This window comes from Buteo buteo, chromosome Z (assembly GCF_964188355.1).
Source record: "Buteo buteo chromosome Z, bButBut1.hap1.1, whole genome shotgun sequence".
Classification (NCBI taxonomy): domain Eukaryota; kingdom Metazoa; phylum Chordata; class Aves; order Accipitriformes; family Accipitridae; genus Buteo; species Buteo buteo.
In genome coordinates this window covers 60,443,549-60,515,637 of record NC_134204.1, presented here as the reverse complement: position 1 = coordinate 60,515,637, position 72,089 = coordinate 60,443,549, and positions in this window count along the sequence as shown.

Genomic DNA, 72,089 nt, shown 5'->3' with positions numbered 1-72,089 from the left:
CCAAACATTGACAAACTGGTATTAACAAGCACATTTTAATAATTACTGTAAGTAATACTGAGTTTGAGAGACACTGTCTTCTCCTATCTGTCTACTAGAAAACTATGCTACAAAAGAAATAAGTAAACATAATCTTGTTAGTTTCAGTTTCAAGTGCAAGCTAAAAACCAGCAATAGAAAACTGTGAAAGCAATGATGATTTCTTCTTCTGCTAGCATTGTTTAATAATCAGAGGCTTGGATCTTTTCGATTTCTTGCTTCAGAGGTTCGCATGTTCCGTAACCATTGAACTACATAGAGTGGCATGGATGTGATGCATTTAAAGAGCATTGTTTTTCTCCTGCTTTGGCTGCATTTGGAGCTCCATCAGGCCAGGAGAACTTCATAATTCTGGAGCATGTAGCTCTGCCAGTGCATTTACATGTAGCTGCCGAGGATCACCACGGGCAAGCAAGCCCCAGGAGCTTGCCAATTAGTAGCTAAACAGCTATAACAGCTATAATTTCAGTCTAAAACAATCCAGTAAAATCTGCCTGTATCTCAAAATCTTCAAGCCCCATGTTGGGCACCAAAAAGAACTGTTATGCTTTAACCCTAGCCAGCAGATAAGCCCCACAGAACAGCTTGCTCACTCCCCCACAGTGGGACAGTGGATAGTCAGAGGGGTAAAAGTGCAAAAACTCATGAGTTTATCTAAAGACAGCTATAGGTAAAGAAAAAATAGGTAAAGAAAAAGCTGCATGCACAAACAAAGCAAAACAATGAATTCATTCACTCCTTCTCATTGGCAGGCAGGTGTCCAGCCATTTCCTGGAAAGCAGGGCTTCATCACACGTAATGGTTACTTGGGAAGACAAACTCCATGATTGCGAACGTGCCCCCTTCATACTTCCTCCCCATAGCTTTTGTTGCTAAACTCAATGTCATATGGTATGGCATATCCCTTTGGTCAGATGGGGTCAGCTGTCCTAGCTGTGGCTCCTCCCAACTTCTTGTACACCCCTGGCAAGGGCATAGTCTCTTCAGTCTCCATTCTGCCTTCTTGCATAAACTTAGTAGGGTTTGACAGGAGAGATTAAGATATTGTTGTTGCTTTATTCCATCACGAGAAAATCAGAAATAAAATCACTGAGGTCAGCTGAATCAAAATGGCATAAAAATGATGAGATAGTGGGATGGAGATGGCTAGCAAGCCCTTTTCTTGAGGGAAAGTGACAATATCACCCTGGTAGCATACACAGGAAGAAAGGCAAATATGTTTATTATTTCTGCATAAAGAGAGCTAGTAATATATCTCACATAAATCTGGCATTGTGTGGTTTGTTGCCTCTATTGGAATCTTGCCATTGCCAATTATGGTTCCACAGGTTGTTTAACTACAAGGGGCGATGGTAGTTCATGGGTCTGTTCTTAGCTTTGACCAAAATTTCCTGAAAGACTTAGGGTGAAGACACAGCAGATCAGGCACAAAAGACTTGTTTTAATTCATCAAAAAGGTTTTCCAGAATTTTTTTTATGTGATAGAATCCTTATATTGTGCATCTCCCACAGGCAACATACTGAAATCCATTCAAGGTCAAAAATGTCAAGGAGGACATTAAGTCATGGATTGTGTTACTTGAGACCAAGCAGAAGTTAGGGTTTAACTAACTTAGAGAAAGTGTAACATTGCATTGCGTTTCATATTTTACCTTAACTAATTCATACTCACCTACTGAAAACTTTGGCACATTAATACTTTCCTACATTATGTTCACAGTGTAAGACTATCATTTCCTCAGTATAATAAAATCAGTCAGATAAAGAATGAAATACATGAGAAGTGGAATTGTCCTGCAGCAAATTTCTTTCGTGTGATTTGAAATATGTAATTTTTTGAAAAATCTATTTTAATGAATAATGTGGTAGATGTTGTATTCTAGAGGGCAAATATTTTGGCTTCCATTGACTTGATATCTGCCAGACTAGTTTAAGGCCAAATCCTGAGAAGTCCCAATTACCAATCCTCAATGTGATTTTCAAATACTTGGCACCTTCCTAGGACCTGGCGCATCTTGAATAAGCAGAAGAAAAAAAAAAAGTCTAGATATTTTAAGATATAGAACACAATCATACCAACCACTCGTGATTAAATTATAATCTGAGTATGAACATCCTTAACCACATTGTAGGAAAATTGAATTTCATTCCTAATAGTTTTCATCTTTTTACATACTGTAAGATATGTAATAAATATGATTGGAGTGTTTTCAGCAGTGTGTATTTAGGCTGAAACACCTTGTTTTAGGAAAGATGAAACACTCTACAGAGACTTATCTGTTTTAAAAACATTTGTAGCTAGGTAGTTTTTGAAAACTAGGGATCTGTGGAGAGATAGTAGCCAGTCATTGCAACAGTATGAAGGGAGCTGAAAAGAATGGCAGGAAAATTTCACATATTCCATTTTCATTTCCACTCAAAAGTTACAATAAAGTGGTATTTTCATCTTTTACACATATCTAATATTCAATGTGCTTTAATTATCACTGTATCCATGAAAGAAAAGCAGGTTTATTAGTTAGCTTGGAGACTATCACTGAATTTTTTGAGACCTTCATTCTTACCTCTTACTTTAGTTTGAAAAATGCATGTTTTTGATGGCAAATTGAGCAAATCAAACTTCAAATTTACAAACTTCAAATCTACATGCCATTCCAAATTTAGGTATGAACATCTGTGCAACAAGAAACTCACTTGGCCTGTATGTGATATGTAGACCAAAAGCTGTCTTTCATCCATTTCTATTACCATAGGTTTGAGGGTTGTTAGTTCTGAAGTGCTGGTTTGAGATTATCTCTAGCTGCACATACAGCAAAACAACACTTGCTATTATAGCAGAACTGTGTAAATGCAGAGCAATTCCACCAACTTATATGAATGCAAAATTTCCTCTTTAAATGTCTAAGCCGAATTATTTTTATTGAGTTGAACAGTCTTAATTTTAACATCCTTTATTTCTAACAACATAATTCTGTTTTATCTTTACACTGAAGCACGCCTAAATATTTTTAAAGCTTTAAAGAGTGAACCCCACAGGAACAATATAATAAAAAATAGCAGCCATGCCTGGTGTAGAAGACAGCTCTTTAATCCTAAAGAGCAAGCAAGCTGGGATAGCTAGTTGGAGAAACATAAATTTGAAAATCAGCTGTGGTTTGGGCAGATGTAAGTGCATTTATTTCAGTGATACAATCAAGCTGCAATTAACTTAAAGAAACAAGAAAAGCTTTTGCCAGGAAAAGTTCACAGTTTTGTCACAAAAAGCATAACAACCATACTAATAAAATAAAATAAAAAAATAGTGCTACAATAATTACTGTATCATGTGTAGTCTTACCAACACAATGTGAGTCTCTCAGTCAAGCTGCTACTGTGTTATGTGAGACTTTTATTATCGTTTGTATTATTACTGCACGTACTTTTCTGTCATCAAAACCTCCTTGATGTTATCCAGCATGTGATCATGAAATCTCAGCAAGTTTTACAGACATGAGCCTATTTGAATTTTCTTCCATGACTCTTCCCACATGATAAAAATGACCATGCAGTACATAACATTATTACATGACCAGGCAGGATATAAGGGACTTCTGAGTGCAGAATCTACTGAGGTTACATCTGCATTGCTAAATAAAACCATTGCAAGTCTCTGCAATGTGAAGTCTGGCCATGCCTCGGGAGATGGCATCCACAAGAAGACCATTCCCTGAGGGCAGTATAGACACAACTGCACCAGCCATAGCTGCTCCTGCTTCCCTCTTGCAGAGGTCTCAGGCCATCTATCAGCAGGCTCTGTATCTTCAGACAACTCTGTCTTCCTTTGTGCCGCACCTCAAGGCACACAACGTAACCTTCAGTTCATTGCTATGCAAACATGACTTCTACAGGGAGCCAAAAACCCCTCACATTAATTCAGCCACTTTGAAAGAAATGCCCAATGGAAATAACGGTTATATCGTAGGCCTATGAGAACACCAGATACAGCCTTGGAGAAGACACAGGCTTTGTAAAATAGCCTGACCATGCCGCCATTTCTCATGAGAAAAGGCTGTTTTATTAAGGAGCGTACTTACTTACATGCTGTAAGCATACCTCCAGGCCTCAGGACAGCCATTGCAGCTGATCAGTATAACATATCTCAGTTCAACAAGGTACACTTGGTACACGGGGCTGTGAACAGGATGATAGGTTGCATCTCAGCACTGTGAGTTAGCAATATCCAAAAAAGCTGGTGAGGAAGGTGCTGAAAAAAAATGCTAATGCTTAGTGAGTAAGATTTGACAAAACTGATTGCATACATTGGCATCTAGTAAGTTCTCAAAGTCCCACATATTTCTCTAAGAAAGGAAATCACAGGATATTACAGTGCAGCAGAACATAGAAAAAGCAATATTTACAATGTGATATTTTATCATATCTTCTATCACATCTTTTAGAAAAATTTCAATACTTCTAAGCTCCAAGAGCTAATTAAAACACCATCAATCAAAATAATTTCTATATCTGTGCAATACTGATTGAAAAAAATCTATTCCTGATCTGGGCTGTCAGTCCAAAAGACCTGGTGTTCTTTAACATTTCTCCAGATCTACATTTTTATAAGTAGCAACAAAATTTACTTAGACTAATAATGGGACTGTTCTTTTGTGTCCCATTCACTATTGATTTCCTCTGTTTATATTCCACTAAATAAAATAATCATAAGTATGAAATCTAGATACTTGTTTAGAAGTCAGAGTTGCTTATTTATGTGTCTGCTAAATTCTGCTGGGTAGTATTTAGGGAAGAGCAGATGATCAGCAGATACAGAGCTGGAATAACTAGGCAACTGGCAGCATAGCAGAACAGAATATTAGTGAGCTTCTGAGCTGCTGAGACAGATTTATCCATACCAAGAATTTGAGCAGTGGCATTTCTTATTACTTAAAGCCTATGAAAGGTTCAGTGACTTACAAACGGGAAATTACAGTAGTGCAGCTAGGACAAGAAGAAGGGTATGTAAGGCAACCTGAGTAGACAGTCATCCAGTCAAACCACTTAATTCTTTAAGAATAAAAACAGGAAGAGAGAGATTTTGCTACGAATACTGTAAGAAGTAATATATGTCAGGAGAACTTACTGTAGCTGTCTTTCACATGGAGACAAATCACACAGCTTATTGCTGCCCCTTCAGCCAACTTTGGCCTAGTATATGAGTTGTCATATTTGTATTGTTGTGCTAATGAGTACTATCTCTTCCTTTTGTATGAGCGGATTTATAATGGCAGGGCCTAGTATGCCATTTCAGCAGCCTGCAAATTACTTGTGTCACAGGATGAAATTGCTGTCCTTCCACAATTGCCACCTCCCAAATGGAATCAATAGGCTGTTCCTTCTGGTGACAGGATTCAGTGCATCAACTAATTTGTGGGGTTTAAATACTCCAGCAGGTAACACTACCCCACATACAGAGAGAATCATTAAGTACTGTCTAGACAACATGAGCATTATTCACTGGTCAGTCTCTATCGTTGTTCACATAAGCAGGGAGTGCCACTAACTGAGAGTGGAAAGCCATTAGAGTTCAATCAATTTCCTGTAAGCCTCTTTCTACTGTGTTCAATGTTCATGTGTTTAAATTTCTTTGCACAGCATGGTGCTGAACTGCTGAATACAGACTATGTCTCACAGTTTAATAACTAATACCTTAGTCAGTGGTGACCTAAACATTTCGCTTCTAATGCTCTGGCAATAGATTTTTTTCTCCAAACCAAAATTATTATATTTGGTCGTAGCCCATTTATCTTGTTTGATAAAGAGTATCACAAAGACTGTTCAGACTGTATGGATTTCCCCTCAGACCCTACTCTATCTCTCTCCTCTTGCCTTTATTGAGAAGTCTGCCCATTCTTCTTCTGCACTACTTTGTTATTAATCAATATTCTGACTTACAGCATCTGTCACTGAGAGTGATGTTACATAGTGGCACAATATGGGATATCTCAGAATGAAAGTACTTGTCTGCATATATTTGCACTTTAGCTTTTGTATTAATTGCTTATTTCATAGCAAGCATAGCTCTCTCACTAAACCTTTCCATCTGGCACATGCCAGTTGACAATGGAAAATTCACTAAACCTTGGGAACAGGAGTATGGCCTGAAATCTTCAAGTGTCAGTCACAGCCACAATATGAAATTTCTTGCACCCCTTCATGCATCTGTATTTCTGATCAAAGAACTAGTAACAATAAATACTGACTTTTGAACTGCAGTATAATGTACAAATATGCTAGGTAATAAATTCTTGCCCTCTTGCCTTTCTTATAGTCACTTCTCATGCTTTGAATACCTTTCAGATTGAGTCAGACTGAATCTATTGTCATTCTTTTCACAACTGGGTTGACCTCTTTCACACATAGAGGACAACAACTTCCTTTTATATAAGATCTTACGATAGGAAATATGTTTCAAATCTGTTATCAGAATACAGCTAACAATAAGACACAGTAGTTACAGAAAAAGTATTTATTAGCAGACCTCACAGAATGCCCACTGTAAACATCTTTATATTAAACTAATCTCAGGGTTTTTTTCCACTGCACATTCTGACATTAAGATATAGAACCTTTAGATTCTGATTTTCTACCATAAATCTCAGTCACATCTCTCTCACGACCGGTGCTGGACAGACCAGGGAGTCATCATGCTGAATTTGTAGTTCCCTCAGGCTAAATTAGGGTCAAATGACACCAAATGATGAGTTAAATATTTTATTCATGGCAGAAGCAAACTGAACTTGGGAGGTGTAACAGTAGGTGGCGGGGTTTCTCATGACAGGAATTGGAAGGAAGCTGCCTCAGTAAACCGTGTAACCAGTGGTAAACATATACATCAATTCAGGGAATAAGGAGAGCCCTTCCATTGAGTCATGAGGTTTGGAGCGGACCCCCTTGCTTTCTAGACTCTCTCAGTGAGGAGCCCAGGGGCGGCTGGATGCACACCTAGTCCCAGACTTGGTCAATGGTTTATATCTAAAGGGATGAGGTGTAGGGATCATGGATTAAAAAAAAGAGAGAGAGAAAAAAGAGAAAGATTTCACCGGTCCTGGATCCAGAGTTGGTCCTGTCAGCCTACAGATCCAGTTCCAGAGGGTGTGCATATGGGGCTTCAGTTTGTGTCCTTTTATCATCTTTACCCTGCTTTCCGGCGGGCACTCAAGCTCATTAGGCTAATTAAGTGTCGTGTGGTTTGTGCTTCCAGAACCTTCAGGAAATAGGTGGGTGGGCTTGGGCGTCATTTGGGGAGTAAATTCTCCCTCCCTGCAGGTACAACCATTCTTTGACCTACATGGTGAGCACACAGAGCTGTGCACCCTTCAGCATGGCACAGCTCTGTTGCTGACTGACTTCTCACCTGTCTGCTGTTTGTTGTTATGCAGGTTCATTGTTATGCAGAACTTGACCCACTGCAACGTTTGATACATTAACTCTTTCAGTCTCTCACAAGCTCTATTTTAGATGCTTCACATCTGTGCAAGTGCTTCTACTGTTATGTCCATGGACTGTGTGCTAGGAAGGCTGAAAGGTTTTGGTTTGTTTCATTTTGGTTTGTTTGTTTTGTTTCCAATCTCCACAATACAGAATGGTTTGTTTCATAGTAAAGGTTTGACCTTGTTCTGATTTTGGTAAAGAGGAAATACAATTTCAGTTTAGATCAGCATAGAGCAACACACAAGAGAACACTACTCCACCCATTCTCACTCCACATATAAAACAATGGCTTGGAGCTGACCATTACTGCTTAAGTATAAGACCTTGTGAGTATGAAAACATTAGCAAAGTGCCAGTAGTGATCAAAAAAATAATCATATTGTGAGAGACACTTAACAGAGAATGTCACTTTGTCAGTATAAGTCCTTGGCTCACCCACACCTGGAAAGAGTGGAGAAGAACAATAGGGATAATCACAAGTGTCAAGAACAGAGCAGAGAGAGATCAGCTCTCAGAGAGAGCCCTTCCACTACAAAATCTTAGGATGTTAAATGAAATATAAGGATGTGATTTCTCATGTAGCAGTTAGTAGGGATATGAAATTCATTAATTTCAGAAACTTTTAATGCTAACAGCTCCAGTTGCCTTATGTTTTTAAAAGGGCAGAACAATTGGAGATCATATTTTAGTACCAATCTCCAAAATTGTGGCCTACCATTTGCTCCATTCTAAAGATAATACAGTAGCAATGATAGGAAGACTCATTTGACCCATTAGATGTTGTTAAGCACCAACACCATGGGGCTGATAAACACCCTTCCTACAAGAAAATTGCTGAAATAATGAGGATAACTGGTGAAATAAATGTGCCTGGTAATAATTTGCATAAGGAAGCAAAAGCAGCCTACAACACCAACTGCTTCAAAGCAAAACAAAGCCAGTGGATGGCTACAGAAATTTTAAATCACAATTATCAAACTTTTAGCAGTGATAGGCTTATATAATATGTAACAAAAATAAGCCTTTGTAATACTACATGTTCTTTCACCACAATTAGATTTTGTGGCCATTAAAATAATTGGCAGCTGGACATTAGGCAAAGTTTCTACTGCTGACAAGCATCTTCCTTTTTACTATAATCCTGCTTTGTTTTTACATTTAAAACAAAAATAAATCTACAGAAAAGATCCATAGCGATGATTTTTGAAAGGTAGTACTCTAGGTCTGTTTACTGAAATAGTTCATGCTATGTATATGTCTGAACCAAAATCCAGTCACCTGAGTTCTGGGCAGCTCAGATATAGATTTGGTATTTTCAGAATATGTCTGAATTTATTTTAAAACAGGAGTCATAAGGTAGATGAAAAGGTTCAGACCACTTCTGTTCCCTGCAGAGAATGTGTAGGGATGGAGGTGATGTACAAGGCAGATGCTAATGTAACAGAACAAGAACAAACTAGGAAGAAAACAAAAAAAAAAGAAAGAATTGAAGGGGAAAAGATGAGTCAGAAGTGCAAGTCAGAGTGCTGCATTTACATTCTCATTTACCTGCTGCTTGAAAGAGACCATGGATGTTTGTGGTGTTCAGCAAATAGAATGGGTTTTCACAAAAGGAAGGGAGTAGGGCAAATTACTATAGACAGCACATGGATTTTCTTACTAGTCTGCATTGAAAGCTGGCAATTTCATTACACATTTTTTTGAGATGAGCAGACCAGAGATCTCTCAGGTTTACTGTTGAGATTCAGGCTTAACCAAACACATCAGAAAATAAAATGCTGCTGGAACTCTTGCTTTTCATCTGTTCTGAAGACTATACAAAATTTTGATTTCTGTGTTTTTACCTAAAACCAGGTATGTATGAACTGCTGCATATGGCTGTAGCCACTGTCATTCTACTAGCCAGGGGAAGATTAGAGGCTCTTTCAGTGAGGAAAGATCTGAATTTTAAGTCAGTAATTAAAATTAAAAGAAAGAAAATCTCTTTGTAAATTTTAACTAGATTGATAGTGTGGAGTCCCCATGACATTTTAATCTGGTGAAAGTGGATTTTATAACTGATGTAGATTTATTATGTCTAGACTAAATTTAAACTTCATTTTTGACAGAAAAAAAGACAGACAAACATTCAATCAAAGTGAGAATGATAATTTTACCTTTTCTTAAACTCCCTAGCAGAAAAGCCTAGCAGAGAAATTATATTCTCTTAATATATATCAAGAGCAGGTTTACAGGTTGTTGAGCATCAGATAGACACATAATGAATTAGAAATACATCTCTGTGATTAAATTATATCAAAACACTGTAATACAGAAACTCATTTCATCTGGAGCCATGATTACTTATTGAACCATTGCCCTGTGTGCATATATCCCATTGGTTTCAGTTGAAGAATTGTGCAAGAGAAGAGGAAAGAAATTTGGTGTTTGAAAAACAGTACGTAAAATGCACTGAAATAAATGTTGACTGAACATTATTGTTAGACTGTGTACCTGACAAAAGTTTTACACTGGTCAGATTTACATTCTCAAATATCTGGTCCTCAAAGGGCATGCTGTACAAGGATGCTGTCCTCGGCAGAGAGGTAGTATGTGTTTTCATAAGAGGGAGTGACCGGGACAATTACTGCAAAGTTACTTACAAAATAATAACATACAATTTAAATGACTGAAAAATTTTCTGCTGTATTTGTTGCTGATGCTGCACAGTGACATTAACATACAGGTAGGTGTTTCCTCTATTGAACACTGTAGTGGTTTATGGCCATTTTACTTCAATTTTTACCTGAAAAACAGAAGTACAGATATAATAAATTTTGGTCCATTCTTTCAGCTACCAATTTAGCCATAGTTAATAGTAGTAATGTGTATGCAGGTGGGAGAGGAAGGATATATATTCACAGAGAATCACCTAAAAGCTGTGTATGCAAGAAAGTTTGTTTGTTTCTTTAAAAAAAAAAAAAAAAAAGGAAAACAAGAGGAGAAAAATTAAAAAAAATGCCCTTGTAATTCCATAGTTAGGGCTTGAGGCATGACAAAATAAATGTTCAGCAACCAGGAATTCAGAGGTCAAAGTACTTTAGTTTGATGCTTAAATAGGTATTTTGGAGTCTAACTTCTGACTCCCAGTATCTCATAATCTTCGTCTACAACTGCCATTTAAAATCTACATGAAGAATTTGTTTAAGAAGATTTCCTTTAGAACATGTGGATTACATATGAACAGGCACTTCTCTATGTTGTGTCTTCTTCCTGCCTCATAATGCACACAATAATGTGAGAAGGGTATACACTTAAAATATCAGTTGGAAGAGCAATAAAACTGGGAACTAAGGCCAAGAAAGACTAGATCAATAAATATATTATTAGCAATGCTCAGTACTGAAATACCAAATCTTTAAGTATTCTGCCACAAAGTTGAACACACAGCCTTGCGTTATGCATATAGGTTCCCCACATGACAGCACATGACTTTTTAGTAGGGCCTGTTGCGATAGGGCAAGGGGTAATGGTTTTAAACTAAAAAAGGATAGATTCAGGCTAGATATAAGGAAGACAATTTTATGATGAGGGTGCTGAAACACTGGAACAGGTTGCCAAGGAAAGGTTGAGGATGCCTGTCATGGTTTAACCCCAACCAGCAACTAAGTACCATGCAGCCACTCACTCACTCCCCACCCCCAAGAGAGGGATGGGAGAGGGAATCAGGAAAAAAAAGTAAAACTCATGGGTTGAGATAAGAACAGTTTAATAGAACAGAAAAGAAGAAAATATTAATGATAATAATAACAGTAATAAAATTACAAAAATAATAATAAAAGAATTGCAATATACAAAACAAGTGATGCACAAGGCAGTTGCTCACCACTCACCGACCGATACCCAGTTAGTCCCTGAGCAGCAACCTGTCTGCCCCCCCCACCCCCCCAAACCCCAGACAACTCCCCCCAGTTTAAATACTAGACATGACATCACATGGTATGGAATACCCCGTTGGCCACTTTGGGTCAGCTGCCCTGGCTGTGTCCTGTGCCAACTTCTTGTGCCCCTCCAGCTTTCTCGCTGGCTGGGCATGAGAAGCTGAAAAATCCTTGACTTAGTCTAAACACTACTTAGCAACACTTGAAAACATCAGTGTGTTATCAACATTCTTGTCACACCTAACTCAAAAACATAGCAATGTACCATCTACTAGGAAGACAACTCTCCTAGCCAAAAACAAGACAATGCCCCATCCCTGGAAGCATTCAAGGTCAGGTTGGATGGAGCTTTCAGCTACCTGATCTAGTTGAAGATGTCCCTGCTCATTGCAGGGGGGTTGGACTAAGTGACCTTTAAAGGTCCCTGCCAACCCAAAATATTCTATGATTCTATGAGTTAGAGGCCAACAAATGGGATTCACAGAAGTCAGAAAGCTTAAAGACCAGTGGGTCCAAAGAGCCACCAAGCTCTTTCTTTCCCACCTTTATTGGTAAATTACCTGGGATGTGTTCTTGCAAAGGCAGAGAAAACAAATCTAAAACTTCCTAATACCTTTTAATTTGTATTTTAGAAGAATGGCTCAACTTTTTGGAGCACCTGGATCTTTTTATCACATTCAGTGGACATGAATTGATGGTAGCCAAGATGAGACTAAGCAAGTTTTAGCCACCTCCTTGCCATCTCTTGCATTAGCACTTCCTGGAGTACATGCTTTACTGTATCAAGTTACATGGTGGTAGACAGGGATAAATTCTATGATAGAAATTGCACTACACCCCTTAAAATTAATACATTTACTAGCTGATTCTGAAATTTGAGCTATACAAGCCAGTAGTAACCATCTCCCAATCCACTACCTATGCTTAATTCCAAGTCGCAATTTGATCTTTGGAGTCTTGCTGATTATAACATACAGATTTCTTAAGATGGGTTAATAACAGCACAAGTCCTGTTAAAATTTACAGCTTACACAATGGGTTTTGGTGTCCAATCCAAGACAGTGAAGGCAGGAGCCCAGACACATCAGTCGTAAATCCTGACGGTGGTTCATGGAAACCAGGCTTTTGAAGATGAAAATTATCAATTGGTTTAAGAGTTTATCTTATCATACATAACATATAAACATCTAGAATGCAGTCCTATATAACCAATTCAGAGAAGTCTAGCAGAATGAATTAAGTTCTTTTTAGTGAAAAGTCTGTTGTTATAAAAAATGTGACTAAGTTGGAAGAAACATAGTTGCAAAAAAAATTACAATTTCAATGCAAAATAAAATAGAAAATTAGAAAAATATCAGTATTGACAGCCTATAAAAAAATCTTACAAGAAATTTTTTTCTTAGATATTTGTTTTTCTTCTTCCTTGTCTGTTAAACTAAAAAAAGGAGGGGGAAAAAAAAGATTAAAGGCACTTTTAAAAATATTTACCACTCTACTTTTAAAATACATTTTTTTTCTTTTTTAACTCTTTCTTTTCCAAAATGGCTGACCCTACTGCTATTGAGCAGTAGTAAATAAATCTTATATGCAATGTTTAGCATTCTTTCTTCGTAAAAACAGTAACATGAGAGAAAATGATTCCTCCACACACTTTGTCCCTCTTTTTACTTTCATCTTCTTAAGTGGTAGTTCAATCCCCATCGATTTTCTCATGGGTTATTTAAAAAGTGGAAAAGAAACCCTAAAACATATCACTTACATTAAGGCATTTTCATAGCATAATTCTACCTTGAAATTACTGAAATGCAAAGGATTCAAAAGAAGTAACAAACAAGGACACAATGGGAGTTTTGTTGCAAAAGAGGAAAAAAAGTCTATTCTAAGATATATTAACCTGATGATCATTCAGTCAATTATTTTCCCCAAAAAATTGATAGGCTGAGTTTCAGCAGGCATTTGCCCCATTAGCATTTAGATCTCATTAAGAAGCAAATCACAGAAGAACACATGGAAGGAGAGCACTGGCCAACTGTTCTTTCTTCCTTTGTGATAAATAGCTCTCACTAAAAATAATGACATCTTTTTCACACTCTTGAATTTCAAATATATATGGTGCCCTCTGGGACATAAGCATGAGAATACTGTTCAGGAGCAAAAGACTGACTGCAGCAGGGTGTAGGCAAGAGATTACTTAGCTATGTTGTCTACCTGCTGCATTAGAACACAATAATAGAGGACACAGTGCCTCCCTAGGAAAGTGTAAGAGCCAAAGTTTGGAGACCAGACTTTGTTAAACTCTTCTGAATATTAAATATTGCAGAAGAGCCAGGGAAGGCTCTTCTGCAAGGAATAGGAGATCTGGGACAATGGACAGGCAGAGATTCAAGGTCAATTTTCTCATACCAGCTTGCTCCCCATCAAAAATTGTGGAACAATTGGTACATGCCTTCATGTGATTAAAGTATTTTTGTTTCTGCTGCAAGTTCTGAAGAGTTTGCATAACTCACACACTACAGACATTTTACTACATAATAAATTTCTTCAGCTGACTTCTTTCCAGACCTTTTCTATCCATGAAGAAAATGTTTTCTTGCATATACGTAATATCTTGTTTCTTTATTTGCTTTAAAGGTACTTTATATGACATTTTACAGACTTGCCAGAGGTAGTTCAAGTAGATGTTTGAACTGCTATTCTTATATTATCTGAATAATGTAGAGTGTGCCTTATGGTGTTGCCTGTGGGATACTTCTTGCTCTAATATGCTGGTAAGACATAGCTGTAAAATGTACACAACTCTTCCAAAACCTACTGGATAAAAACAAATTTGTTATAGCATTTTTAGAGCATAATATACCAAAATTATTAAATAACCTGAACAATTAGCATATAACTAAGATTTTTCATCCATTGGTATCTATAAGACATTTAACTTACAATCCTCACCCTTGCAGAGTCAATGGGAGTTTCTTTACCTATTTCAGTAACGGCAAAATGTTTTTAATTTTACTAATAGGTTTCCAAGAGGCCACAAGAGAATACCAAAACATTGTGGTTTGCCTCACTTTTTCTACTCAGGTCAAGAAGGTTGCTAGGAATGATTATTCTTCTACATGTGAAACTTTCCTATATTAGGCTTTTCAGCATTCAGCTGTCTCCCACACGCAACATCTGCATGGTAAAAATAGGGGTGGGAACATGGACTACAGTTCCATTCAAAAACAGATGTGTCCAGCCCTATACAAGTTCTAACAAACACAAAATTTCTAAAATTTTCATGAAAATCAGAACCTTAAAGGACAGCACTGTCTTAAAGCTGAATCTCAGGGAAGACTAAGAAAAATGAAAGCAGTAAGTGCCAAGATCACCTTGGCACATTTGTAGGTCAAAACAGCATTTCCTGAAAACAGTGTGGAGCATTTTTCTATCAGACGTAGAACAGATTGGTGATAAAATCATAAAACTTCCACAACACTTGTTGCTTCCACAATTTAAACTCCCTGTCTTGCTGAAGCACTGATGGTTATGAAGAAGATGGAAGTCATTGCAGGAGTAACAGCTTTTCATGCCTACTTCATACTATTTTCTATCAAAATGGTAGTTTTGCTAGAGTTGGGCTTCAGAAGTCTTGGGGACAGCTTTTATTTTGTGTCCTTTTTTTATTAATCAGCAAATTCTTTCATTTGGCTTCCCAGTCCCCCTCCTAAGAGAGAAGTCACTGTCTTAGTAAGGACCATTCTAATTCTCAGTGCCCCTTCTAGGAGATAGGAACTCTGCTGAACCTATCTATACAGTCAAAAAACCTAAGGATGAGAATAATTCATCTACTTGCACATGTTGTGTCAGGTACAGTATGTTTCTGCTGTTTTTTCAAAACTGGCTTTAAAATGTATCTAAAATTCCATTTTGTTTTGATGTTCATTCTTTCCATCATTTTAGCTATTCTCCAGGTTTATAATTTATTTAACTGTCAGCCCTGATATATCATTATTCCTACATTCTTACCTCTTACATTTGTAGTGATAGCTCCTATTTTGTTAAATGATTCCTCTTTTGAACAAAAGCCATAATCCTTTAACGATAGTAGTGCCCCACTCACTCAGCTGCTATTTAGCAGTTATAAATGAGAGGTATGAAAAGAGATACCAAGATGCCAGCTTTCTAAGGCAGTTTAACTCTCTTACTATTAAAGTAATCAGACTCTAAACAAACTAATCAAAGAGTAATCCATGTCCTAATCATTACAACCTAATAAAATGGCTGCTCCAGAAGCCACTATGTGAACAGCCAAAAGTGCATCTCAGTTCCCACTGTACAGGTTCTTTTTCTTCAGAGTAAACACCAGAGCTTCCTAATGTGGAGGAATTTATAGACTATTTTTCTTGTCTTTTGGATTAATTTAAGAAAGGAGATGTCAGAGTATGTGCTTACAAGTACAAAGCAATCATTTTTTAACCACTGGTGGGAAAACAGTTTGCCAGTGGAGAGAAAAGTGTTGCAATCACTCATTAATCAAGCAGAGTTTGACCAATAGATCACAGATAAATGTACAGCATATGGCTGTGAGTTTCCCTGTTTAAAATGAAAAAAAAAACAAAACAAAACAAAACCAAAATGGACAGTTCTGGGAAGTGAGACAGGAGATTTTTCAAAATGTGGCAACCAAGTTGGTGAGGGGCCTGGAGCACAAGACTTATGAGGAGCAGCTGAGGGAGCTGGGGCTGTTTAGTCTGGAGAAGAGGAGGCTGAGGGGAGACCTTATCGCTCTCTACAACTACCTGAAGGGGGGTTGTAGTGAGGTGAGTACTGGTCTCTTCTGTCAGGTGGCTGGAGATAGGACAAGACGAAATGGCCTCAAGCTGTGACAGGGGAGGTTTAGGTTAGATATTAGGAAAAAAATTTTTACTGAGAGGGTTGTCAAACATTGGAATGGGCTGCCCAGGGAAGTTGAGTCACCATCCCTGGAGATATTCAAAAAGCAAGTGGACGGGGTACTTCAGGACATGGTTTAGTGGGCATGGTTGATGGTTGGACTCGATGATCTTGAAGGTGTTTTCCAACCTAAATGATTCTATGAATCTATGATTCTATTCCACTCTGCTTTAGTGACTAAAGTCAGTCACAAGCAAATTCAAAACCAATTTGGAGAATGGAATGAAACTATATCTAGTTTGCTCTTTGTAACACAGGCTAATTGGGAATATTCCTATGTGAATTATTGCCAGACATGTATGTTTACCTTAAGGCTTCAGCCAGTGGTAAAAGGCATTCTAAAAGTTCGATGCTAAATTTAAGCTGAGTTGAAAGTTGATACCACCAGCAATAACAGTTCTATATCAAGTAAAAATGAAGCAGCAAAAGAATAACAACTACAGGGACAGCAACCAGAAGCAGAAATTTCACTCAGTCATAATGTTTAGCTGAAAAGCTTTTGTAGTGAAACTTTGGTTGTTTACAAGACTGGAAGCCCAAATGATATGATTTAGCTCATGTCTCACAGCAAATGTAAAAGCAGCTGGACTTCAACTCAATGTTCACTTCAAGCTTGCAATTTGTGGAAACAATTGTGTTTAAATAAAAGAGCCAAAGCTAATGGAGTTTCATGGTTGCAACCCAGAGGAAAAAAATTGACCTTAAAGTCCTACAGCAATTCTACAATCTATTTCATTTTATTTTAATGGATGACTTTAGAGGTGATTGAAACTCATACAATCCACTAAATATATCATTTCAGACATGATCCATAAATGTTTAAAGTTTATCTGTGCCTGTTGTGACTTTCTTTTCTGTTTACTGAAGATTTACATTTTTAGTGTTTTGGGTTTCTAGAGATAGGTTACAATTTTCTTTTCAGTTCAGTGCAGACTGTTACACAGGAAGTAAAGAGTGCATGCTCTCCCATGAACATTTCTTCTTTTTTGGTTTTATTGCTCTCAGCATGTGAAATAAAAAATGGATTTAACTGCAAGTCAGTGGTTGCTTTTTGGCCAACACTGCAAGAACACTAGCCAAATCCTTTTCAGAGAGAAGAAAGTTATACCAAGCTTAAGTTTACAAATGGAAGGACAGCCAAAACCATTAGTAGACCACAAAGAAGAAGTTCATGAGCAGACCTGCACCCAAGTAATATACAGTGGGGATTAAGAAAACAAATCACAAACTCATTTGAAATTATTTCAGGTTTTAGTAAAAAAAAAACAAAAAAAAAGTAAAATCTTCCAAAAAACACAAAGACCAAAAATTAGAGTGTTGTTTTGACTCTTTGTTTAATGACTAAAACTCCCAAATCTTCCTGATACTGCTCTTTTTCTGATGAAATCAACCCTTTTCACTGAAGAAAGAAAAAAAGTTTGTGCCTTTGTAAAAAAAGATCCAGTTGATGACATTTTAAATAGGCTGTTGCTTTAGTATTTCCTAGAGAAGACTGCTCAAAATACCACTTTAACCTTTTCCCGATTTTTTGTGTGTGTTCTTCATATGCTCTCTGTTTCCCCTCACTCACATACAGGAGTTTGTCTTTTCAGCTAACTGCTTCCTGGTCAACACACAGAAATGAAACATCTCCCGAGCAGAGTTCAAAATGTCAAGAAAGTCAACAAAAGCAGATTTTCTTCTCTAAGCTGAAAGATATATTTTCCTAGAGGTTTTTTTTATATTCCTTGCTTATCTTTGTCAAAATAAAATATTGTCATTATGCATAAGCATCTGGCTGTGAAATATTTTGGTACAATCAGAACTAAATCTAGTATTGCCATAAATGGATTAATGAAATAAAAAACTATTGGTTGGTTGTATTCTGATCATAAAGTAGGAACAGGTAGATAGTTTTAAAAATATACAATAGCATTCTATTAACAAGTACAATTTACTTTAGATTTCACCAGAGTGATATTTTTGATCGTATAAAGCCTTTTACCTGAAGATCCCAACATGCTAATTATAAGCTGTATTTTGACACTGAAGCACAGAAAGACTAAGTGGGAAAGCACATCAACAGCACAGATGAAAATGGAAGCCAAATTTCCTGAGTCATTGTTAATTGCTATCACTCAGTACCAATGCTGTCACTTTTGCAAGACCCTTTGAAGCCATATCACAGTTTCTGGATTAACTTTAATTTCTTCTCTCTAGACGGACCAATGGAGAGCAGTAAAAAGGAGATATTTTTCCACAGTGTCTAAAAGCCAGTTACATAAGAGGCAAAAAGACATCTAGTAAGTTTTTAAAGGTGTTTGAGGCTAAATCCCTTCAGGCCTGGACAGTCAAATTAATGCATGGTATTAGCTTTAATTACTCTAAAAACAGAATGATAGACCCCTAGCTTGGGCTAGCAATCCCATATGTATTCTTGTACATCCATTTCCGAAAATCATGTCATTATGAGAAGAACTGCTCAGCCTGGTTAGATTCAGGTTAGTGTGAGTATGTTTCTATGCTCCAACATCACACCGTCATTTGGCTGGAGAGACCTCCAGCCAACTATACCAACCCTCACTGGCAGCAAACTGGTTGTACATCCTCACACAGGAACTGAATTTTCAGACAGTGTTAAAACAGTAGATGTCCTCTGAAGTCAATAGCCCTAGAAGAACTGAGAAACCCAACTCTCTGAACAAAGACATCTGCACTTGTCCAAAAGCCATGAAGGATGATACAGAGAGATAGCACCATTCAACCAGAGACAAAGCCCCCTCTTTGTAGGGCCATGCTCATGCCTCAGATCATGTGTTTTCTTCCTGAAGCTGCCTCCAGATGAGGTCAGCTCATGGTTAGGGGGAGAATACAGCAGTAGGACAAGCACTAGAAAAACAAATGGGAAGAAAATGTATTTTATTTACTCACCCTAGTGACTGAAAGACCTCTAGATGACTTCATGTCATTAACACAGGCATTCAAAATTCCAGTGTCCACAGATGAACCCATTCACAACCAAAAATAGCTTTATCTGCAAATAAAGATTTCGATTCAATTAAGACTCTAATTCACTTCCTGATTTAAAATTTGAAGGTGAATCTGTACTGATGTCTTCTGACCCTCTCAACACATATGTTCCATCAGTCTGAGCTCCTTCTTTCATCCCTTAGTTTTTTGATGACAGTTTTTGTTCTTGGATTTTGCTCTTACTAATGTAAAATTTATTATTTTTTCCTCCTATGAAAAATTTTCAGATTTAATCTAAGGAACTCTACCAAAAAAGTTAATTTATACTGCTTTGAACTTCACCTCTGAGTTTTGGTTTTCTCATATCTCCTACTTCTAACTAAACTAGCTTCAGTGTGCACGGAATGGGGAAGATTCCTGTAGCTTGAGACAATCAAAATGCAGGACTTCGGTGCAAATAGCTCTTCCATTGATCCACAAAGACACTTTCATTTTTTTGCTGATTTTATAATATTATTCCCTCATATAATAGCAACAGTAACAGTGGAATTAAACTTTGTGATTGGAAAATGGTCTCCTGCTTTGAAAACAAATTTATCAGCCTCACCTAAGCATTTATTTTTATAATTTTACTTCCAGTGCCTCGACATTTAACTTGCTGTGGGAGACTATTATTGGTTCACAGTGTTCAATTCCATTTGCCTCACTCCTCACTTATGCCAGATAAAATTGACTTCACCCAATCAGGCAGCTGGAGGCTGAACTGTCTTTTATTGTTATTTACTGCTGATCATTTTTTACAATACTAAAAAATAGCTATTTTAGTTACAAAAGTACTGCTAGTATTTCTTGACTGGAACATGCAATAACCTTTCCTCTTCCAAAATATTCTAGTTTTGGGAAGAAAGAAAAAAAAGGGGGGGAAAAAAGGACAATTACTCCTGCATCAATATCTATCAAAAAGGTGACTGTGTTTACATTAATCTTTGTAAAAAGCAAGATGAAAACATTGCAAATAAAATCATCACATAGAAAACAATCTGCCCTAGCATTTACCCTAACATTTCCTGTGAAAATGATTTCTTTGATTGGGATTATTTCTTTTAACACATTCACTACTTTTCACCCAATCCATAGTTTTGTGTAACTCTGAACAAAAGAGAAAATAGTTTTAAGATGCAGAAGCTCAGGAGCTCATTCCCTCCCATTTGTCTAATTATTAGATGCTTTAGGTGCCAGGAACTACTTATAACATTAACTTACTCTCTGGAATTGTGGTGGTATGTCCCCATTCTGAAAAGAGGAATATATTATCCAACATAATTTTGGATGTTATAGCTAGCTACATAACTGTCCAAATTGAAAATTCTTTCCTTTGTGATAGCTAGTGGGCAATGAGTTGGAAATAGGAATTGTCTGATATTATGTGATTATTTCCGCATATTACTTCGACTTTCACGTGCATTCATTATCTACATTGCTGCATTCTGAGGACATGAATACAAGATCCATCAGTTAATTTGCTATTTGCCCTTGCATTATTGTTGTGTAAAAGGGCTGGAAGGCATGTCCTATGAGGAGTAGCTAAGGACTTTGGGTTTGTCTAGTTTGGAGAAAAGGAGGCTGAGGGGTGACCCCATTGCTCTCTACAGCTTCCTGAGGAGGGGAAGTGGAGAGGGAGGTGCTGAGCTCTTCTCCCTGGGATCCAGTGACAGGACGCCTGGGAACGGCTCAAAGCTGTGCCGAGGAGGACTCAGACTTAGCATTTGGAAACATTGCTTTACTGAGAGGGTGGTCAAACACTGGAAGAGACTTCCTAGAGAGGTGGTTGATGCCCCAAGCCTGTCAGTGTTTAAGAGGCATTTGGTCAATGCCCTCAATAACATGCTTTAAATTTTGGTCAGCTCTGAATTGTTCAGGCAGCTGAACTAGATGGTCATTGTAGGTCCCTTCCAAGTGAAATCTATTCTATTCTTTTCTATTCTATTCTATTCTATTCTATTCTATTCTGTTCTATTCTATTCTATCCTATCCTATGCTATCTTATTCTGTTCTACAGTTATATTATGTCCATTCCTATTTATGCCTTCTCATGATACAAAGGCCCAAATGCAAAAAAAAAGGGCTTAGGAACCTAAAACAACAGTATCTAAACCTTCAAAGTAAGCAGCGTGAAACCCCCTCTGCTCAGCTGCTAAGTCTAGTGGCAGTTCAGTGTTAGACAATGGAGCTCCCCAACTTTTAAGGAGTCCTTCCCTGCACAAATACAGGAGAATATTAGTTTAGACAGTGCAGAGCAATAGAGGGAGTACCTGCTCTGTATGTAGGTCCAGTTAACAGCCAGAGACTGGACATTACTGTCAGCAGACTCCCGAGTGCAGTCCATTTTAACTCAAAACTATGCAACCAGACTCCAGGAGATTCAGTAGCTGCCACACCTGTGTTTAAAAGAGTAAAAAAAAAAAGAAAAAAAACCCTCTTATCTTCTGCTTATAATATCTTTTCCTCAGGTGAACACTTAGTTATCAAGCTAATGAAGCTATGTTGCCATTTTTTTAAATGAACAAATAATGAATTATTTTAAGCACAATAGCACAAACTATATGTTCTCCAACCTGAAAGGAAGACAGAAAGACAATCTAAGCATAGAAGTTCTTCACTGTGGCCCTTGCTTGGACTTGCTCTAGAAGTTGTGTCATTCTTTACAGTGTATCTTTTACAATCCTGCCTAGAGATGTTATGAACCTCTAAAGAGTTGTAAAACTACTGGAGATTTGGGTAATATTTGTAAAGAATGATGAGTTACAATTTGTAATTAACAAGCATTTTTAACGCTTGCATTAATTCTGATTCAGCAAGCAAAATACAAGGTTTGTTAGTCTCTCTGACAATTATAACAATTATTTTATAGGAACATAAGGGTGTCTAAACATAGCACAGAAACACTTTCAATTCTCAAATATTAATTGTCGTTCTGTAAGTCTCAGTATATTTCGATAGCTCACCAAAAAGAACTGAGGATGCTAAATAGTGACATCTGCAGTCCAGGTGCCCTCATATGTATTACAGATGCAGTTTTTGTGTTTGGACATTATTCTCTGACTGCCTCCTGATCCTGCATTGCCAGCACCACGAAACTTTCATGTAATGAGAAAGCAGCTATTTATCCTTCTTCACATGAAACCTAGACTTGTATTTTAAAGCAAAATCTGCCAACACAACCTATGCATGATGCTTCTATAATGAGAGCAATGCTGGACTAAGAACACAAAGACAACATCTAGATTTATTCCACTTCCAGCCTTTTCCAGCCATCTGAAACTAATCAGAATAATTTTAAATCGATAATGATTTGTGTGCAAGTTTAACATTACCCCAAACATGGCAACCCCTGCTACAGTAGTATATAAATTCTGTTTCATTTTATCAGATGCAGAACAGTCTATTAAAAAGGATAAAAGGAAAATTCTATTAAAATATTTGTCGTGGAAAGATAACATAAACTTCTTTTTTCCTATCTTTGAATCCAGCTTTTGCACAACTTCAGTGTTTTCTTTCATTTGAAATCAGAGTTTTCATATAATTTATTTTGTAAAACTGTATTGTGACTATAGGCCAAATTCTCAAAGTAAACTGGTGCATGTTAGAAGCTTACAATAAAGTTCTTTAAAAGTAATACCCATGTGGTTCATGATGAAGGCGGCACTGAATTAAGTCCTTGTTCAGAAGAATAGCAGTTCACCTGTGCTGGTTACGTCCTTTTATAACACACAGTTGAGCTTTTTTTATGTTACATATCGAGTTTAAAGTTGACCTGAACAGTAGTTTCCAAGTTTGTGCTTCTTTTGTTAGCCCTAAAAAAGAATATTGTACCTACTATTGGATATCGTCATACTTATTTTTTCTTTTGGCTTATTTTTCCAAGGAATAATTTTGAAAGATTTGCTAGATAGGTGAAATAGGCAGAAAAGTGGTTTTGTCAACCCTTACTGAAATTATGGGAAGATTACCACTAAACTGAAGAAAGGATTTAGCTGTCAATAAATTAGACCCAGATGTGCCAAATTTTCAATCACTTGCACCACAGAATGGAATCCAAATACAGGAGTTTAATGTTTGGGAACATTACCAAAAATATGTAAACTAAAAGACCCTAGAAACCCCACCCATCTGAGATTTAGTCACCTGTATTCACGCTGTATCCAAAGTTCAGAACATAATCCTAGAAGTCAGAAAACATTATTGTTTCAAAAGAGTACATCAGGATGACACATCTACTGACACCACCCATCTTTCATATAATGCCATGAAGAAAACAGGCAGTTAAAAACCTAGCTTTGAGTCATTCCTCCAGCAGGAAGGAATTAAACCTATGTTTCTCAGTAAAGTGTGATATCTGAAAGGCCACTAGCAACTTTACGGAAGAACATACCTTACTGATGCTGTTGAGTTTGGGCACCAGCAGAAAGGAATGAAAGATTCATATGGTCAGTGAGATCCTGACTGCAATATTGCAGCCAGTCCTTCAGCAGAGAATGAGAAGCCCCAGGTCTAGCTGAGTAAGGTTTAGCATTTTTCAGGCTGAAGTTTGGAATAAGACAAGCATATTTTTGGATCCACACCTTCTCCTTTGCAAAGAAAAATGTATTTCCATGTAGTTAAATTACATTAATATTAACCAGAACACTGTGTTCCTAAATCATTGTCAGAAATGTGAACTGAAATCAAGTTCCTTTATGGCTACTTAGCTTTTTACTCCTTGACAAACCTGATGTTGTAAGACTGCAAGTATTTTTATTCAAAATACTCAAGATCTGAATTTAAATGTAATGTGACAAAGAGCTGGTTATTGTAAACATCATTTTATTGCTTAATATATCATAAAGCAGAACAACAAAACATGTCTAGATTTTTGTTAAGTAGTAGGGATGACAAGTGGAAGAACTATTCCCATCACACTGAGACCCATTTTGGGATCTCTGGCATTGTTTTGGGCAGGCACAAGAAGTCAGTTTATTTGTGGAGTTCTGGTATGATGCTCGTGTTTGATTGTATTATCACAAAGAAATTCAATTTACCAATACAAAATTCCCTCTGTAATGTTCACTAATTCTTGGGGTTACATCTGTTTCAAAGATCAGAGTGATGTGGATAAAACTAAGTCCCCAGATCAGCTCACACTGTAAGTTAAAGTTGCTCAGAAACTGCTGTAATTTTAGTGTTGGAGTATATTTAAACCATAATTCTTTAAAACAAACAAACAAATCAACAACAACAACAAAAACCTGAAATACCTAGTCAGTATAGATGCATCACATTCTGATTACCCATACAGGATCCTCTAACTTAGGAAGGAGTGGAGAGTGAGGCCTGATACACAGCCTGTTAGAAGATGGATATGAATGCCTTCCTTGGATGAAAAAATTTATGTTCAGTTCCTTCTGTTGCAAATAGGCTACTGTACATACTGCTGCTTTGAAAGCAGGACATTATTTTTGCTCATCACTTATTTTCTTTTTTTTTTTTTTAAAAAGAGACATAGACATTTTTCCTCAGGAGAAAGGAAGACACATTTCTATAGAGCCTAGAGAGGGGCATCCAACTCCCAGAGACTGGAAGGGGGTTTGGCGTATTTGTAGCTTTCCTGAATGTCATTTCAGGCAGTGCCCTGCTGAGCATACAAGACATTATGCATTGCATTCTGGGAAGCCTTTTTTCCTTGTGTAGGAAGCCTAATGTAGAACTATAGATTGCAGTCTGAATTCTGGTGCTTAAAAATTTAGATTTGCATTACTTAGCCTTCCAAAGGTTGTATCTTCAAAGATTTACATTTACTTTCATTACAGCTCAAAACTCTTTCAGAACGTACAAGAGAGAGCATAGAAGTATTCACTCTTAAGAGTTTGTCAGGCAAACAGACACAAATATCTCTGGTAACTGAGGCAGGATGGATTTTTATATGATTTTGAAGTTTCAGATGGAAAATAAAACTTACTTTATTTTAAGTCGTAGAAAAATGTACTAGCAAATGAACATTTTTACTTATTTAGTTCATCTCTATTTGGAAAGCTTTTCAAAACAAGCTACTGGGCACTGAAGCTGTATGGTGCACACAATTTGATAACAGTCTAAAAAGTAAGGCCTTAAAATTAAAGAAACAACACTGTTTAATCATTAATAATGCTAACCAAACCACTTTGATTAGAAAAAATGTTTGTAAAGTTTCTCAGTTGCCATCTATTAAGTCAATAGTATCTGCTGGGTATAACATTTTCAAAGGATAATGGTCTCCAGGTGAAACCAAGATACCTGGTGGTTGTTTTTTTCTGGCAGAATTGTTTGTCCTTGAGTTAATTTTTCTTGCTCAGAATTGTTACTACTATGGATAGTTAATACACTCTGGCATTTGTTTGCTTATTGTGCTTTTTAGTGAACTGTTTAATCACATACCTAATTCTACCAAAGACATCGGAAGTACACACAAGATACAAACACATTTAAAATAATAGAGAACTCACTCCCTGCTGCTTGACATCTTAGCTTTCATAGGTATTAGAACCTAAGCAAAGTGAGTGTAAAGTATACAGAAAACACTGCCAGCATCTTCTGCTCATAATGGAACGTTCTTCATCTCTTTTTTAATTATATGGCACAAGGTGCTATGGAAATTTGGACCCAAATTTTCAGTATTTCTGAGAGACATTATGAGATTATTCTGGATATTGAAGAGATGGCTTTCAAGGCTTATGAATTTGCCTTTGTATCATTAGCCAATATTTCCTTCATACTTGCTGTTTCATCTTTTTCACACCATAGCATTCTGTCACAAGCAAGGACATCTATGATCAGTGACTTGCATAAGGCTGGAATCAAAAAAGACAGTCAAAGCAAATCAAGGACTGGAAACAGACCTGTTGACAAATGGCAAGTGCCTTGCTTTTTAAAGAGGCAGTGCAGGTACATGGTTCGATATTTGGGCATGGGTACAGTTTACATAGCAATGTGCAGTGTGGAACAAGTGGCAGCTGAGGTCCAGATTTGTACAAAGACTCTTGGGATACCTGCAGCTAACATACATGTTAATCAAAGTAATTGCAAGACTCCCTTATAGCTCCATTGTCAGGACAAACCTCCTCTCCCTTTCATATCCCTGTCCAATAAGGTTCATGCATAACCCTTCTGTAGAGAAGCTTATTTGGACCTCAGCTGCAAAAGGAGACAGTTCATAGCTAGCCATTGAGCCAGCAGCCTATGCAAAACCTGGGAAAGAAAGACTGTAATCAGGGTGACAGCCAGAGTTCATGGTGACTGTAGCCACTTATTCCCCCCACCATCCCTCCCAGTTCACTCAGAACAAAGCCGGGGGAATGAGGCAATGCTCACAGCTGTCTGTCTGTTTACCTGGCTGCCCACAGGAGCTTGAGGAGGGCAGCCAGGAGAACAAATGTTCATGCTGAAGGTTCTCAAGCTGTCTTGGACATTTCTTGTTGCACACACCAAATTTTTTGGCATTTCAGGTGATTTTAAACCACTTTTTAAAGTTACCAAAGTTCCATGAGAGGTCTGCAGGCAGAGCACTCCAAGAAGACAGACCTAGGATTTGACTGAAGGCCTGGCTGCTCAACGAAGAGTTTCCACACTCCAGGGTCTTCTCATTTAGCTCTGTGTCAAGGGCACAACTAAGCCTATAAGCACTGATTAAATTATTTAGGCATCATGTTTGACCTATGGAAGGAATTGAGTAATATGGTTTTATGGTTCATGAGCTTTTTGCTCTTATTCTAGCCACTGAATATTGCACAGTGCTTGTCAAGGTGATTCTTATTTCCTTCTGTATTCCTCCAAATAGTCAGCTCTCATTTTCAAGGAGGCTGTTCCCTGTCATCCCCTCAGAGTCTTCCTCTTATCCACCCACCAAGCAGCAGAGAGTAAAAAAACAGTAGTATTTTTTTCAGTGCTCACAGAAAGAAAATTCAAATTAAATGAGAAGTGATAGACTGGTTGAGTGCTTGTTTTAGCTGGAGATAGGGTCTTGGAGAGAAGAAATATGTTTTCTTCCTACCCTCTGAACTGATGCAAGAAAAGTAGAGCACAGTTATTTTTATGATAGGAATAAGCCTTTAGTGGTGCCTGGAGTTGCTATACTTAGGAGATAGTCTAGTAGCTTGTGCATATTACAGGAAAGTCCCATGTTACCCACAGAAATGGTTTGAAAACAGCCTTAATGTGGACAGCACAGAGCGGACAGGAAAACCTTACACAGTTATGTTGGTCTGCAGCACCAAGGTAAATGTTACTGAAAGAGAAAACAATCTCTTTCATTGACTTTTATATTAAAGCTTTTGTCTACTTCAAGGCACTTATTGCATCAATGCAGCCATAGTAATGCAAATACCAGTGCAGAACAGGGTTTGTGAATGTGATTTCATACTAGGATAAATCTCTGTAGTTGGTGGAGCTTTCCCTGCAAAGAAAAGGATTCATATTTCACGCTGGGAGAGTATGTAAATTGTTGATTTGGGTGAAAGCTGCAACACTGAATGTTGTCAGGTCTCCATCAACTTACAATTACGAACTAATTTTTGTATCATTGCTAACAGGTTACATTCTCTATGAAATTGGTTTTAGGTTGACTTTTTTATTGAAGTAGAAGGTGCCTAATTGGATTCTTCTCCCCCTAAGTTTAGTAACAAGACCTTGGTTTGCTCTAGTATCAGTGGGAGATTGGTCCAGAAGTGCTGTTTTTATCTGATTTATTTTATTCCTTTTTTTTTTACTTAATAAACAGGAAACAGGAGCCAAACATTTAGCAACCTTATTGGTCCACAACAATTTTATCTAGCAAAATGGATAAAACAAGAGGGTTTCCATTGCTACATCTTGCAATGGACTAGCATTTGACAGTGAACAACTTTTCTAAAGTTCAGGCACTGTATTAAAAAGAAGATTATAAAAAGCATTATTAGAAATGAGGAGGGAAACTGTTACTCAGCATTTCAATTACTGAACTACATGAGTGGCAGTAAGAAATAATAGACACAAATTAGTACTATTGAATGTTCCTAAATATCTATTCAGCAGCCTTGAAAAGTGATTTGTGTTTGGATACTGTCATCAATTTGGAAACATTCAAATAAGCTCTGTTCTGTCTCTACTTTTTTAAAATTCAGTTTCCAAAGAATTTTGTCAATGCAAAATTACGGACCTTGAATGTTCTCCTTATTAGTCTGATTGCAACCCTATTAGCATTTTTCTTCACTTTTTTCCCTGCTGTGGGCATGTATAATTTATTGAAAACATTCTCACAATTTACAATCCAACAAAATAAACAGCAAGGCACCTTCCATAAAATTTGATATTTTTAATTAGCCCACAGAGACTGCAGGTACTGAATACTGTATATACTCCAATAAATCACTTACTTAGGTCATGCCATTAGTGAATAGGGTAGCTTTACAGTATACATAAAACGATTGCCATGTTGTTGTCTACAAGAAAAGGAAAGGCCATGTGTTACAAACATGGTGAGTCCTACAGATGCTGATGAACTTGAGTCGGATTTTTATCTAAATACTTGAAATAAATAATGGTTATCCTCCTTCCTCTATTACAAATGATGTATTAAAGTTATATTTTACTCTCTGTCTAAAGTGCTAACTGAAAGAAAATGTGGGGATATTGTCATAATGAAAATGTGTTGTAATGTAAGTTGATGGGAGGGGCAGGTGGAGAGTGCAAAATATTTCTTAGGCTAGGTTTTTCCTCTTGTTTCCTATAGTCTAAGTTATGTTTAAAATAAAGCAAAACAAAACCAAAGACCAAAAGCCTCAACAAACCAAACAGTGCATCTTTGAGGTCAAGTTGCGTTTACCATGGTAACAGAGATATTGCTGTATGTATTTCAGCAGTATTGAGCTTTCACATTTACTCAGATGAACGGATAAATCTGTAATGGCTGAAGGACAGCAATTGATTTATGAGTTTGTTGGAATGGAATGGAACCACTGAAAATGCCCTTATTAAAAATCTGCAATTTTTCACAAGGAGTTGTTTGCCTTAATAAATGTGAAAATAAGTTTGATTTCACTCAGATTTAATGTAGTTTGAAATTGAAATGAGTTTCACTTCCTGCCTCCAGGAGGTCTGCTGACATTTTTAGTGTAACATCTAAGCCTATGGAAAAAAATGAATCTGAAAACATAAAATGAGATGAATTTTCCATCATTTGCACAATTAACACATTTGATGATGTCAAAATCAATTTAATTTACATTATGCCAATCTGGTACAGGACCAAGCTATTTATTTTCCAACATCAATAGCCACTATCATTACTGTAGCTGAAGAAATCTGAGTATCATATTAATTAAGAGGTAAGTTTATTAAATACATACTCATTTTAACAGATTTCCCCTTTCCCTCATTGTCACCTACCCACACTGCAACTGGAAAGGTAATATCTGTGAGATATGAGGATATTACACTAAAGACATACCTGAGAGGATAATATCATAAGACAGATATTCTTCCACTCTCAAGAGAGAAATATGTCTAATCATAGTATTGGAGGCTTCTACCTGGACAACACTTCTGGCTGATTTTGTAAAACTACATGTAACATGAGATACTTACACACCCTTTTAGAACAGTGTACACTTCTAGCAAAAAATGTTTTCTGAAGAAAAAAGTAAATACCTTGTTCTTTATCTATAATGCCACACTTTTGCTTTATTTATTTAAGTGATGCTTTTTTTCTTATTTTTATATAATTCAGCCTTAGTTTTCTCAATATAGCTGCAGCAACATTTTTCAGAACACAAATGTTAAGCCTTATGCAGTGGAAGAAAAGTCTCTTCTTGTGACTGTGATGTCCATCTTACCTTTGAGGAACAATCAGGAAATATTTTCTTTTGTCCACAGTTAAGTTGGCTGGAATAGGAAGAAAATTAACATAACAGTTTTGTCACGTCAAGGATCTCTGTTCATTTTGTTTCACTTCCCTGTCCAATATTTCTTCCAACTACTGCATGCAAGAGCTGTAAGGAAAAATAAAGTGCCAATATTCACCACACTCACACCAAAAAAAACCACAAAAACAAAAAAACAACCAACCAAAAAAAAAAAACAAACAAGGGAGAGTTGGAAGAGAAGGTTGGTTTGATTTATGAGATTAAACTCGTATACATAGACTGGAATTCAAAAACCAAGCAACAATATGATAATTTTTAAAATAAATGATAAAATATATCTTCAAGTGGTAGCTTCCCATAAATATTGCATATAAGTCTATGTTTACATTGCAGCAAAGATCTGATTTTAAGTAAAGCAGTGGTATAAAGCACAGTCCTGCTTCAATTTTTTGCAGCACACTGTAAGTAGCCCGAAGCCAGTTAAAAAACGAAGTTTGACTCCCACAGTCAGGGTATGTATTTTGTATTTATTTTCTTTAGCAGATGCTGTGCTGACATTTCAACTGTCTGACTTGTCACCTCCAGATACTGTATAATCCTTCCCTAAGGAGGACCAGAAAGCAAAAAAGTAGACATAGAACCAGTGAAAGATAAGCATAGAATAATCACCTTTGTTATGAACCAAAACTTAATGTACACTGAAGAAATAAAACAACAAAAGAAACAGGAGGCAAAAATAGTCCATAACAAACCAGAGGGGTATAATGTCAGTTCACGCTGGGAGCGGGGATAAGATGTGCTCTTGCCCGGGGTACTAAAATGAGAACTGCAATGAAGCATTTCCACCACAGGACAGTGTGGAATTGCAAATGAGGGAGGTTGAATCCACTTAAGGATTAATTCAGTGGGAAAAAAGCTTCATTCATTAGGAGAAAACACTTTCAAACAAAGAAATTGGGTAGTATTTGGTCTCCATGGTAACTGAGATTTCAGAATTTACTACTTTGAGGCTGAAATGTCATTCAAAGGCTTAATGCAGGTAAACCTTAAAACCATGAGACTAAAAATTAAACATTAGATTGCCATAAATTTCAATGCCTTAAGCCTTATCCAAAGCTAATTGTTGGTTGAAAGATTCTTATTTACTTCAGTGTCTCTTATGGTAGGCCTTTCCTTGCTGTGTCAAGGCACTATATAAAACCTTGAGATGCTGAATGACTGTGCAAGATAAATTCATGTTCAAAGTTGACTTCTTCTGGATGGCAACTGCCAGCTAGGGAGAAAAGCTCTTCCAGGCAGACGGAGATCCTCTTGTTTCCCACAAGCAATCATCAAAGCTGAAAAGGCCTCCTATTACAGATGTATATTCTGTCTCTATACCCTAAAGACACCCAGGAGATTTTCTCAGTAGACTCATTTAAGCTTGAGAGCTGTATTCAACACATGTAAGCATACATGGGACATACATGGGACAAAAGACAGAATCAGTAAAATCTCAAAACATTGTCCAGAATAACATGCAGATCAGGCAACAGGACAGCAATCCACTCCCGATTCTGTGCTGGAACCTGTTTTGCATAAAAGGTGGGTTGAACACCTGTGGAGAACAGAGCTGTAGTCTTCATTGTCATACTTAGTAAAAAACATTCAGAGGTCAGAACAGTCTCTTGATTTATTTAATTTGGTATGGAGACTTTGAGATCAGGAGGTGGGTAAGGTGTCTTCTCTTTTCTTTTTTCTTTTTTTTTTAATTTATTTCAAATGTATTTATATATTTATTTATTACACAATGTTATTACATAGATATAATATTTAAATTTTTTTTAAATTACAGCTATTTATTTTAAAGTTCTTCTTTCTAAAACAGTGTTGTGCTTGATTAAGTAATATATAGACTGTGAATCTGCTATTGAAAATTGCCATGTGTTGCTTGACATTCACGTTAAACCCTGTTTGAGAGAGGGTACTTACTTTCTCTGGCGTGATTGCTCAGTGCAAAAACACAGAACTGGACGAGACTTCCTAGGTCATCAGTTTTAAGTCCTTTGATATCACAGGCAATCACAGTCTATACTTCAGTATAATTACTATCTTTTAAAAGAAGTTTTGTGTCTCATTCTCACTACTTTTACTGAAAGATCACTTTAGAGTCTCATTCCCGAGTGTTATGAAAGTCCCAGTTTCAATTTTTTCCTATTTATCTTCTACACTGTATTCATAAACATCTGTTATATCCTTTCTTAACCTTTGTTTTGCTAGCCTAAACAAGCTGTGCTCTTTTACTTTCCAGTAGGCTCTCTTTCCCCTCATCAACTGAGATTGAATTCATCTATCTTGAATATAGTATTTAAAATTATGTCTCCCCAGTACTTTGTAGAATGGCTTTAATACTTCCATGTCTTTGCTAGAAATATCTTATCTGAGACAGCTTAGGACTGCATTTGCCATTTTCTTATCAGTGCTTCAATCATTCTGCATTTGATTAATGTAGCTGTGCTTTCTTCTCTGACATTTTTAACTGATGAGCTTCCAGCTTCTAGAATAATTTTTTTATTAGTCACAAAGAATGGAACTTTGCATTTTGTACTGCTTAATTTCACCTCTTTTCTACTTCTGTTGTCTACAGGCTCCTTCAGGTCTTCCTATATCATCCCAGTCCTCCACAGAATTCAAGCTGTTTCCTTCCTGACATCTTAAAGATTCATTAGGACACTTCCACCTGATATTTGTGAAAATAGTAAATTAAATTAGTCCCATGACCAACTTCTTTAGTAACACAAAAAACCCAAGCCCAAACCTGCTTCTCAACAGGTCCTTACCTATTGTACAGTTCTTCTACAATTTTTCCTTCCTGTCATTGTATTTATTAATAAATTTCCTAAGTGATCTCATAGTAAATACTACTTTCCCAATTAATAGGCTAGATTAATTTCATGTTCTTCATATATGTGCTTGTTTTGACTGGGATAGAGCTAATTTTCTTCATAGTAGCTAGTAAGGGGCTATGTTACGTTGTGCTGAAAACAGTGTTGATAATACAGGGATGTTTTAGTTACTGTTGAGCAGTGCTTACATAGAGTCCAGGCCTTTTCTGCTTCTCTCACCACACCACCAGCAAGTAGGCTGGGGGTGCACAAGAAGTTGGGAGGGGTCACGGCCAGGACAGCTGACCCCAACAGACCAAAGGGATATCCAGACCATATGATGTCATGCTCAGCACATAAAGCTGGGGGAATAAGAAGGAAGCGGGAGACTGTTGGAGTTATGGCATTTGTCTTCCCAAGTAACCATTACACATGACGGAGCCCTGCTTTCCTGGAGATGGCTGAACACCTGCCTGCCAATATGAAGTGCAGAATGAATTCCTTGTTTTGCTTTGCTTGTGTGCGCAGCTTTTGCTTTACCTATTGAACTGTCCTTATCTCAACTCACAAGTTTTCTTGCTTTTACACTCTTGATTGTCCCACTGGGTAGGAGTGAGCAAGTGTGGCTGTCTGGTACTTAGTTGCTGGCTGGTGTTAAACCATAACAATATAAAACATAGATTATCAATACATTACACAATATATCTATGAAAAATACAGAATGTACATTATCTTCCTTTTAATTTATCTGTATGTCGTGGTTTCAGCCCAGCCGGTAACAAAGGACCACGCAGCCACTCGCTCACTCCTCCCGCCCCCCTCCGGTGGGATAGTGGGGAGACAGAGGATAGAAAAGAAAAAAAAAACCTGAAACCTCAAGGGTTAAGATAAAGGCAGTTTACTGGAACAACACAAAGAAATTACAACAACGACGGTACTAACAAAAGAATATACAAAAAGAGTGATGCACAGTGCAACTGCTCACCACCCAGAACCCGACGCTCCACCACTTCCCCCACCGAAAGCCGAGCCCACCCCACAGCCCACTCCCCATTTATATACTGAGCATGATGTCACATGGTATGGAATAGCTCCTTGGCTAGTTCAGGTCAGCTGTCCCAGCTATGTCCCCCACCTCCCAGGTTCCTGTAAAAATTAACTCTATCCCAGCTGAACCCAGGACATTACCCACCCCTTATTCTATACCATCTACATCATGTCCAGATCTTACATTTTCCAATCAACTTTCCTTGTCTTATATATAAGTATATGGACTCACACACACACACACACACACACGCAAATGCTATTCCTTTAGCCTATGGGCTATCCCTCTAACATGTCCATTGATTTTATTTAGCCCATGACTTTGGGGCTCCATCTGTTGTAACAGTTCTTCAGGATAAGAGAGATGGTGTGAGATGTTGGGTTGTTGTATGCTGCCTCTGGAACTTGTGGCTGGTACATTTGGTGCAACCCACGCCCTTGGTCTGCAGGTCGAAGATGTCGATCTTGAGGAAATTGCTGGGTGCCAGTTCAAGTTCTATCACTGTTGTACTTGGCTCAGTTTCAAAGTCCATCCTGCAGTCATTTGGGTAATTCTTACAGTAATACCCTTGATATGGCATATAGACACTGTAGATACAATGACATGCATTGGCAGGTTATTTAGCAGTTAAATGTCATACAGCCCAATTCACTGGCTATTCTCTCCCAAAATCAAATCTCCCTGAGGTACACATCAAATTTCCCCATCCTTCTGCATCACCCACCAGGTGTACCCAGGTCCCTGAGCAAAAACAATCCCTTGAATGGGTTTGCCTCTGCTTGAGGGAGGACTAGCCCAGACTGTCTTTCCTAACATACCCCTCATGTGCACTACAGGGACTTTATCCCCTTCTATAGTATGTGGAAGTCTTGGTTGGGCGGGGCCAGCCCGATTGGCGGATCCTCTAGTATTAACTAACCAGGTGGCTTTTGTTAAATGTGTATCCCAATGTTTGAAAGTTCCACCCCCCATCGCTCTCAATGTCGTTTTCAGCAGTCCATTGTATCGTTCGATTTTTCCGGAGGCCGGTGCCTGATAAGGGATGTGATATACCCACTCAATGCCATGCTCTTTGGCCCAGGTGTCTATGAGGTTGTTTCGGAAGTGAGTCCCGTTGTCTGACTCGATTCTTTCTGGGGTGCTGTGTTGCCATAAAATTTTCTCTTCAAGGCCCAGGATAGTGTTCTGGGCAGTGGCATGGGACACAGGGTATGTTTCCAGCCATCCAGTGGTTGCTTCTACCATTGTAAGCACATGGCACTTGCCTTGGTGGGTTTGTGGGAGTGTGATATAGTCAATCTGCCAGGCCTCCCACTGTTTATATTTCAGCCATCACCCTCCATGCGACAGGGGTTTTAGCCACTTGGCTTGCTTAATTGCAGCACATGTTTCACATTCATGGATAACCTGCGCGATAGTGTCCATGGTCAAGTCCACCCCTCGATCTCGAGCCCATCTATATGTTGCATCTCTTCCCTGATGGCCTGAGGTATCGTGGGCCCACTGAGCCATAAACAGCTCACCCTTATGTTGCCAGTCCAGGTCCACCTGAGACACTTCAATCTTGGCGGCCTGATCTGCCTGCTGGTTGTTTTGATGTTCTTCAGTGGACCAACTCTTGGCTACATGAGCATCTACGTGACGTGCTTTTATCACTAGCTTCTCTATCCGAACAGCGATATCTTGTCACAGTGTGGCAGCCCAGATGGGTTTGCCTCTGTGCTGCCAGTTGCTCTGCTTCCATTGCTGTAACCACCCCCACACAGCATTTGTCACCATCCATGGGTCAGTATAGAGATAGAGCACTGGCCACTTCTCTCTTTCAGCAATGTCTAATACTAGCTGGATGGTTTTCACCTCCACAAACTGTCTCGATTCACCTTCTCCTTCAGCAGTTTCTGCAACTAGTCATGTAGGACTCCATACAGCAGCCTTCCATCTCCGATGTTTTCCCACAATGCGACAGGACCCATCAGTGAACAGGGCATATTGCCTCTCATTTTCTGGCAGTTTGTTATACAGCGAGGCCTCTTCAGCACGTGCCACCTGCACCTCCTTTGGCGACATTCCAAAATCTTTGCCTTCTGGCCAGTCTGTGATCACTTCTAAAATTCCTGGGTGACTGGGGTTTCCTATGCGAGCCCGTTGTGTGATCAGTGCGACCCACTTACTCCACGTGGCATCAGTCGCGTGATGTGTCGAGGAGACCCTCCCTTTGAACATCCAGCCCAGCACTGGCAGTCGGGGTGCTAAGATGAGCTGTGTTTCAGTACCAACCACTTCTGAGGCAGCTCAAACTCCTTCATACGCTGCCAATATCTCTTTTTCTGTTGGAATATAATGAGCCTCGGATCCTCGATATCCCCGACTCCAAAACCCCAGGGGTCGGCCTCGGGTCTCCCCAGGTGCCTTCTGCCAGAGGCTCCAGGTAGGGCCATTCTCCCCAGCTGCAGTGTAGAGCACATTTTTAACATCTTGTCCTGCCCGGACTGGCCCCATGCTGTTGCATGAACAATCTCCCGCTTCATTTGTTCAAAGGCTTGTCATTGCTCAGGCCCCCATTTAAAATCGTTCTTCTTCCAGGTAACTTGGTAGAGAGGACTTACAATTTGACTGTAATTTGGAATATGCATTCTCCAAAAGCCCACAACACCTAAGAAAGCCTGTGTTTCCTTTTTATTGGTTGGTGAGGACATAACAGCTATTTTGTTGATCACATACATTGGGATCTGATGACGCCCATCTTGCCATTTTACTCCTAAGAACTAGATGCCCTGTGCAGGTCCCTTGACCTTAATTTCTTTTATGGCAAAACTGGCTTTCAGAAAGATTTGGATTATTTTCTTCCGTTTCTCAAAAACTTCTTCTGCCGTGTTGCCCCATACGATGATGTCATCAATGTATTGCAGGTGCTCTGGAGCTTCACCTTTTTCTAGTGCAGCCTGGATCAGTCCATGGCAAATAGTGGGGCTGTGTTTCCACCCCTGGGGCAGTCGATTCCAGGTGTACTGGACGCCCCTCCAAGTGAAAGCAAACTCTGGCCTGCACTTCGCTGCCAAAGGAATGGAGAAAAATGCATTAGCAATGTCAGTTGTGGCATACCACTTAGCTGCCTTTGATTCCAGTTCATACTGAAGCTCTAACATATCTGGCACAGCAGCGTTCAGCGGTGGCGTGACTTCATTCAGCCCATGATAATCTACTGTTAGTCTCCATTCCCCATTAGATTTCTGCACGGGCCATATGGGACTATTAAAGGGTGAGTGAGTCTTGCTGATCACTCCTTGGCTCTCCAGTTGGCAAATCAGCTTATGGATGGGGATCAGGGAGTCTCAGTTGGCGCGATATTGCTGCCAGTGCACCGTCGTGGTAGCAATTGGCACCTGTTGTTCTTCAACCTTCAGCAACCCCACAATCGAAGGGTCTTGGGAGAGACAAGGTAGGGTAGACAGCTGCTCAATCTCCTCCGTCTCCAATGCAGCTATACCAAAGGCCCAACGGTACCCTTTTGGGTCCTTGAAATACCCCCTCCTGAGATAATCTATACCAAGGATGCACGGGGCCTCTGGGCCAGTTGCAATGGGGTGTTTATGCCACTCATTCCTGGTTAGACTCATTTCAGCTTCCAATACGGTTAGCTCTTGGGATCCCCCTGTCACACCAGAGATACAGATGGGTTTTGCCCCTTTATAACTTGATGGCATTAGGGTACATTGTGCACCAGTGTCTACTAGAGCCTTATATTCCTGTGGGTCTGATGTGCCAGACCATCAAATCCACACTGTCCAGTAGACTCAGTTGTCCCTCTCCTCCACCTGGCTGGAGGCAGGGCCCCTCTAATCCTAGTTAGAATATCCATTACTCACTTTTTGCACATGTGAATCAGAAGTCCCTTCAAGAGGATCAGAAATGAGATCAGGCCATCTACTGCATCTGGGGGACTGCTCACGGGAAACTGGAGCAGCAGTTTTCCAAGAAGAATCCTCTTTTCTGGTTGCTTTTTCTCGCAACTCCCGTACCCATGCATCCAAGACTGAGGTAGGTTTTCCATCCCACTTCCTCATGTCCTTTCCATGGTCACGCAGGTAAAACCACAGGTTAGCCCATCGTGTGTACTTTCTCTCTCCTCTCTCTTGGGCAGAGGAATGCTTACTCCCAATAACTGCGATGCGGGCCTGTACAGGTGAGGAGGAGAACATATTCACTTTGAATTGCTGGAACTCTCGGGACAATTCCTCTACAGCTGAGACACAGGCCCGTAGGGAGGAAGAGAGAATTCCGTCGTAATGCCGGGGTTGGACAGCCGATTCATCCACCGTTTGTCCATAGCCTTCTTTCCAGGACATTACTGCCAATGAGTTGGCATACGTTGGTGGTGCACTTCGTAGAAACTTCCGCCACATCGGTTGTGTGCATTGGACTTCATCTGGATCTGTGGGTGACTGCCCATTTTCTGGATCATTATAAATCACCTCCAGCACGGCTAATTCCCGCAGGTACTGGATACCTCTCTCTATGGTGGTCCACTTGCCTTGGTGACATGTAACTGCATCCCTGAAGGGGTATCTCTCCTTTACACCTAACAGAAGTCACCTCCAGAGGCTGAGGACTTGTGTTTTTCTCCCAATCGCCTTGTCAATGCCCCCTTCCCTAGACAGAGATCCCAACTGCTTGGCTTCCTTACCCTCTAATTCCACACTACTAGCCCCATTATCCCAGTATCAGAGCAACAGGTAACAATGTGCTCACCTGGGTGGCAGCTAAAATCTTTTCACATGTCACACAACTCACTCAGGGATAGAGATTGGGTAATTATTTCAGGTTCTGCCTCTTCCTCCTGTTCTCGCGATGACCCTGGTTCATCTTCATCTCTCACTAAGCGAACTGATTCCTTTGTGTGTTTCTTTTTCTGTACAGGGGCGACTGATACTGGCACAGGTTGGTTCTCTGGTTTAGCTGCAGCATCTGTCACCGGGGTTGGGGTAGCTACAGTGCCTGTCATCGGGGTTGGGGTAGCCACGGTGCCTGTTGTCCTGTTTTCCACCTTTTCCCCCTTTTCCCCCTGAGGATGCTGCATAATATCAAGCAGTGTTTGGCAGATACTGGCCAGGGCCCAGCACAGTGTAGTGAGTTGTGTGTCTCTGGGATAGCCGCAGCATTTTTCTTTCAAATATTCTATCACTTCATGAGGGTTCTGTAGTTGTTTGGAAGTGAACTTCCAAGCCACTGGAGGTGAGAAGTTCTCTAGATACCTGTCCACATCCTCCCACATGCCATGCCACCCATGAATATCCAGCTTTGGGACAGATCTCTGGGTGGTACTCTTAAAGATCCTTTTTGTAGCCCTAAACAAGACCTGAAACATATTCAGGAGGCATAGTACTAACAGCACACTGGCTTGCGCATCCCAAGGATATTCAAAATTCTCAAAAGCTGTTGTAATTAGTTGGAAGGAGAAAAGGGAGGCGAATGGGCGGGGGGAAGTATCCTCCCCTAACTTCCCAATGGATTGGGTGTAATTACCAATAAAATCCAACAGAAGGTGCCCAAAGTATGGAAATGATATCACTGCCTCATACAGATACCAGCTTAACCTCATGACCAGTGACATAATCATTTCACAAGTCGACATTGCCCAGTACAGCAAAATAATACTCCCAATCACTCTTCCAGAGATGAGATACACAACTAAAGGCAATACATAGAGCATATAAGAGCTTACAAAACGCCACCATGTAAACAAATGAATCAACATTGTGACTAACATCTATTTATCTAGTATAAGAAATGCATATGACAAATTTGTTTCAAACACGCTCTGGCCAGATCTGTCGTTATCTCAACGCTTCGAGCCCCACGTTGGGCGCCAAAAAGGACTGTCGTGGTTTCCGCCCAGCCGGTAACAAAGAACCACGCGGCCGCTCGCTCACTCCTCCCGCCCCCCTGCAGTGGGATGGGGGGAGACGGAGGAGAGAAAAGAAAAAAAAAAAACTGAAACCTCGAGGGTTGAGATAAAGGCAGTTTACTGGAACAACATAAAGAAATTACAACAACAATGACGGTACTAACAAAAGAATATACAAAAAGAGTGATGCACAGTGCAACTGCTCACCACCCAGAACCCGACACTCCACCACTTCCCCCACCGAAAGCCGAGAGAGCTCCCCCAGCCCGCTCCCCATTTATATACTGAGCATGATGTCACATGGTATGGAATAGCTCCTTGGCTAGTTCAGGTCAGCTGTCCCAGCTATGCCCCCCACCTCCCAGGTTCCTGTAAAAATTAACTCTATCCCAGCTGAACCCAGGACACTGTATTTATTTAATTAGAAATTGTTTCCACATTTGTGCTGAGTTCAGACTAGTAAGACTGTATTTACGAGCAAAGCAATGAAAGTATACAAGCTTTTTCTTACTTTCAATAAAAGTCAGAGACTTTTTTTTCATTTATTTCAGGAGCGTGAGGTCTGAGTCCTAAATTACCTCTTTTTTTTTAATCGAGGTGTTAAATTCAGATTTTACATGTCTGTCTCTTTGCTTCTGAAGACTAGCTTTATCGGTAATATGATAGTTTTAATACTAATCCTAGAATTCAAGGCCAGATATTGGCAGATGAATTTTCCTCTGTTACATGATTACTAACATGGTATTCTGTTGTAACAAACTGCTTTTCCTAAGCACCTGCGTCTTGGCTCACAACTTTCAGGAGATAGCATTAATACTGTAGGTACTGTGGAAACACATAAAGAATCAAAATATTTGATAAAGTTTTCACAAGAAATTTCAAGAAAACTCATCTTCATTTCCTTTGCTATTAACACACATACTGTTCTAGAAGAAGATATAATGGTTCTACAATTTAAAAAAAAAAAGATTATTTTTTTTTCCCTAAGTCTAGGACTAGAGTGTAACAGGTTGGTGTTTCTCTTCTTTTTTATGTTTGGCTTTTCCAGAAATCTAGATGTCATGGAGATATCATACTTATGTCTGAATTCTGAAGGATTTTAGGTATTGGGAGGTAAAATGAATCATATTAATTTGTTTAAGGTTTATGATAATTGTAAGTCAAAATTGTATCAAAACAGGTGTACTCCACTCTTTTCTCTTGCTAAAAAAAAGAAATAGTTTAAAATTAAGATGGAAATTACTTAGATATAATAGTCTAAAGTACAACAGAGTATCACATGTGATACCTTAACGCATTTTTTAGCTTCTTGTAGCATGTGAAGGGTATATGTGGGTTTTTTTGTCTTAGCACAGAATGCAAGGAATGATTTTGTTTGGAATTTTTTTCATTTCTCCATTCTGGAGTTCATATGCTATTGCAGAATAAATGTCACTCAATCAAGTGAACTGCGCTGAGAAAGAAAACAAGTAAAATGTCCCAAGTTTTGAACTTTGTTTCAACATATGTCCCTGGGCAAGACAATTGCTATTTTGCAGAGAGGATTGAGGTGTCCTTTAGAATCACATCAAATCTACTCCCTTTCCTAGATGCCAAGCAACTTTTCTTCCCATTGTATATTCAATATAATGCAAACTTGATTTTTTTCTTAATCTCTTTTTAATGTTGAATCAGGAGATATGATGAATTAATATTTTTAAAAATACTAGAAATATATGTAGCTTCAAAAAACAAGATGTCTAACAGTATCTAATTATACTGCCTTCATAATCCTATGCAAACTTCAGGTGCACGACAATGTGTGGATTTGGTTGAAGATTAAATTAATCCCTGTTTACACATATCACGTAATTCTATCTTGTTTCCCTGAGGGAGAGCATGCAGAATTTCAGAAGCATGAGCAAGCATGCTAATTTTGACAGCAATGAGGCAGATTTAGTTAATAAATGCTCTGTGTAACAATAATACTGAGAGAAAGGGCTTCAAGTACCACTCAGAAATCACCTCTTCCTCTCAGCCAGACAAGCAGTTCAGCTGAGTATCTTTGCTTCAGACACTCTTACGGGATTTAAACCCATCTACATAGCCATCTATTTCACTCCGTATGCACCGGGGAGGGAAAGCAAGCCAAAGTGCTCTGTTTGCGGTATCACTTCCCCTAATGTCAGTGAACTCTCTGCTGCCCCCTTTTCAAGCAGCTACTGCTGCTAACAGATGGCAACATCTGATAGCACAATGCCCAAACACTCATGTATGTTCTTCACTCTTGCCATGCCAAATATCTGCTAGGCTTTAAGAGAAATTGTATACACCAGTTTTATTCCTACCTGCCTGGTTTATTCACCTGAACTCCAGCTACTTAAAACCTCAAATCTGTGTCTCTGTAAAAACAATACTCTCAAGTTTTTGGAGTAAAATACTAAAAAATAGTCTAATTCTTTCCCAAAATTTTACAAGCCCAGGAAATATAGATGTACCCTGTAAAAGTAAAACAAATTCAAAACCATGAAGCTATGGAAATCCGTAGATAAATGAAAACCTTATTTTTGTCTATAGTAATCCCATAATGACACAATTCTCATTAATGCATAATGGTATTTGTGTTCCCAGACTAAATTAAACTGGACTTTAATACCAAATTAAAATGTTTTTCTCCATGAGGGCAACAATTACAACAAAGATTTTAGCCTGTGTATGACTTATTTCAAGGCTGTCTTTTAGAGTCTCTAAACAGGCTAAAACAATGTTGCTGAGATCCCCCTTTGTGTGGTTAGCTGGCATTCAGAAGCTGGCAGGGAAAAGATTAACATTTCATGGATGAACAGCTTCAGTTGCAAAAGAACCTACACAAAAGAGAATTATCCTGGTCTCAGCCATGGTGAACAAGTATCCCTTCTCCAGGGTAGAAAGAGGATAAGCATAATGGAGTGTGTTAGTTAAAGGTTAGTTCCTCTTTGAAAGAGATAACCTCCTTTCAAAAAAGTCAGGATTTAGCAGTGTTAAACGTTCTTCCTGGCAAATTTAATTTAGAAGTCAAAGTGGAGGAACCCTCTTGATTAGCACATAATTTAGATTCCAGAAAGTCTGTTTGACTGTTTTGCACAGACTGTGAAAAGGATGCTGTTAAATTCCTGTTAGCAACATACAGTGTAACACAGAGCATTAAATGAAAGACTAAATGAAAGTTATATGAAAATAAAATTTTAAAATGTGCTACCTCCTTAAGAAAGAGAGAATGTGCCAACCTCATACAAAATATAAAATCTCAGTTTAACATTCAATAACTACACATGATATTTTTTCAAGATGGCTGGTAATGTTTCAGAGTTCTTAGCAGAGAGTGACTGAAGGAAGCTAAAGAACACAGGGGTCAGAGAACTTAATGTACAGGGCATAACGAAACACATACAGATCGGAGTTTTACATTGATGGAGATAACTTTAGGGCTGAAAAAGTGACATCTGGTGGGCAATAATATCCACAGATCCAGACAGTGAAATCTCTTTGTTGGTGATTTTTTTCAGTTCCCTTATGATGCCCTTTACCATGTATGAATGAAGCTGCACATGGTACCACACCCCGTAGCTCAACAGGGGTGACTATAAGATTGACAAGGACAGAGGAATAACCAATGGGAGCAATAAGCACAATATCAGTTATCAATATACTTAAAAGACACAACATAGCCCAATGACTCACATGGAAATAGCAACAGCCCTGTCACACCTGGCACCTAAACTCTTCTACAGGCTGTACAGTGTCTGAATTAACCTGTTTGCCATGGGCGCCTATCTCCTAAACTCTCATTCCATCTGACATGCTTACGGTTTCCTGCCAGTACTTGTTCCCTATTTCATCTCAGTTATTACACTGTGCTGTGCAGGCTGGTTGTGTAAATCTGATTTAGGTTGTCCCTTTTGAAGAGGGAGGTGGACACGACAGGAAAGTGAAGAGAAGAGAGACTTTGATAATTCAGGAATCTGAGCTCTCAATATCCGTAATACATGCTTAGTCCCTGTACTGGGTGTTCCTGGTGAGGTGCTGGCAGCAGGGGGCTGCAGGGAAGGTCTCTGTGAGGAGAGGCCAGGGCTGCCCTGTACCAGACACAGACGGTTCCAATGGACCCACCACAGGGCACAACTGAGCCCAGCAGCCAAGGTGTGGCACCTCTGTGGAAACATAGTTAAGAAAGGGCAAAAATGCTTCACATCAGAAAGAGGAGCGGGGAGGAGGGAGGGCAGTGCAAGAAAGAACCCTGGGGACACCAAGTCAGAGAAGGAGGGGGAAGAGGTGCTTCAGGTGCTGAAGCAGAGATTCCACCACAGCCTGTGGAGGTAACCATGCCAGAGCAGAGACCCATCATTGCAGCCAGTGGAAGACCCTCTCAGGAGCAGATTTTATCCTGAAGAACCACAGCTCGTGGAAAGGACCAAAACTGGAGAAGGAACAAAGCACGAGGAAGAAGGAGCAGCAGAGAGGAGCTATTATGGACTGACCCTAAAATCCCAGTTCCCACGCCCCATCTCCCTGCACCAGGGATGAGATGAAGAAGTGGGGAATGAAGGAGTGAAGTTGACCCTGGGCAGAAGGGGAGGAGAAGGAAGTCACTTTTTTTTGTCTTTGTTTCTCACTATCCAGCTCTATTTTAATTGCCAATAAAGTAAGTTAATTTTCTTCAGGTTAAGTCTGTTTGACTGTCTGACAGTAACTGGTAAGTGATTTCCTTGTCTTTATATAGACCCACAAGACTTTTCATCTTATTTCCTCCCCTGTCCTGTTGAGGCAGGGGAATGAGAGAGTGGCTGCATGGGGGTCTGGCAGTCAGCCAAGGTCAGGCCACCACAGTCCCTTAACTCCTAAACATCTATCATGTGAATAGATGACAAGTTACTAATAACAGTAAGAAAATATAAAATTGAGGTGACAAAACATCATAGATTATACAAGTCAATATACAGGCTCCCTATATTTGGCTATTTGGTCTTTCAGGAATCTAAACACCATGAATTCCAGTCAGACTGAATTTCACTGTGGTACCTTTGTTACATTTCCCCACCAGTTCTGCTAAAAACTCATTTAACAAAAAATCCAGGTATTCTTGATTATGTGAATATAACATCCAGAGGAAAAATGCAGTCTTTTACATGCTGTTTGCTGTTAAATTTAGTGTGTTTTTGCTAGGTATAAAGTTATTTTTCTCTCCTAATCCTTTGTTTTAAAATTAATGTTGCAGAGAAGTCCAGGCAAAAGGCTTACTTCAGTACTGAAGTGCAACACATCATTTTCTAGATTCAGAGGTATTCTGGCATTTACTTGCTCTAATTATAAAGGAATATCTCTAGGTTCACCATAGGACTATTGCATGCATTTTCCTACCTTCGGGCAGAAATTCCACAGAAGAAAGAAATGTCCTGCTTCTTTCTCATTCAGAATTCAGAAGACTGTCTTCTCCTGAATGTCCTTAATGTTCAGCCCCATAACAACTCTCAAAGTTGTTTTCTGGACAGATCAGCTCTTAAAGACTCATTTCAGACTTAGTTTTGCTGATAAAATTATGTGATGCTGATAAATACAAATCCTTACTAAGAACTGAGAGCTCTATGTAGTGTTGTACTTTACTCAGGAATCCACATGCACTAAATTTGGGGCATATTTTTCACAAATCCTCAAGAGTATAAAATACTACATTAACAAACCTGAAAGCAGGTGTTATTGATTTGTTATTGATTTTTTATTAGTTAGAATTAATCATATTCAATTTTAATAGGAATATAGAACTATAAGAAATATTTTAGCAAAATTATATATATATTGCATTTTACGCATTTAACCAACAACCAACAGTTGCTGTGAAATCCCCTGTATAGCCCTGTATCAAGGCCGGAGAAATTGGCTAAAATCATCTAGTAGGAACATTTAGAACTTAGATAACAAGCATATTGTTGCAAATATTTTGATAAAGAAATTAAATCTAATTATATAAAAGAGTTTGGTTTGATTAGGAAGTAGAAAATTGTGAAGCATAGGTATGGGAGTGTTAAGTTTGAAATGTAGTTATAGGAACTTAGGAACTTTAGAAAATGTACTATGTGTAACTATAAGAATTCAAGTATTGTCTGAAATCAGTTAACCACAGAAACTTTGACAAAGATTTGTTGGTTTGTACTGTTTTGTTTTAGGAAACTAAGGAAACCATTATGGACACCAGTTTGCTGCTTGGAAACCCCTTACCCTTCCCACCTCGATCTAATTATCAAGGATTCCAATCAGTAGAGTTAAGTGAGATTAACCAATGATTGTTTTAGTATAAGAATATTGATAAGCTGGTGTGACTGAGGGCCAATCACTAGAAATGTTAAATTCAAGAATTAACATTGAATGTAATTTTATGTAAATCTAATACCTGATGGCAAAAATCATACTGCGCAGAATCACATAAGAGAGGTCAACTATCGGACAAAGTGAGGAAGACTATGGAAGACCACCAGAGGGCTTCTGAAGACCACCAGAAACCTTCACTGCGCCTGTGTAAAGGACATTAACATATGCTAATAACTTCCCAGAAATCTAATGAATATGCATAACATTTCTCGGAAATCTAATGAATATGTATGAAGAAGTTTAATATAAGGTGTATGATTTTGGTGTTCAGGTGTGCGTGGTTCGTGAGACGACTCACCCGTGCACCCAGCCATCAATAAAGAAGTGTCTGCTTATCTACACTAAATTGGTGTTGATAAGTCCTTTATTCCGAATTTTTGGCAACACAGGAACCATCAGTATATGTAATTATTTGCTGCCATCTTAAAAGAATGCATTTTTAAGATGGCAATAGTCCTTATAAAAACCCTCTGTGTAATTTACTGATGCCCTGTTATAAACACATTGTCTAATGATTTTATAAGAGCTTCCATCTGAAACCAAAATAGCACAGTTGCTATTGATTAGTAAGAAGAAAACAGGACTGTCCCTCGTCCAGTTGCACAGTTTCTGTGGACTGAAGAAACCTTGGGCTAAAAATCAGATTTTAAACTATGAGCAGGTTCTAAGTACTGCAACTTCAATTAGAAAACAGCTACACGAATCAAGTAGATTACGTGAGCTACCAAAATACATTGTCTAAATCCAAAACATTTAAACTAAATTAAAACTTTTTTTCCATTTTACTTCTAAAAAAGAAATCTTTGGCTTCTTTATAGTTTCCAGTTTTGCAATGTCTTGTGTGATGCTGACAGAAAAACTTTTATAAAGTATGCCAGTTACAAATCATGTATACACAATTGCACAGAAAACTGTGTTACACAAATATATGTGCATAGTTCCACTAGTCTTTTGAACTAAGCTTAGTTCTCTCTGCAGAGTCAAAATAGTAACTTTAATTTAAAGCACAGTTACTGACTCTAATAATCAAAATAACAGAAGCACTTCCTAAATCAACCAATAATGGAAACAGAAATAATATCTTGTGGTGGTGGGTTTGATTTTGCTTGTTTGCATAAGGTACTTCCTACTCCATGGAATACAAACACACAGAGACACAGACACAGATGCAGCCACAGACATGGATACAGACATGGACACAGACACAGAGATTTTTGCCTGATATTAAATATTGTAATTGAACTATTCTTTAAGCTAAAGTGAGATAACTCCTACCAGAGAAGCCTGAGGATGAATATGCTAATTTTAATTTAAGCTGTTAATTGGCACTGGCTGTCCGTCAAAAGAGATTTATGACTGCTAAGTTTGCTCCTTAACGAATGCTATGGTACCATGGAGGTTTCTTCTGGGAAAACAAAGAATGGGAGCACAGCATAAACAAGAGTTCATCAAAGTGGATTTAGTTTTTTTAACATGAAGAATTAGGATGAGTTCTTTTCCTGGTCAGGAGGATTTATTTACATTTAGCCAGGAGCCCTATGGATTATGTCTCCAGTCCAGGAAAATTAGTCAAACCTGGGGACTGTTGTGGAGCCCACTCTCCTCTGGCTGCAGTGACTACTTGAGGAGGAGCAGATCAGCTGAGCACACGGACCTGAGACTGGGAAGCACTCCCAGGTCCACAGTTCATAGACCAGTGAACCACTGCTAGCCTGCACTCCACAGCCGCTGATCCAGATCTGCTGTCATGGTGAAAACAAGGACGTAGCATGAAGGGCTTACAAGTGATAAATATTTTGACTTAGCATGTATTCTGCTAAACAAGGATGATAATGTAGGCTTTTCTTACTTGTTTCAAATACCTATATGATAGATATTTTATAATGTTGTGTGTTGTGTCATGTGACTTGAGCTTATTTGATTTTTGCTATGCTACATACCTATTAAGGCTACCCTTTAGTGTTTATGGAGACACCATAGAGAACATTTCCATCTCTAGATGCAGTAGATGTGATGCTTTCAGAAAAACTTTCTAAGATTAAATTAACACATTTGCCATTTACTCCTCAGATAAACCTGCCTTCCTCTCTTCACTAGTTTCTCTGTTCCTAAGAGGAAGATGCTGACATGGCAAATCAAAGCAACAGACAGTGTCTGGAAAGCTATTTCATGTCAGAAGAAATGAGAGATTGAGAATTTATTTCACTGCTTTCTCAGTGACATTATATCTGAGATTCCTTAATTCGGTCTTGATTAACTAACCTGTTATTTAACTGACGAGAGAGAAAATATCAATACCAAAAGCCACTATCTAGCTTGCAAGCAAACACATCTTCCGAAATTGAAGTTCAATACAGTCACTCTTGAATTAACATTCATCTTTTAAAAACAGCTACTTGCTGTATGTACTGAAGCCTGTTCACGTACTCATAGAACAAGGAGAGCCCTAACCCAGTCTATTGTGCCAGACCAGATCAGCTGTATGTAGCACTACAGAGAATCACGAAAATAGGTCTGTAGGATACTCTGGTTACTCCACAGTAAATCACAGTATTTTCTGCACTCCTACATTATTATTATTAAGAGAGCAATAACTGTAATGGGTCAAACCTGTAGCTTCATCTATTTTCAGAGCTCAACAAAGGCATCTATTCTACGTTTTGAATCAAGAAACATAGTGAGAGTTGTGTAAATCTCCTGCAGGTGTTCAGACCAGCCAGATACATATTGCCTTTTAACAGAATTATGGATATTTCTTAGGAAGGCAAATAGTGGCATTGCCACAGAATGAATAATCTCAGCAGCCTGTGCAGTTTAAAATCTTCAAACATATCTATTTACCTCACTGCATTTCACATATGCCTTAAAAACAGTGCACAAAAACTCAGATCATCCAAAACAAAACAAGTCATGATTTTCTGGTTTTCAGGTCAGCCTAGGTACTAATTGTTTATGGAAGTTCAATTTGCATTTGAATGTTTAACCTCTTTCATTGATAATAACTCTCCTTAGAAGCAACTTTCATAGCAACAGGATGTTCCAGAGCTTTCTCCACACCAAAACCACGTACACTGCAGGGTTTCTTTTGAGTCTGGAGCATCACTGCCAAAATCAAAATTACCTTCACTACAAGATACTGATGAAAGAAAAGTCCATGACTGGAAAACTACTCTGTTGTGCAAAAATTAACAATCAAAGAAATGCATTGATATCTGTACTAAGCACAGTTTCAAGATAAATCACAAAAAAAGGCACTTTTTTATTTGAAAAGTTAAATTTTACTTCCTGTGTAAGATAATAGATATGGTCTGGCCAAATAAGTCTTGTATCAGTCATGGATCTACATTTTTCCCATATTAGGGAAACAATTTTAGTGCTGACAGTTATACGAGCACATTCTCAGGCATTAAGAAAATAAGTTCAGTTAGAGATCTGAGTCCAGATTAGAACCTCCACTATCAGTATTTTTTTTTGTTTGGTTTGTGTATTAAGATCAATGAAGCACTGTGGAACTGATATAGACAGAGTAATATTAATGCAGATCATATTCCTTTGCAAGCTTCCTTGCAAGGTTCCAGGTGGTACTCTTTGACACTCTGTGTATAAGTATGCAAGTGCACATGTGTGTCTCTGAAGGCATATGAAAGCCAAGAGATAGGAATACCATCTATGTGGAAGCAAGCTTATAGGAGCCAGAAAAAAGGATAGTGTTTGCTAATAGCTTCAGGATAGTTCAAAGAAAAAAATTCTGGCAAATTCTTATGCCAATTCAGAGTTACTCTGAAAAGGGTCTATGAGTGGATGTAAATAACTATGACCAGAAAAAAAAGTAGAATGTTCTTGGATGTACATTGACCCTGATTGTAATGATTTACACATAGCACACCACAAGAGTACAGACATACCATCTGGAGTCACTAGACATGAAACTGTAAAATCATCCATGTGTTACCTGACTTACTGTCAGGCCTCTAGAATAGATATCTGAGTCCAAAGTGTTATATTTAGGTCACTTCATCTCCAATTTACTTCACAACACTTTTGATGAGAAAAATGGGAATTGTAATTATTTCACATAGTGCTAAAAGGAATTCTACTGAAGGGAGGAAAGAAACAAAAACTTAAAAATACAACAATACTGGGATTTTTTTCCCTCTTACTGGAGAAGCTTACTGTCAGCTTAAGACAACTTGCAAGCTTGTGGCAAGTTTTTTTCATCCTCGATAATATGTGCCACAACTGAATTATAAATTATTTGTGGTAGGTTGATTATGTGATTACAGGAGGAATCAGAAAAGGCCTCTTTTCCTTTTTTAGCAATTGTATTTACAAAGGAGAGCCTGTATGTTGTCATACATCCATGTTCCTCATGCAAACAGAAATGAAAATGTTAGTGCAAGCTGAATGAAAAATGAACTGACTTGTATTTATGAACATCATTATTTACACAGCTGGGAATTATACTACAGCTCAAAAATGGTTATATAAACAAAGTTACAGAATAACCCAAGTTCACTGTTGTATGAACAACAAGACTTACCAATGTTAATGCTTAACTTTTTTTTATAGTGAATACTTTCCAAAATAGTACTGATAATAAATAGCTGTTCCATACTGCTACATTTCAAAATTCACTAACAATGGGCTGTGATCTGTTAAAAATTTAGGAAAATAAAATTTCATTTATCTGTTAATGCCTTCTCTATTAAAGTGACAGAAATTTAAGATTTAAGCCCCGTAATTTTTCTCTTCATACTGATAATTTGAAAAAAATACTATCGGCTAAATAGCACTTCAGCTGTAGAACTAGTATTTCCAAATAAACACAAAACCTATACATAGATTCATAGATAAACAGTCACTTTTCCTGTTTGAGAAAACAAAATGTTTTTAAAAAATACTTGTCAACTTTTCATACAGTGCAATAAGAGACTTCACTATTTACACAGAAAAAATCCGTTGTATTCTACCAGCTTGTTCAACCACATCATCTTAATAGGATAGTTGAAGAACTAAGATTCTTCTCCTAGAATACAGTTGTTGCAATTCTGGTTTGAATATTTTTTATTTCACTTTTGAATTAGGTATGTTGACCCTAGTTAAGATTTATAAACCCACTACCTGGAATCTGCATTAGCTACAGTAAGACACATTTTCTTTACTGAGCAACAAAACAGGTTACGAAGAATTCTTGGTATTTAATGACTGCCATCTGGGTTTCTACACAGTTTCAGGGTGTCCCAATCCAATGTCGGGGAAGGTTTCCATATGATTCCAAGAGTGAGATTAAGACACAAATGAGGTCAAATGCCGTATACTCAAAAGAGGTTTTATTATCAAAAGAATCAAAAGTAAAAAATAGTAGGGGTAGGATAGAATGGAAGAAAAGGCAGAAATCAAGCAAGCAGTCGGGATAGAGTTGCAAGGATAGTCACAACCATGGATCCAGCAGCATCCCATTGGTCCTCAGTCTTCAATTCTTTGGTGATGAGTGCATACCACGGCTTGTCTCCAAGGTTTTTTATAGGGCATAGTTCGGTGGTGCGTGCACATACGTACTGTTCATGCACTGTTCACGCACTGCAGGTTTCATCTATCACATGACCCTCACATGATCAACACAAAAACCAGTATCTTATCTCAAAGACTACAGTTTCCATGAAAATGGTAGTCTCCACATTCCTGCATGTTTCATCGACTCCAGCTTGTTTCCTCCCCTGGATGCCTCAATGGCCTGGTAATCAACCTCATAGACAGAGTGTCCTGCTTAAACAGGCCATCCCAGAGGCAAATGGCTTGAGATAAATAGTTCACAGTTCAGTCTCTCACATCAAACAACCCTTGAGATGAATGGCTTGAGATGACTGTCCAGTCTCTCATACCTAACAATCTTTGAGACAAACAGCTTAAGGTAACAATTGAGTCTCTCACACAGGGTTGGGTTTCAAATTTTAAGAACTGACAGTTGGGTTCAAATGGAGCCTGATCACAAGAAACAGTAGCCTCAAGATTTTGCTGGACATCAGAATGAAGCAAAGTAATGAACAGGCCTCCCCTTGCTATATTACCTTCATTTCTTGCCAGACCATTATCTCTGGGTTTGTTGATGGACATAAAATCATCAGCCAAGAACTTCTTATCAGAGTATTCAAGAAATTACTGGGAGCCAATGAGTATGTGAAATTTTTAAAAGTTAGGTCACTTCATTAAGTATCTAAATAGGCATCCCAAATGTCTAACCTAATCCATCCAATTTCTAAAAGTCTGGACATTTTATTTCAAAGGAAAGGCCAGTGATTGATTACACTCTCAGTAATAAGGAAATTGCTGGTATGAAGAACTTCTGACAGAATAACTTGAACGGCTAGACAGTCAGTTAAGCACTACCAAAAAGAGAGGGCTGTAGGTAAACGGGGCAGGGGGAAGAAATTAAAAAAAAAAAAAAAAAAGAAACTAAGCAAATGGTAGAAAAGGCCATATATTAAAAAGTAGATAACACAGAAAAGTTGAAAATTTGAAGTCAAAATACAAAGGCTACACTGCTGTATTTATGCCAATAATTCTGAAGCCAGTCATAGGGAATAACCCATTTTCCTAGTTCTATGCAGGAAAGAGGTATTTGTTGTCATGAAAGACTTAACAGTTCTCTGAAGAACCAGGTACGCAAACTGTAGAGACTCAGCTGAAATGCTAACAGACTTCCCAATGGAAAGAGCTAAGTTTAATGGGAAGAAACAAAAAGGAGGAATGTGTCGTGTGATTTTTTTTTTCCCCTACCTGTCTAGGACTTACAATTTTGAAGACAGAGCCATGTAAAAATGTTTCTAAAGATAACTTTGCAATAGTGATGAGAATGTCAAAACTGAGGATAAAACCTAAAACCCACTAAGTCAAGTAAAATTTTCCATTGCCTGTGATGATGATGTTGGAATACAAACATTTCTATTCTGGAACTTGCATATAGCTTACCTAGTACTATACCCTGTGCCAGATAATGGCTGCTACTAGGTGTCTTTGATGAGGGTATGAAAACCCTAAGCAAGGCTAATTTGCTGGAACCTCTTTCTAAAGGAAGTTCCACCCCAAAGCCGAAGAAGCAAAGGTTGACTTTCTTCCTTGAGTGTGGGACTTTATTCCACCTAGAATCCCCTTTTTTTAGATCACTTTAATTCTAAAGCATCATTACTTGCAGAATTAAATAGTATTAATTAAATAATGGCATTGCTAAAAAAGAGTATTCATTCTTTTTGAAATTGCTTCCTTTCAGTTACATTAATGATTATCATACTCTTATATAATAAAATAGATGGAAAGAGGGATCTAGTTTCCCTGCTCTTTAGCACCTGTTATTTTCTGTGTTTTTTTCTGTCCTTTAGGGTTTGGGATTTTATTCTCAAGAGAAAAATAATCCCATTTTTTACTTTTTTTTTTTTTTTTTTTTAGTTAATGTTTCTCCATACCCCCATGGTTTTTTGTGGCCTTAGTTTCACCATATCTGGAATATCTCTTTTCAGATGAAGTGCTATAGACCAGATTCCAGCTGAGCAACTCACTTACATAATGACATTATTTGATATTTTCAGTATTACTTTTTATTCTATCCCTAACAGATCTTGTCCTAACATAAAAATCCTTGAATATTGATCACAAGAATATGTGCATGAATTAAAAATGTTAATTAATGTGTTATTAGAGCAACCAAAGGAGTATTACTTGCCATAATCGGGAGTGACAAGTCCATATACAATGGATTATCTGTTTCAAGGATCAGAAATGCGACCACCCACATGTGCACTGGTTTGGTATTTCTTATTAATAATAATTCATCATGCATAATAAGGAAAATCATGTGCATCATGGTCTTCAGATCCATCAGCACAGATAAACAAGTATACTGGGAAGAAAAAATAAATCCCAAGATAATTATTATAATGTAAGTAACCAGAATGGTTTGGAATTGCAGATATGAAACAGCTTCCAGCAGAAATTCTGGTCCATAAAAAGATGGATTTTCATTTGTGTCATTAATCAAAGGACTGAATGGCAAAAGGAGAGAACCCATTTTCTAAAGGGGTTAAGGTATACTCTCATAATGTACTTTATTTTCGTACTTAACCTTTTAACTCTGTGTTTGTACTTCCATTTTTTCTTCTCCTTTTCCATCTTTCATTACAAATCTTATTTTATAATATCCCACTATTAAGTCAGTCAGAATGGGAGCAAATTCATGTTAGTTATTTTATCAGACTCTTACATCTGTTATGCTTCAGGTTTCTATGATAGTTCTTAACCTGCATTTTTGTCAGGCATATCATTCTGAAAATTGCACTTTTTGAATGAATTTCCCCTGTTTTTTTTTTCTCTTGAAGATAATTTTTAGTATGATTTGCCTGAAATCTATCTTGTCATTTCTGACTATATAACAGTGTGATAATTTCATTTGTGCAAACATAAACTACAGTAATTATAGCTGGTTCTTTCAATAGCCTGATTGATCAAGTGCAAAGTGTTCTGAAAAGTTTGAGGAATTATTTTCCATTATCTAATTGTATGTAATGGCTTGAAACATGCTGAGATTAGTAGTAGCATAGACAAAACAAGTCCAGGAAAGTGCATTTTGTTGTTTACATGAATAACAACCATATTTGGCCAAGTCATCAACATTTGAAAGTAATTTTTAGTGAAATTGTCAACATCTGAAAAAGGCATTTACAAATACGATTTATAAATTATTTTTTAAGAATTACAGGGAGGCAGGTAAATGCTCTAAAGATACAACCTGTTGTTGGGTTTGCTCCATCTTCTCATATTTCCATGATGCTGCAAGGACACCCCAAAATTACTGTGACTATTTCCTACACAGATGGTACTTAACCAGCTTTCCAGGAAATTGGCATGGACTCCTCTACCACAGCCAACATGTGCCTAGACGTTAGGCCTAAAAGCAGAAAGACTACAATGAAGAACATGTACCTTTAATAAGGCCAGGAGACAAACACATCTAGTGCAGTCTTTCATGCGACACAAAGGTAGAACAGACTTCCAAAAGGAGAAATTCTCTCTTTCGCTTTTCACTCTTAATGATCACTGAACGTTGCTTGGAACAAAAAGAACATAAACTGGGGAAAGAAAACAGACCATGAGTGGAATCATGGGAAAATTAAGAGTCCCTTTGGGTTGGCACCCAGAAATGTAAGGACAAGTGGAGAAAGCTTGAACCATGCTTAGGGAACACTGCAGTCTGATGAAGAAGCAAACTCGACAGAACACAGAAGACAGTGAATGATCTGAGGCCAAAGAGTCTATGTTGCAACTTTACAGAGCTAAGTCCCAGATAAGAAACATGAACCCAGTTTGGATCTAAGACAAAATAGCCCAAGTGTGGCTACTAGAAAACACAGAATTAAATTTTGGCAAACCATCCAGACTAAGCCACTCAAAGACATCACCTCTTCCAGGCTATCACTTAGGAAGAACAACCACCCTAGATAATCCAAACACTACAAGAAAAGATATGAGAGGCAAAGATCATGCAGCGCTCAGAATCAGAGTTCACAGAATGACAGTACATGGATCTGCACATGAATCACCAGCCAAGGCAGTACATAGTATTTGGAGAAAGATGAAAGAAATACAGTGAAATGCATCATTTTGCAAACCTCAGCAGAGCATGCACAGCATGGACAAATCAGATAACAAGAGGGCTATTAGTTCAGAGGCACTCTTCAAAAAAGCTGTGGGCAGTGTTGAAGCAGAACAAGGAGTATAGTGAGTTTGGCACAGGTGACTACACTTATGTTTGTAACAGTAATTAGTACTGAAAAAAAAAACCAAAACTGGGCAGTAGGAAGGAAATAGGTGAAACTCAAGGCTCAAAGGCTTATCTTTCCAAATGGAGGTTTTTGTCAAATGCTTGAGGAAGAGCATGTATTCAATTTATAACAGCACTGAGGAAAAAGTACCAATTACTGGATTCAAAACCTGTCATGTCCACAGTTTTTGCAAGAGGTTGTTCTCACTGGTAGAACTGATTCCTCAACTGTGGACAAGTTCAAAGAGTAATTGCTCTCAGAAAAAGGGAAGCTGTCAATAAAGTATAGAATAAAGATACCAGGGCTCAGTTTTCTGCCCCTATGAAAATTCTTCTGACCTTAAGGAGGGGGATATAAGAGAAATTGGATAGGTTCACTTCTCTGGGAATTATAAAGCAAGTAGAAAAAGAAGAAAAGGCTTTTATACTAGTTGGTCACTCTAGTGAAATCAAAGGAAGCAAGCAATGAGGAAAAAAGAGTGAAACTGTCTTCTAAAGATGTTAAAATATTGCTAAATAAAAGTGTGAAAAGACAAAAGTGTTTCCAGTACCTATGAGTAGAAAATTCTGGAAGAGATGTTCCATGCCAAGTATTTTTCTAGGCTTCATGAATCAGCAGGGTTCTGGACAATGAAACAGAAGAACAAAGTTTGTGTTTTCAGACTTTTAAGGTCTGTTTTGGGGAACAGTTTCTTCAGATAATACCCAGGTAATTCACAGGAAAATACAACCATTTTTTAGTTGTATAGAAGGCAGTAAAGTTCACTGAAATTCCATTTCAATTGTGAACGAAAAATAGTAGATGTCTATAAGCAGATACAACAAACACTTCTAGAAAAAAAGCTGGAGCTCTTGGACTAGAGTTTAAAAAAAAAATTTTTCAATTCTATAATACAAAACTAACACAGGTGTTATTTAATTTAGCGAGGTGTTAACACAAGTTAGTACAACAGAGGTGTATAGGGGATCCAACAAAACACAGACCTTACTAGCACAGGCAAGGAAGAGCTAAAAGAGCTCCTTGGGACGATAAACTTCTTGTTCAGACCAGTCATCTGAGAATGATACAACACAGGGATGCCCAATGAATGTGCTATACAACATTCAATCACAAAATTGAACTGGTAAGTTAAAGAGATTTGCCTTTTTAGGGGAGAACACAATAAGACAGTAAGAGCCAGTAAGGAGAAAATCAGATTTCTACAGTGCCAGTGAAGACTCTCAGAACACTATATGGGTGTAAAAAACTAGTGACCAGACGCGTACAGGTTATAGAGCTTTTGAGGCAAATGAACAACATGAATTCACTATGCGCAAATGGAAAAGAAAGCTCTGGCCTTCCCTGAAGTTTTGCACACAGTTTTGAAGGTTTACTTGTGGAAGACAAACATTAAACCAAAACTAGCTCTTTTTGCCACTTCCAGTAGGGACAAACTTGACATGACAACCTTATAATGGAACACTAGCCAGCACTTTGAGCAGTTTTCACTGCTGCAGAAATTGAAAATTCTCATGATAAATTCCTGCTACTGTGACTCCTATGAGATGCCTTTTGAGAAAAGGAATTTGAGACATGGACTCTGGACAAGATTTTGCATCAGCAAATTATGGCCTAGTGTTAGGAAACCACTGAAGTCACCTGGCAACAACTTTTTCAAAGAGCTGTAAGCAAAAATCTAACACCAGACCAGATACCCAAGATAAATGAAGATGCATAATGAGATGCAAAAGCAAATCAGAAATGTCACTATGAGATAAGATTTCAGGACCTACTAGTGTTTCTTAAAAATCATCTGTCTACCTGACAGGAAAATTTCACCACAGACAGCAGTGATGTTACAAGAGATTGCTTTACCAATAATGGAGTCACTGTGGAAAAAGAAGAGAGGTTGCACTCCCCACCTGACTCCCTTTCCCACATTGTGGCATGGTTCTGCATGTGAAGTGTGTTTTCCAGCCCGTAATGTATGGAGGGACTCCCTTCATACCAACCAACACTCACAGGTTGATTCAATGAGTAGAGGGCTCTGTTCCTGCACTGACATCAGTGACCCTGCTGCACAGTGACATTTCTTCACACTGTTGTCACCTTCATCAACATAAACTGTAGAGAGACATGTAGCACATTTTTTGGTTTTCTGCAGGGCAGGAATTGTACTATACAGTGATAACTTGACCTCCAGAACAACCACAATAACTAGGCAAAGTATCATACAGCAGAAAAGGTAAAGACAGAGAGAGAAAGGGTGATGTGGGTGAGACAGAGGTTAAGACAGCAGCAAAAAGTGAATTCAGGTCAAAAGGGGTTGGAAGGTAAATACAAATAGAAAACAAGGGAGGGAAAACAGACAGGAAGCCCTGGGAAAGAAAAGGCAGGAGCAAAAGTGATTAACAATACAATCAAGATCAAAGGTAACAGAGGCAGAAACAGTCAGATGGGAGAGGAAAAAGAAGCAGAGGGAAAAGGGATGGAAAAAAGGCAGAAAGTGCAGAAGGGAACAGACCCTGTTGAAGGAGGCCTTCCTCTCTGGAGGCTGGAATAAGTCAATGGCCTATCCATGTCTGCACACTCCTGTAGCACAAAAGACATCTCTCTCCTGATACTGGCGGAGTTATGTCCCAATGCCAGAGGCTTCCTACTAAAAAAGTAATTTTTAATTACAAACTATGCCATAAAGCATTCATATAAGGGTTTTTTTTTTAAGGTTATGGGGATTCTTTTTTAGGAATTACCCAGCTCTTGAGCAGATGACCTTGAAATCTTAACATTTTTGCATGTAATCCATTTTGGATGTTATGTATACACAACAGAGAAACACAGAAAGACGTAATTATTCGACTCCTTCAAAATGCAACTACTCCTGTGGTGAACTTGACTTTAACCTTTGTACTGCAGTTGCCAGGTGCATTCTACAGTTATTCATCATTTTCACACATCAAGTGCACCTTAGTTCCTTTGTTTTAAAACTCTAAAATACAGTGCAGAGCAGCTGGCCAGATTGTTCTTTCTGTTTATCCAGAGGTCAGAGGAAATGTGAACATTTGAAATCTTGTTAATATACTTAAAATGTAAGACAATTGCAGCCCTACTTCAGTGTACAGTCTGTTTTTTTAATAAAACACTTTTCATCTTTCTATGAGAGGAGGGATTTTTTTTAATTGTGACTAGGGAATCAGAATGGATAAAGTTTCATTTAATTTAAAAGTTCATCTGATTCATGCTCAGCATTCATGCTTGCCTTTCTGAAAGCAAAAGATGGTGCTTTGTACCTTTTCTCTACCCACACTAGGAAGAATTGATCAACCTCTGTAAATAATACATTGGCACTAATTTCTGTGCTCATGGCCAGAGGCAAGATTGCATGGTGTCTGCTAATGAAAATAATTGTGAGGAGACAGAGGACAAAATAGGCAGTGAGAAATAATATCAAACTTTTAAAAACCTTTAAATTACAAATCGCTGTCTATTGTTTTCTTTTTGTTTGTATAGAAAAGAACAGCTGATTCTAAATTAGAACTCAGTGAATTATTCATAACAAATAATTTATTAATCAAATTTCACTTTTTCTATTTGTGAACCGAGATCAAATTTCTCAAGTATATTTGATATTCAAAACTATTCACGTATTTCTTCATTTAACTTTTTTCTTTCTCTACACAGCAATCATAAGCAAAGTGGTACAAATACCAAGATAGAAAAGATTTTGTAAATTGGGCTTGACGTTGGGGCTGGACCAATGACTTCACTGGGTCCAGAGTTCCACTCCTTTAAGTTTCACAGGCTATTTTGCAAGTCCACAACAGGGTGATATCTGTCACATAACACAAATTCAGTGTGGAATCTGAATTTTTATTACTTCATTCAAACAGGTCATAGAGACTGATATTGTGTCAACAAGACAAACATCTCTACTTAAAAATTTCTGGTCAAATCTGGTCACAATTAAAGAATAATGAAAAGCACAGTCATGCCTGAATCAAAGGGGTTTTTGTTTTTTTCACTGTAGGTATGTATTTGTGGAAAACCTGGATTATTTCTAGCTCATGTTATAAATGGTTTTGGAGCTAAACTGTATGTGTAACTTAGTATTTATTATGCCTGTCTGGACTGTCTTTTCTTCATATCCTTTCCTCTTTTCAGATCTTCATTCTAACCAAACTGCTTTTACATGTTAATGAGCTCCTAGCTAAATCACATTGAATTTCATTGGCCTGGGGCAAGGGCGACAAAAGTTGGGACCCTGTGGAGTGTTTTCACTTCTTTCCTATCTTATTTTCTCCCTAACGGTGGGAGAGACAATGCCTTGTGGTTTCACTCCCTGTTGACTTGTCTTCCTGCTCTTCCTAGTGTCCCTCTTCATCTTCCATGCTTGACATCACAGCACAGGGATTGGAGAATAGCTGCTGAATAGTAAAGGGCCAACGGACTAAAAAGATTCTTCTCCTCTCTAAAGCCTTCTCCCCATGCTGCCCCAATTATTTCCAAATTGTTCTAAATGCTTGTCGTGGTTTAATCCCAGCCAGCAACTAAGCACCACACAGCCGCTCACTCACTAGCCCCCCCCCCAACCAGTGGGATGGGGGAGAAAATTGGGAAAAGAAGCAAAACCCATGGGTTGAGATAAGAATGGTTTAATAGAACAGAAAAGAAGAAACTAATAATGAGAACACTAATAAAATGACAACAGCAATAATAAAAGGGTTGGAATGTACAAATGATGCACAGTGCAATTGTTCACCACCCACCGACCAACACCCAGATAGTGCCCCAGTGGCGATTCCCCCCGCCCCCCCACTCCCCAGTTCCTATACTAGATGGGACTTCCCATGGTATGGAATACACCGTTGGCCAGTTTGGGTCAGGTGCCCTGGCTGTGTCCTGTGCCAACTTCTTGTGCCCCTCCAGCTTTCTCACTGTCTGGGCATGAGAAGCTGAAAAATCTCTGACTTTAGACTAAACACTACTGAGCAACAACTGAAAACATCAGTGTTATCAACATTCTTCACATACTGAACCAAAAACATAGTACCGTAACAGCTACTAGGAAGACAGTTAACTCTGTCCCAGCTGAAACCAGGACAATGCTTGTAGTTGAAACTGCCACCCATTTTCTGTTTCCATGCTAAGTGTGAAGAACCAGGAATAAGGAGGAGTGTCAGGGCATTAGCAAGGACAAGGAGGTAGTGCTGTGAACATGAAAATTCTGTTAGCCTAAGGGCCAAAGAAAGCTACTAGCCCTACTGCCATCTGATATGAGCAGCTGTAAAGGTGGCCTGCTTAGAAGGGGAAAAGTAGTGAAAAGAATAAAATGTCTGCTGAAAAATACTGACAGAGAAATTGCCTCCCATCCTGAGAGCTGTGAGCCTGGGAACTAGGCTTTGGAACCAGAAACATCCTTGAAAAGTGCAGCTGGCCTCTCTGAAGTACAGCTGCCATACCTAGAAAGCAGAGACATTTTGAGCTACCATGAATAAGCACAAAACCAACAAACAGTAGCAGCAACTTATCATGTGGAAAAGTGGAAACAGTCTGGAAAAATAAAATCTGTCTGAAAGAACAGAAAACTTCATCATCATTGGCTGTTACAGACGAAAAATAGAAATTAATGTCACCTATTGGCAGTTCGAAGCTGTGCTGTCCTATGCTCTTTTATTTCTATGATGTAAAAGGGACTTAATTTTTATCCAAAATGGAGCCTCTCTCTCTGAGAACTTCCCATGCTGCATTTACATTTCTTTTTTTAAGCAGGTTGAATTCCACACAAACTTTCTACAAGATCTTGGACTCCCCTCAGGGATGCCTGGCTGGCACTAGCCACCTTGACACCACCATTTTTGAGGTGAGACTCTGTCTGTTATCTTATTGGTCCCCCCTTTGGACCCACTTTTTGTAGGTTCATCTTCACACCTCTGGGATGGTTGGGTCCCCCTCTGGGATCAGTTGGTCCTCTCCTTTGGCATGGTTTGGCCCCTCCTGAAATCTCTATAATTCACTTGATACTGATATTATATATAACCATATAACTAATTTATTGTAAGTATATCTGGTGTCATATTGTTGATAAGTTTGTTCACTAATGATAAGTTTGTAGTAACCTGTAATAGTATATACCTACTTGATTGTTGCTATTATATTACTTGTTGCTGAATGACTGGTTGCTGCTATTATTTACTGCTGCCATACTACTGATTGGACCTGTATTACTGATTGCTGATAGTAATTTATAATAGCTTTATAATTATATGTATACACTCTAATAATCATAAGTATACTTGCTAGTGGTGATTTTTGTGGTAGTTTACTTGTTAGCAGTAATTTTTGTGGTATTTGTGGTAATCTGTAATAAAGTAGAGAAATGTACAGAGTACAGCTCCTGTGTCCTTGTGTGTTACGGAACCCTACAAACCTACGGTCATGATCTCTACACACTTTAGGTCATGACACCATCATTCCACCATCTATCCAAGTCATTGTCAGTAATATGGAGATCAGACAACTCAAGAGTCCTCCTCTCTTTTGATCTACCTTTTCCTTCCCCGTCAACAACTCTTTCCCCTCCCTTTGGTTAATTTGCCAGCAATTCATCCTCTCTCTTCTCCCAGACTTACCAATCAATTTTCTGACAAATGAACAATTTTCTTCCTCAATCTGTCTCCTGTATCTCTGGCCTCCTGTTGCATTAAAGGGTAAAGAATTTTAGCAGAAAATAAACCCCCTTGCATTCCAGCTTGTCCCCAGATGTCAGACGAGCTGGGGGTGGCTAGGTTTAATTTCTGAGTGATGTTCAATTCAACACTATAAGTCTGGTCGCGTTCAATATGCTGAACTATCATGATGACAGATGCACTTCTAGCACACTGTACTCTCGGCTTAGCCACATTCAATGCATGTGAATTACAAGACTTAGGGAGTTTGGCTGCATTAACAAACTATCACAACTAGATTAATGAGCAGTGCAGTTTATTAAAGCAACAGTACAGGTTTTTTTGAATCGCCGGTGATAAATACACTGTCTACAAAGCACATGCGAATAATAATACAGTCGACTGTAAGCACACTAAATTGTGGAAAACTCTATAGAGATTTCTAAGTTTTCTAGGGAATCACTTGGTATAACCAAGGGTTTGAATCTTATCCAACAGGCGTCCCTATGGGGTGGAAGAGAGGTTCAGCCTGTCAACTGATCCCGGAAGTCAGAGATATCCTCCCAACTTGTCTATGATGGTATCTTCCCTAACATTCCTCCTCTCTTAAGCCCTTTTATATTTTCTTATTTTTTAGGTAGAGGTGAGTGACTCTAGTCATACATACTTTTACTTTGATTGGTATAAAGTTCTTTCACTTTGCTTTTAAAGGTATATGGTAGAGAAAATTCAGAGCACATGCTCAGTGAGGGGTGGTCATATGTTGGAGGTGGGTAGTTTTGGGGATGAAGATGTGTTTTGGTATTATAATGAGATTATAATGAGCAAAGTTCACCCAGAGAACATGATTTAGCGTGTCACTACTCCAAAACTGGGCATTTAGGATATAAATCAGAAGGCCATAGTGTTGGCAGAAACCCATTGTTTCACCTCCTTGCTTCAGTGGATTCAATGCAGAGACCTTCCATTCTTGTTCCTATTGTTCCAGTTCCCCAACCCTGTGGTGATATCACAGACTCTGGCTGTGGTGTCTCCACTCCGCTCTATCCTCCGTGTTGTTTCTCAGAGTCAGCCTACCAAGCTTCCCTGGTGTTGCTAACATCTAAGTTTGCAGGTTGTGTTGCTTAGGGAATTTCTTGCATATCCACTGCATTCCACCCTGGAGGTTTACCTTCTCTTACATAGGGGGTAGGGGGGTGTCATATCAATAAGTCACCTCCAGCAGTCATTCCACACCTCCAAATAAATTCTCTCCACAGGACCCCGAATCATTACTTTAATCTATCACCTATTCAGCCTCCAGTGCTGACAATTTAACCAGCTCCACAGTCAAACATCTCCTCTATTAATTAAATGTCCAAACTATAATTCCTACTATTTTTGTTATCTTACTACCAATAATAAAGACAAAAACATTTGGCAAAAATCTTCAAAGTCTTACATAAACTCACTTCATTAGAGATAGAAAAAATTCTCTGCAGTACAATACAGTATTTTAAATTCATTTGGCACCTGTCACAGGAATGGATTGCATGTCCTGGGACTAAATGAATACAGGAGGCATTCAATATATTCTCACATGCTTTGGCATTTGGGCATTACATCACTTGGCCTCAGGTATATGTAGACAGAGACTTGTGCATCCTGCAGTCACAGGAATCATTTGTTGAGCCATAGGCCAATAAAGCAAGAATTATCTGATGCCATGGACAGTGACAAGAAGTCACTTTCTGTTATCAATTTTTGGCTAAGGAATTATCATCTGTTTAGCAGCCGTGTTTATCCTTTTATAATCCTCTGTCAAGGACTGAAAAGAAGCCTGAATAACAGCAATAAAAGATAGTCCCTTTAAGGATATATTCCTCAAAAGAAATGTGTGTTGTAGACTTAATAATTTGAGTGTTTGTGTGTGGTTTGGCAAAAACAGCTTTGTACAAATGACAGAAGAAACTTACAGAGGTCACACAATTTTTCTCCTGCAACTAAGTTCCCACTAGAGCAGTGTGTGCCTTATTCTTTCAGTTCGATATATTGAGTTTATGAAGAACTGAGATGGCAGTTCTCAAGTAATCAATCCAATGGGAGACTGGCTTATAAAATATCACTGGGCCTTCTCTTTGCTTCCACCTTTAAAAGACTTATAAAATGGAATTCAAGTATAATTTTTTGTATGACCAATTGCTGCAAGCCCCACAGAGGGATTAATCAGTGTATTGGCTTTGTGTGGCAAGGTTTTGGTAGCAGGGGCGGGTTACAGGGGTGGCTTCTGTAAGAAGCTGCTGGAAGCTTCCCCTGTGTTTGAGAGAGAGCCCATACCAGCCGGCTCTAAGACGGACCCGTCGCTGGCCAAGGCCGAGCCCATCAGCGATAGTGGTAACGCCTCAGTGATAACATTTTTAAGAAGGAAAAAAAGTTGGGACAGATGAAAATGGCAGCCAGAGAGAGGAGTGAGAACATGTAACCCTGTGCACACCAAGGTCAGTGAAGAAGGAGGGGAGGAGCGAAGATTCCCCTGCAGCCCACGGTGAAGACCATGGTGAGGCAGGCTGTTCCCCTGCAGCCCAGGGAGGTCCACGGTGGAGCAGATCTCCACCTGCAGCCCGGGGAGGACCCCACGCTGGAGCAGGTGGGTACCCAAAGGAGGCTGTGACCAGGTGGGAACCCTACGCTGGAGCAGGCTCCTGGCAGGACCTGCGGATCTGTGGAGAGAGGAGCCCACGGAGCAGGTTTTCTGGCAGGACTTGTGACCCCATGGGGGACCCACGCTGGAGCAGTGTGCTCCTGAAGGGAGTGCACACCATGGAAAGGACCCATGCTGGAGCAGTTCGTGAAGAACTGCAGCCCGTGGGAAGGACCCATGTTGGAGAAGTTCGTGGAGGACTGTCTCCCATGGGAGGGACCCCACGCTGGAGCAGAGGAAGAGTGTCATGAGTCCTGCCCCTGAGGAGGATGAAGTGGCAGAAAATAACATGTGATGAACTGACTGTAAACCCCATCCCTGTCCCCCTGCTCCACTGGGGGGCTTGGTAGAGAATCCGGGAGTGAAGTTGTGCCCGGGAAGAAGGGAGGGGTGGAGGGAAGGTGTTCTGAGATTTGGTTTTATTTCTCATTACCCTACTCTGGTTGATTTGTAATAAAATGAGTTAATTTTCCCCAAGCTGAGTCTGTTTTGCCTGTGACAGTAATTGGTGAATGATCTCTCCTGTCCTCATCTCAACCTACAAGCTCTTTGTTATATTTTCTCTCCCCTGTCCAGCTGAGGAGGGGGAGTGATAGAATGGCTTTGGTGGGCACCTGGCGTTCAGCCAGGGTCAACCCACCACAATCAGAAAAAGAGTGGGCTACACAACTGTGAATAGGATGAAAGGTGATCTAATATGCAACCTCTCTACTACTCTAGCTTTAAGTGCTTGAGAATTTCTGACATGAAGAAAATTTGGCAAGTACAATATAACGTTAACTAGCTACAGAGGAGAATGAAGTAATGATAAGATCAAGTGAAGTAACAGTATATACCCACTTTCTATTTTTGTAGTTTATTACTATATTCTTAGAACTATAAATGGAACCACAGAGGATAAGGTTGAGAAGGATTAAAAATATAAATAAATAGAGCTGAACACATATACTTGACTAAATAAGACTTAAATAAGTATTTTACTGCTTCTCTTATTCACACTTGACAACCTTTTCAGGTTGGGAAAGCAACCTGAATACTTAGTCATGTTTCCCCTGAAGACCTTCATGTCACAGTTCTTTTGCCAACACTCTCTAGTTTATTCCAGCTATGTACTTCAGAGATGGCTGACAGTACCCATCTTCAGCTTTATCTTATTCTGAAATAACAGCACTCAATATTTCAGAGTCTGATGAATGACTGGCAAGCACCACTAATTTGCTGGATATTCAAGATGCTGCAAATGATCTTCAAATGTAATGAGATCTGGGAGCTGTCAATCCAGAGGAAAATTGCTCCTGCATTAAAGAAAATGTCAAAGGTAAGAAACATCTTAGCTGGAAGAAATTTATACATCTTACAATAAATTCAGATACAGACAACAGTATTCCAGTTTACTTCTCTGTTTCAAGTATTCACACCAGCCACTGAAGGAATTGCTAGTTTTACTGAGCAGATTCCACATTGTATTATTGTTTTATCAATAAGTATATATTCTTGTGTAAAACACAGGATAATTTTTCAGGTAAAGAGAGGTAAGGAGTCTAACTGGAGTACAGGAGAGGTAAAGGAGTTTAGCTGGAGGCCAGTAACTAGTGGTGTACCCCAGGGCTCAATATTGGGTCAAGTCCTGTTTAACACTTTCATTAAAGAGCTCTATGATGGTGCAGAGTGTACCCTCAGCATGTCAGCTGATGACACTGAACTGGCAGGAATGGCTGATAGGCCAGAGGGTCCTGCTGCCATCCAGAGGGACCTCAACAAGCTCAAGAAATGGGCTGACAGGAACCTCATGAAGTTCGAGGGGAAATGCAAAGTCCTGCACCTGAAGAATAACCTCAGACACCAGTATATGCTGGGGGCCACACAGCTGGAGAGCAGTTTGTCAGCAAAGGACCTCAGGGTCCTGGTGGGCAAGCTAACCATGAACCAGCAATGTGCCCTTGCTGCTAAGAAGGCTAACAGTGTCCTGGGCTGCATTAGAAGACAAGTTGCCAGCAGATCAAGGGAGATGATCATTCCCTTTTACTCAGCACTGGTGAGGCCACAACTGGAATATGGTGTCCAGTTCTGGGCTCCCCAGTACGAGAGACAGAGGCATACTACAGAGACAGTCTAACAAAGGACCACCAAGATGGTGAAGGGACTGGAGCACCTCTTCTATGAGGAAAGGCTGAGAAAGCTGGAGCTCTTTAGCCTGGAGAAGAGATGGCTCAGGGGGGATCTTATCAATATATATAAATACCTGATGGGAAGGTGTAAAGAGAACAGAGCCAGGCTCTTTTCAGTGGTGCCCAGTGACAGGACCAGAGGCAATGGACACAAACTGAAGCACAGGAGGCTCTGTCTGAACATCAGGAAACATTGTGAAGAACTACTGAACATCAGAAATCACCGTGAGAGTGATTCTGCTCATTCAGCCTATATTTCAACAGCTTGTCTATGAGGATCTTATGGGAGACAGTGTTGAAAGCCTTCCTGAAGTCAAGATAGACAATATCTGCTGCTGCTGCCGCCCCCTTGTCATTCCATCGTACAAGGTTATCAGGTTGGTCAAGCATGACTGCCATACAAAGGTGTTACAGAGGTTTAAGCAGTCAAAACAACTGCCATAAGCAGTCAAGACAACTGCCATAGCAAGCTAAAAATTTAGCCTTTTTTTACATCTTCCAGAATATGTGGGGAAAGAAAAAGAATGTATCTTTCCTGAAGCTATTTTTCCAGCAAACCAAGCCGTTAGTGGCTTTTGCATCCATCTTCAGTTTAAAAAGCCAGATAATCAAGAGCTCCAGAAGAAAAGGTACTTATTTTTTTAATTATGTTTAGAACAACTGACAGACAAAATTATACAAACTAGACTAACACTTTCTGATTTGTGCTTCATGTAGACATTAATGCTTCTTAAACAAGCATGCTTATACATTTATATAATAATGATAAATCGTATGATGCTCATCATTTTAAATGCTATTTAGTTATAGAAGACTCAAGTCAGAAGAAAAGGTCAATTATGGCACATTATTTGGAAGCCATACAAGTTTTAAATTCAGTTTTGGTAGTCAAGTTTTTAATTGCCACCAATATTAAAGCATGAAAATTTGCTCATTTTTTCTCCCAGGAGTGGGAAATGTATGCTAGTCAAAAGTAAAACTGTTAAACCTCTAGTTGTGCTATATCTGTACATTCAAAGCTTAATTCTCTGAGCCTACTAAACTTTCCTCTTCAGCAAAAATATTTTCATAACCCAAAATCAATTTAGGAGACAGTATTAATTCTCAGCATATCATAACACCAGAATAAGACATGTGAGGCTGCTCACATTTTTTCCCCCCACTCTTTCTTCCCAGCACTCTCTAGTATTTCTAGCTTCTCTTGTGTAGTAGAAATCATGAAGAACAAATCTCTGAAATCAGAGAATGTGAAAGGTCAAAGGCAAAGTATATCACTGTCTCTTTTTACGCTTTCAGTAAGTATCTGTATGTATTTCCTATTTTCTTCATCAGAAAAAAACCTGCAGGTGTGATTTCATCTTGATTACTGGTCGTAATTCTAGTACTGCATGAAAATATAGCAGGACCTAATTCTATTATGAAACCGGAATCAAACACATCATGTTCCCAGGTGTAAGTCTAACTGTAACACAAGAAGTGCCTCTTGGATTTCACTACCTAGAATTCTTAACAGGAAGTATCATGATTAGTAGCAGCTCACCTCAAGGTCTCCGTCTTCTCTCACAAAAAATTATTCCCTCATGTGTGTGATATAGTGCACTTGCTGCAATCCTCCTCTGCATCCCAATTTGCTCTTTTTCAATGCATCAAACTTGCTGCTGTCAAAAGCAGATTATTTTCTTGCCACACTTACCGAGTTAGTTCCTCTTTTACAGCCAATTCCTGTTTCTCATAGTAGAAAAGTTCTCTGCTTTTTGTCTTCACTTTTAAGGCTTGTCACAACACTGTTTCTTCCCACCTACAGTTTGTTCTCGTGTCCTCCTACACACCTAATGAGATGACAATACTTATTACAGTTTTCCTGGTTTATTGTGCCCCTTCCTTTTTCTCCATTCCAATCTTGTAAGAACAGAAAACTGAATCAGAAAAGGCTCTAACTGGCCCAATATCTGATTTCTAGCACTGACAATAAATGTCTGCCTCAGGAAGAGTGAAAACAGTGCACACATATATAACTCCCCTCTCAAGTACTCCACCCATTTTGAGCTATTGTCACTTTGGAATTTTCCAATACAGAGAGGGTTTCTCTATTTCATATCCCATACATATTTCTCTTCCAAATAGTTGTCCAGTCTCCCTGGAGACTCATGTAAACATATAGTATGCACAACCATTTTTTGTCTGTGGCATACAGGTGCTATCTTTTTCACAAGGAACTGTCTCCTCTGTTTCTTTTTACACCTGGTTCCTATTGCTTATTTTGAGTGCATGCACTCACACAGGAAGAAAAAGTGAACAATTAATTTTTGGCCACTGTCCATGTTATTCAGAATTTTGTAGACGTTTATTGTAGCTCCCCTAAGTCATCCTTTTCCCAGGATAAGGTATAAGTTCCTCTTGCAAAAGCTATTCCTTACTTTTGATCATCCTTTCTGTCCTCAGAAGCTTTTCTATTTCTGCCATAGTTATTTTTAGGTGAGAAAACCAGAACTGTGTACAGATATTCACTGTTCACAAGTCTTTCTTTACATCATCAATGAGTAAGACACACAATTTTGTGCAGGGTGTCCTGGTTTCAGCTGGGATAGAGTTAATTGTCTTCCTAGTAGCTCATACAGTGTTATGATTTTGAGCTAGGGATGAGAAGAATGTTGACAACATTGATGTTTTCAGCTGTTGCTAAGTAACGTTTAGTCTAAAGTCAAGGATTTTTCAGCTTCTCATGCCCAGCCAACAAGAAGGCTGGAGGGGCACAAGAAGTTGGCACAGGACACAGCCAGGGCAGCTGACCCAAACTGTCCAAAGGGGTATTCCATACCATGTGACGTCACGTCTAGTATATGAACTGGGGGGAGTGGTTCTGGAGAGATCGCTGCTTGGGGACTAACTGGGCATCAGTTGGCGGGTGGTGAGCAATTGCACTGTGCATCACTTGTATATTCCAATCCTTTTATTATTACTGTTGTCATTTTATTAGTGTTATCATTAATCATCATTAGTTTCTTCTTTTCTGTTCTATTAAACCGTTCTTATCTCAACCCACGAGTTTTACTTCTTTTCTCTATTCTCTCCCCATCCCACTGGGTGGTGGGGGAAGTGAGTGAGCAGCTGCGTGGTGCTTAGTTGCTAGCTGGCATTAAACCACAACACAGGGCCAGAATCTTGGAGCCAAAGCTGCTTGGAAGTGGCAAAATACATCATTAACGTGCCCCATGACACCTTGCTTTTTTCAGCTCCATCTAAGTTCCTACATCTCAGTTCTAGTCTCAAAGTAAAAGCAAGCTGCCCTAACCAGAGTTTGTTCCACATATTCTTCCCTGCTATCTGTGTTCTTAGAAACTAGAGACTCCTCCATCTTCATTTTCATTAACTCCTCAGATTCTCCTGAAATCATACTTCTTCTTGCCTGTTCTTCTGGGTTAGGAATGTGCCTTTCGCATTGCTTCCAACATTGTGCACTCTGGCAGGATTCAATGACCATCAGTAATATACGTATGTAGAGGTTTTGGTGTGTACTGCACACAGTACACCTTTGGGGATATTAAATGTACATTCAGTTGTTACAACCATTTCACTGACTGTGTTCCACACTGAGCATTGCAACTCTGAATTAATAGTTCAGACCAACAGTCAAGTGTAACACAAAATGTGGAAATGTTTTATTCATTGGGAATATTGATCTTTATTGCTCTGATGATTAAAGCTAAATTTATACGTTTTAAAGTAGTTAGAAGACTTATATTTTAAATTTTTTTTAGAGTGGCCCCATTTGATTGTCTTGCTCTGATATGTTAGGTTTTGTAAGAATGAGGTATTTCTGCTGGGTTGCAAATGATTATGTAGACAAAGGAATCTGTGATAAAATTGACCAAGAAAGTATAGAGCTTCCACAACTTCAATTAAGACCTGAAACTGTTTCCTCACTTTTTCTGAAATGAAAGGGAATTCCCATGAAATGAACAAACTTGTCACTTGGTCAAAAAAATGAGCAAGAGTGAGAAAGTATGAAGGTAAAAAATGTAAAAGAAAAAGTGATGAAGAGACAAAGGTTTTGTTAGTTTTGGTGGGCTGAACTATTAATCACCTTCCTTTTAGTTTATAATTGTCATAATTTGTTTGTAACTTGTAACTTGCCCAACAATTAAATAAAAAAAGAGTGATATGAAAAAAATATGGAAAACCAGTAATATAGAAATTAGTTATGTTAACATTTGTATACAAGATTTTGAATTAAAGCTCAGGAATACTCTTTCACATAAAGCATCTTCAGAGATGCAGATTTTTCTTTTCCTGAAGTGAAAAAATGTAAATGCAGAATTCACCCAATTATATCCTACAAGACTTACTGAAATCTTTCTGCAAAAAGT